This window comes from Melospiza melodia, chromosome 4 (assembly GCF_035770615.1).
Source record: "Melospiza melodia melodia isolate bMelMel2 chromosome 4, bMelMel2.pri, whole genome shotgun sequence".
NCBI classification, from domain to species: Eukaryota; Metazoa; Chordata; class Aves; order Passeriformes; family Passerellidae; genus Melospiza; species Melospiza melodia.
Window position 1 is genome coordinate 50,652,721 of NC_086197.1, and position 55,484 is coordinate 50,708,204.

The 55,484-nt window shown below is 43.6% G+C and overlaps 1 protein-coding gene across 2 annotated transcripts; it reads left to right on the forward strand.

The window, feature by feature from the left end:
• Positions 1-1,385: 1,385 nt before the first annotated feature.
• On the forward strand, positions 1,386-27,901 carry C4H12orf75 (chromosome 4 C12orf75 homolog). Of its 2 annotated transcripts, none has more exons than XM_063154349.1 (6): positions 1,386-1,454; positions 8,497-8,521; positions 14,854-14,889; positions 15,839-15,928; positions 16,699-16,739; positions 18,118-27,901. In XM_063154349.1, exons 1-6 carry the CDS (start codon positions 1,412-1,414, stop codon positions 18,123-18,125), a joined length of 243 nt encoding a protein of 80 aa, XP_063010419.1. In that variant the 5' UTR covers positions 1,386-1,411; the 3' UTR covers positions 18,126-27,901. The 2 variants fall into 2 exon arrangements, with proteins under 2 accessions (XP_063010419.1, XP_063010421.1); XM_063154351.1 differs by having other exon boundaries at positions 15,839-15,918; positions 16,704-16,739.
• The last annotated feature ends 27,583 nt before the right edge of the window (positions 27,902-55,484 follow it).

Here is a 55,484-nt window from a genome sequence, read left to right on the forward strand (position 1 = left end):
TTTTTCTGAAGAAAACTACACACATTTGCACTGTCTGTCTGCTGTAGAACCAGTGATGGTGAAGAAATTATGCGGTCAAACCTACGTGCCCATTAGCCCTGTCCTATTAAATTTTGAGCTGGTTGTTCAGTTCAGACAATTTCTTGGGAAGGTATAGACAAAGACCTTGGAAATACTGACTTTCTGCAATTGACATGAAAATAGGTGGCCAGTCAGAGGAGGGAGATCTTACACCCTTGTCAAGAGGTGGACATCAAAAATCCATAGGAGACTGGATCTTGCCTCTGCTGCTTATGGAGCTGCTTTGTTTTAATGTGTACTTCTTGTTTTAATGTGTACTTCTTGGGAAACCAGTAAGAGAATTGTGATTTCTTTTTTTACCCCCTTCTCAGAACATGCTGCAAGATCAGGCAGGAGCTCTTTATATCTGGTCCTTTTGTAGAAGATAGTTATCAGTCAGATGCATATGTGATGATCATACTGATGTATCTGTGACACCCCTAAAACATCCTTCTGAGCCCTTAAACAAATTTGTTGTAGCAGTAGTATCTATCTATCTATCTATCTGGAGTATTTGCAGCTGTATCTAGATGTATCCATTGGATTTCAGCTTCCTGCTCATTTGAGGATGGAGGAGGAGAAACCAAGCCATCAAGATTTTAGAGTATTTTACTCCTTTGTGTGGAAGACAGGTTTGGGTTAACAGAAAGTCAATTTCTTTTTGGTAAATGACACAAATGTTGAATGAAAATGATTGCTTGAAGAATTTGTAAACTTATCTTTCATGTTTCTCAGCGCTGCTGATATTGCTTGGGGAAAGTGAATCTGAAGCTCTTCTCAACTCAATGGGTCTTCAGTTTCACCATCATGTTTCTTGTAAGGAGAGAAATACCCAAATCCATGATAAAGATTTGCTTTAAATAGTGATCAGGATGTTATTGATAGCAGATATAGAGTTTGCAGCCTGTTCCTGTGGTTACGCCGACGTTCCCCTTTGCGAATGAGGGGTGTCCCAAAGCTCCCGTGAAGCCAAGGAGCATCTCCACTGCCCGGGGAGGCTCTGGGCTTGTTGCCTGAGAGTGGGGGTCGTTCGTAGTCCTGCAGGCTTGAGTCTGGACTGAGCCATATCTCCGGCTAAGCAGCTCCAGCCCGTCCGGGCGAGGGGACAGCCCGGGGCGTGGCTCTCCCTGGGGAGGAACGGGGCGTGAGGCGAGGGGCCGGGGCTGAGGCCGGGCGGCGACGCTCGGGGCCGGCGGTTTCCCAGGCGATGGGTGGGGAGAGGAGGAGGAGGAGGAGGAAGAGGAGGAGGAGGGGTCCTCGCGGCTTTATCTCCCACCCGGCTCCGCCCGCCGTCGGCTGTCTCCCGTGACCGCAGCGCACCGGCGGGCGCAGCGCGGGCAGGGCAGCGCCCATGGGCTGCGGCAACTCCACGGCCGGCAGCGCGGGCGGGCGAGGTAGGGCGGCGGGGCGGGCCGGGCCGGGCCGGGCGAGCGGCGGAGCGAGCATCCCCGCCGTGCTGGGCAGCTCTGCGGGACTGCGGGGGGCGGCGGCGGGCACGCACCGCGCTCGGCGGGGATACAGCCCCCGGCGCGGGGGATGCCCGTCCGAGCCGCGGGAATCGCTGCCCGCCCTCTTGCAAGAGCATCTTCCTTTCCCGAGGCTGATCCGTTTGCTCAGGGCGAGAGGGTGATGTGGCCTGCCGCGGCACCGGCGGCTTTCTGGTGCCTGCTTGTCGCTAGAGTCACCACCTCCGACAGAAGCTGCCCAAGGCGCGGCGAACCCAGGCCGGGAGCTGGACGTAACGATCCCGCCAGGGGTGTCAGCTCCAACCTCTTCGCTTCCCTATAAGGCCACGAATGCCACTTCTGAAATGAATTTGTGCGACATCTTCGTCTTTTGCTTGTTGGAGAAGTTGGAGGATATTCCATGATTGAGGTTTCATGCATGTTAATGTGTACTGCTGGCTGGTGAGTCCAGCTGGCTCCCTTATTTGTTCATTGCTATTTTCAAAAGAGATAAGATCTGGGAAGATGGTGCTGTTGTGCTCTTCCTCCCCCCTGCCCCCGCAGAATAGGAAAGTACATGGAAACTGGTAAGTGGACCTTCACCCTGTAATTATAATATGAGCATTTCCCAATCGTTTTTCATCCTAGCTGCACTTGGCAAACATTGCCACCTGTTCCAGTACCTTTATCAAGTCTTTCAGATGCACTGGTGAGCTTTCAGCTCCTCAAAATATGCAAAATAATGGTTGGACAACTTAGAATTACTGGGTCCCCATCTCTTACTGTTTTGAGTTGATTTGAATTAACCAGAGTTTCAGTACTGCTTTGGGTGGTGCTAGTCCTGACTTGGTCCTGCCTGTGGGTGTGAATGATGCTGTCTTCTCTAGGGTGTACATACGTGTGTATGCTTGTGGGTGCGATGCTGTTCAACTCTGCACTCCACGCTTGGAGGAGAATGTGATTCAGCCATTCCTTACTCGGTTTCTGTTAAATGATTATAACTTAGGTTTTAGGTACTATGTCTGTCCATCAGAGGCCTCTCTCACCCATAAAGAACACATTGTGTGAATTTGCTTGAACACTCAGTGCTCTTACTGGAGCTGTCCAGTTTGCATACATGAATTCTCTCCCTTCAGTTGATTCCCACGTTGCTGTGACTGAAAGTTCCTTCTGTATATGACCAGTCTAGCTTCATACCACTGAGGTGATGCTTGTTCGCATCTGATTTCTGTTTGCTGGATAAAAGCACCAGAGAAGTTCAGACGAGACTGTTCAGTCAATTATTAGTCCATTTGTGGTAGTTTCTAAGTTGATGTTGATTTGACTGTCCTGTGGAACTTGTACCAGGGTACAAATGGGTAAATGTCAAATAGACTAACTCTGACAGCAGTGTTTTTTTGAACTCAAAGTTTGTTTAAATGTGTTCCTTTGCATTAAAGGTAGTTGTCTTGAACAGGTTTTGGCTTGTAGATACATTAAGTATTTTCACTGATGGTCTGACCCCTTTGATAGTTAAACTTACTTATATGTTTTACATATACATTTGAACTTGCATTTTTTGTAAACTTTTAAATGCTCTTTAGAAACATTCCACAGATCTCTAAGGGCTTAGTGCAGGTAAAAACTAACAATGCCATGTAAACCCCATCTTTAGTATAATGGAATTATTACTATTGCACTGGTAGACCTCTCCAAATCCAATGGAGCTCTGAAAGGTCCCGTTCACTTCTCAATTTCACCACTGTCAGTCAGGAATTACTCTGTGCAGTCTATGGTCTTAAAATAACAAACAGCTGGTAATAAAAGCAAGATGTCAGATGTCTACTATTTATTTACTTCATTTAACATTCCTTACAAAGTGTGTCTAATAAAAATAAAATTATTTTATAAAGGGGATATTCCATTTTTGCTTGGAATCCTTGAGCTTTTCAGGAAAATGCAACTCATAATTTCACCAAAAGATGTGAAGACTGTGTAAATACAAATAAATTTTGTGGCATGCACAGCATGACTACATTTTTAATGCTAAAGTTATGACTATTCTGTAGTTGGTAATGTCAAAGCTAGAGGTACATAACATGTAATTAACCTGTAACACTCTGTCATATCATATGACTAAGTAAAATACTGAAGCATACTTCACAGAACACATTAAATGTGTTACACCAATCACCATTTTCTTACTCTGGTAAAATTCCTATTGTAGCCTAATTTGATTTTTTCTGAGCAGATGTATATATAGTGATAGTTCAGCTAATGATATTATCTTCTGTTGCATGGCTAGAATGACATCAGACCTTTCAGCTCTATGGTCTGTGAGATCTAAACTAATAGACATGATGTAGAATAACATTTCTGTCTGTGGCGCAGTACTTCAGAACACCAATATAACTCACAGCATTCAAATGTTCTTTCCAGAGTATCAGACAGTGGCAAAATCTCTTCAACTGAGAAATGGCAATTTCAGTTATCCAAGTAAACTGATGTATATGCATCCTTCTTAAATTACCTAGCTATTTTATGTATTAACTATGGATTATAGTTATGTATGTCTCAACTTGCTGTTTTCCTTATGTTTTGTTGTCTCATTTTACATATCCTTCTTTCACGTTATTTCCTCGAGTTTTAGAAGCTCAACAATAGCTCTTCTTTTTTTGTGTACGTCTTTTTAAAATATGCTCTTATACATTCATTCCCCTTTTTTTTTCCTAAGTTAAGGCATTTCCCTTGATTCTAATGATTCTTCACTAAAAATTTTTAACTGCCTCCTCCTTTCCATATCTAGTGTAGTAGCAATGACAGCACCTTAAATTATAGTACTCTTTGGAGGCTGTCAGTCTAGCCTTAATTTAAATATATAGAGAAGCTCTTTGTCTGTGGAAAGCTTCAAGTACAGTCAAGTTATGATGAGGGAGATCTTTCACACCAAGTTTTAACAGATTTATTAACTTCAAGTTTGGGCAATGCCCAGGAAGTCATCGTGCCATTCTATTGATTGGGTCTAATCTGTGTACCGAACTCCCACCTGATGAGCTGAAGAAATAATTGACGTGAAACAAATTGATGATATTCTGTCATCAGTCACAATGGGGGTAGAAATAAAATAAATTCATGGATGTTAGAATGCGCTTCCTTACTGCTGACTGTTGGAGCCTGCAATAGAAAGAAGCCTGCAATAGAAAACTCACTCTTAACAATTGCATGTATGTGTGTGTAATTTGGAGGGGTTTTTTTTGCTTTTTGTAACAATTTGGTGTGCAAGAAAATGCCATAGGATATCGTTCATTAAAAAGTATTAGAAAAATGTTTCATAATCTGCTCAAAAGTCAGGTCCTGGCATTTTTTGTATCCATTTTATTTATGTGAGGGGTTGCATCTCATGCTTTTTATACTTTTCTGAAGCTTTTGCCTCTCACCTTCACTCATGATGCATTCCTCAGCATAGAATAGTATCCTCAGTGGCTACAAATGTTTCTCAACCATCTTTTGCATTAGGCCTGCATTTACCAAAATCCTGCAGTATCGCCAAGAGAAGCTGCTGTTGTTCTGAAAGAGCAAAACCCCCTCTCACCTAGTGGAGGATGCTTTGGGATAAATTCATCTTCTTTTTGACTTTTTACTGTTTAAATGCTGTGGGGTTTTTCTGAGGGATCACAGCTCCACTCTTCTAGACAGAATGTTTTTCTTCGGTAATCACTGGGGCTCAGAGCAATGTGTGGCTGAATGGGCCACGATTATTTGCAGGCTGTACTCTTTCTTCTCCTTCTGCAGCTCTAAAATACCAAAATGCAGCCGTGATTCTACTGTGTAAATGGTATGAGCAGAGAGGTCATTCAGGACAATTCAGTATTTCCTATTTCTTACGGATGTGGCTTTGTAGCTACTCTTCAGTGTCTTGCTGAGGTTCGGTTAGAAAAACCAAGCAAGCAAGAGCCTATCAAGACAAGGCTTATGGGGTCAAGTGCTGCCTTTTCTTAGGCCAGGCTCTTATAGTGGGAAAAAATGGACAAGCTTTATATATGTGAGCCTTTTCTCAAGTAATTTATGGAAACCATCATATCTATGAGAGCAGTAGGCCTTGCTGCTATGGAGCGAGCTGTAGAGTGTTTGTGGTTTGGGAGTAAACAAGATTCTTTGGCTGAACTTCTGACAGAAGGAATTTGGGCAGCAATAAAATTGTGTTGCTCACTAAACGTGCAAGAGTTAGACAAATATGTTGGTGAAGTAACAGGGTGAGGGTGAATGGATTGGACTTCACAAATAAACATGTCCATATGAACTGAGATGGTTTTGGTTCCTTGAGAAATAATATCTATGTGTAAGGAATGTTCAGGCTCCTTAATGAACAAAAATTTAGAAGTTTTTACATAGAGAGTTTTTTATAGTACACCTAGCTAAAATTATGTTCATTTGCAAGCTCAGAACTCTTGCAGGAAGAGAACTCCTTTGGTAACTGGAAACACTCTCAGATCTGTTGTCAGGTACCTTAGTGATACTTGAATGAATTTGAACCAAACGCTTGTTTCACTTTTGCTGGTGAAAGTGAGAAATAAACCCCACTGAAATTAATGGAATTCCATCAATGAAAGTGAGGATAAACTGGTTTGCTGTGCTTATAAAAAAGTAGAAAACAATGTTTTTCTTTTTATATGTATTTTTAAATTTATTGTAAAAGTAAAACTGATTTCTTAAAAAGTGAATTTGTTTTGATCATACTCAGTTCTCAAAGTTTTTGTGTGAAATACATTTCAAAACACTGCAGTGATTTTTCAGCAGTGTACCCTTCCTAATATTCCAAGAAAACAAGTGCTGCCATGTGTGAACGTTAGTGGCATATTTCCAAACATGGAATTTTATAGCTCTTATCAAAGCTCGGGCTGATGGGTTTGAGGGACATCTCCCATCTCCAGAGTGAGGATGTATTTGTACCATAATGCATTGAAGACAGGCAGGGCACTGAACATGGACGTGGCACTGAAGTACGCCCAGTGATTGACTGGAACTTGATTATCTCCTCTGGGGAGCGTAGCAGTGCTGCTGTTGGCGCACAATTTTTCTCCCTTGGCTTGAGGTTTCAGTTTGTATATTAAACACTGTACTTTTGCTGTACTTCCTACAAGCAAGACAAATTTTTGAGATCGGCATCCAAGGTGCTTAGACTCAGAAGAGTCTTGGCAAAGGCCTCTGAAAGGGCCGTGAACCTTTTAGAGAAACTGATTTTGATCACAGAGAGTTTAGACTAAAACATAAGAAAGTTATGGCCCTTGTGCAGAATAGACACAGCAAAGGAATAGTTTCTTCTGGAAAACATTAAAAATCCTGCTAGGTCCAGCTAGGTTTTTCAAAACGCATGTTGTCTGAAGTGTTGCCGATGCCTGGGCTCTGTCTAGGGGTACAAGGGGGTGCCCTGAAGGCTCATTGCTGAGCTGACTGCATGAACCGGCCTTGGTAGCAGAAAATGTCTCCCTACATTGACAGAGATTGAGCTCGCACAGCAATGCCAGCCTTCCATCTGGGTACAATTAATTGTACAGGTAGTGCTTCATAGATGTGCCCGCAAAGCCGAAAAGTCTCAGAGGGCTGCCTGGTGGAGTAAGGTTTCAAAGCAAGGGCCTAAGCTTATTGTGACTAGAGCTACTCCCTCCAATTTACGTAAGGCTTTCCGCTGATACATGTAGCCATACTGAGATTTTGCTGAATCTGGAAGCAAGACTAACAGAAAAAATGTGTATGAGTCTAGTCGATGTTGTTGCCGAGAAAATGAGGGATAGTCAGGTTATAGGAAATAGGAATGACATTGTGTTCAGGAATTAGCTGTAAAGGGTGATGTTTTCTGCCATTCAAGCAATCCATTCAGGTAGACAGAGCCAGAAAGCCTTGCAGGTCTATTACTTCTTCTTGTTAAAAATAAGAATGCAAAAGGCATATTCTTACACATCAAAGAGAGATGAAAGGTATTTGCTATTTGTATATATTTTTCATCAGCAGAAGAACTAAAAGTTTTCCAAAAAATGAAGTACCGTGGGAGAAAAAAACACAACCTACCTCCAAACTCAAAAAATCTTTGTGATTGTGTGATTGGCTATTTCCATTTCTTCAGGATGAGCTCAGATCACCTTTTCCAGCTAAGTACTAAGAGGAAAGGAGAAGTGAAAGGTTTTTCTAATGTCTCTCTAACTTCTGTAATTAATAGAAGGGATAATTTACTGGTTACTCAGCTGAATTCTATACTAGCAAGAGCAACATAACATTAGTAAATTGGGAGAAGCAAGAAAGAGTTTGTACTTGGGTAAATGTTTATCTCCCAGCAAGAAACATCTGAGTCACCAAAACAAAAAAGTCAGTCACTTATACCAGGTAGCCAGGTGGCAGCTTTTGTCTCTTTGGTTTTTTGTTAAATAGCAAGATGAATTAAGGGGTGGTTGATCTCATTAGATGTCTGGGGCTTTGGAAGGGTTGTGTCCCATTGTTTATATTAGTTCTGCTAGTCATTTTATAAAACTTTGTTTATCTGGCAGGAAGAATGAGGCAGCATTTTACACATGTGGTGCCAGCTCTACAACTGCATCAAGTGGCAGAATAATCAGGTGTTTGGGAGTAATTGCCTGGTTAGTTGTGCCAACTTTGTGGCAGACAAAACCACCAGAGTTCTGAGCAAATGGAAACATATAAAATTCAGAAAGAGTATTTTTTTCTTATGTTGCTCCCATCTTGAGTGACTGCACCTGGGCACTGGTCCACAGCAGCATCATTTTCACACTGGGCCACTGAGTCTGGCCCAGATGTGATAGATTTAAGGGATTGTGTGGATGATCATTAAGGATAAATGTAGCAATCATGAGAAATGTGTTCTCTTACAGTGGCAAATTTTTGTTGCTATTTCTGTGTTGTTTAGGACAGAAAGACAGAAAAACAGTTACTGCACTGTTGGTTGGTTTACAGGATTATGCCATTACCTAGTAAACATGTTTTGGTTTTTTTTTTGTCCTAGGTGCTACAGGGACTACTAAAGATGTGTAAGTACTTACTCTTCTCTACTCTTTTAAATATATAACCCTGGACATATTTTCAGTCATACTAGCCTTATACTAGATTTAGTCATACATGATTAATCTGGCTTCTAACATATAATCAACACAACCAGATGTTTACTGTCTTTAGTGACAGCTTTCATCTCCACAAAACAACTCCTTGTCTTTACAACTCCTTGTTTACTTTCCTACAGATTTCTTTGCTTGTTATTTTTCTAACAGAAATTTCTTTTCTCTGCTTCTGTTGAGACAGTTTTCTAGCAGAGCTGGTTATGTTACTTCAGACTGCTTTTCCCCATCATGTGCCAGTGCACCTTTTTCCAAAGGCCATCTAATTGTATGAAGCCAGCACATACATTTCCACCAGGCCCAGTGAGAGATTTAGAAAGCCACTGAGACAAAATCCCTCTCTTTTGCATGAGACCGACTAACCTGTCCAACTTCCTTTCCAAAGTACCCACCTTCTCTAGGTATTCTCTGCATTAAAGATAGCATCTCTTTGTTTGACGCAGGGTAGCAGAGGCAGCCCTACCCATCCTGTTTTTCTCTAAATGTGCAAGGTCTTTTTTACTTGCTGATACAGGAATGCACAGGAACAGCTTTATTCAGCCATAAATGTATTTTTCTACCAAAGAAAACCATAAAGAACTCCTCCCCAAGGTCTTGCCTTCTCCTATTTCTTGTTACTGGTATTCGCCACTAGCTGGGAAAGATTGTTATGTTATGCAATAGGAACATCCTTCGGTTTTATTTACTTCGCTTAGAATAACTCCTCTAATTAGATGGAGGAATCCTGGTGTAGAAATGAGGGCAGTCAAGTCAGATAAACAAGTGGAAGGAAGAGCTTAACAACAGGCTTGTCCTTGCTATTACAGAGCAAGGACAAGAGAACTAACAACAGGTGTCACTTGGCTGATCAACACTGTTGCCACAGATACTCTTGAGATCTGTCTTACCTCTGTAGTCTGTTTTCTGGGCTTGCAATGCCAGACAATAAATTACAGAAGGGAATCTTATAAGGAACCTCTTCTTGATGCAGCCTGCAGCATCACTGCCCTCAGTACTCCTGTATTACAAACACACTGGTTTAATTTACAGCAGGACCTTATTTATTGTTCATTTTAGATTATTTAAGGACTGACTTAGAACTGCATCTTTCTTTTTGCTCATCAGTAGTTTTAAATTTCAAAATCTCATGCACTGTTGAATTATGAATGTTGTACGCATGTTCCTGTGCTTAAAGGTATGGAATATGTAAACTGTGAGTATATATAGAACGGTGTTTAACTGTGTGTAAGCATTTTTAGAGCCTGGCTGCAGGAGTTAAAATGGGAACATCCTACTTATTAGTGTGACTTCATCTGTAATGTTTCAAAATAGTATCAAAATAACATAGAAAAAAATTAATTCCTTGTGCAGTCTTCAACAAAGTGAAAGGGTCTATTCTGGAGCTATTACTCATTCAGATTTGGGACAGTGGAGCCAGCCAAACAACCCATATGAGTAATAGCATGGTTGAACCTTCTATTTGATGTTAGAAACACACACTTACTAAAGAGGAATGGCAGCGATGACCCAAAAGCCCTAATCAGGCATTCTAATACTTAACAGAAGATTTTTATGAAGGAAGTAAACTATCAGCAAAATTATTTTCATTTCATAGAAATGAAAAAAGCGGATTTGTATTAACTAATATTATAGATCCACAAAACTTTTTTTACACCTTTTACTTTCATCAGCTAAAGTTTCTCTTTAAATAACCCTTATCTTTTTATTTTGCTGTCAAATTTCAGTCATAGCACTTTTGATCCAGAAAAACATTTAGGTGTGTCCATCCTTTCATGCTTTTGGATACCAAATCCGGTTATTCTAACATGAGGTTTCTCATTTCTTGACTGTGACTTATTGCCAAAGCACCATGACTCCTGGAGTGCACAGCCAGATGGAAGCGAAGAGGGCTGGATCCTGCTCGGGGCCCTCCTGGGTGACTGTGAGGAAGCTGCTTTGCCCTCTGGGCCTGGAGTTTCTCCATCAATTAGATGGGGGTGATGATATGATCTTCCTCTGAAAGGGCTCTTCCTCTCTGAGGGCTGTGTGGTGACAAGGACACGTGCTCCGAGAGCATGTCTGCCCTCTGTGCTCCAACCCAGGATCTGCCAGCCAGCTTCAGCCCCATTAATCAAGAAACATTCATCACTGCTAATTGGGAAAGCCTAGCTGTAGGAGAAGTAAAGGATATGCTAGAAAGTAATGCAATGCCTGTGGTATTCAGTGTGTAGCTAAGTCTGGGGGAGGATTAGTTACACTAGGAAGGAAAGGATACAACAGTTCAATTCCATTTCAAAATATTGAGAAGAAATGCATCAAATACAAATTAAAGGCACTTGTAACCAAGAAACACCAAGAATCTGAGGAGTAGTTTTCTGTCACTTGTTCAAAGTTCAATGAATCATTACTGGTGGGACTACTGAGCCCATCTAGAAAGAGTCTCTATAATGATCGGAACAAACAGAGCCATAAAAGCTGAGGTAAGAAAAATGTGGGTGAAAAGAATTGGTATGAATGCCTGTCATCTGACATTTAAAATATGTGAGAAATGACAGCTTCTTTTACCATCAAATGGACATAGGAATGATGGATGTAAAAGCTGACAGATGAACAAAGTGTTTTTTTCAGATTTCGGGTGACAGGGTGACTCTTGGGACAGACAAAACCTTACCAGAAGAAACGCTTATTCAGCTGTAAATAGAATGCCATTTTGTGGATTTGCTCTTAAATCTGCCCACTGGCTCCAGAACTCTGCCCATGCTACCTGCTGAGAACCATGCTCTCGGCTACTCTGCTGATGTCAACAGCATCTGAGGCAGCTACACAGCAGCCAGTCAGCAGAAAGCTCCTTGAACTGTTAAGTTCCTTTTGCTTTCTATTCCTGGTGCAGAAAAGCTTATCCTAAGCTTGCTGTCCCTGGAGGACTGCTGGACTCTTGTGTCCATGTGAGCCCAGGAGATGTGGCAATGGGAACAGTGCTGAAACCAAAGGAGCTTCTCTCCAGTCTCACTGCCATGTGGTTGAGCATTGCTGTTGTGGCTTTGCTCCATGGAGCCACCCATGTTCACTCAGCCTGGGCACAGAAGCAGCACCTGTCTCAGTGGCTCAGCAGACACTAAACATGCAAAATTAGTGGGCGCCCTGCAAAAGGGGGTCTTGAGCCATCATTTGTGAAGGTGAGAGGTGTGTAGTAAATAAACTGGGGCAACATTCCTTCCTGAGCCCCCAGAAAGGTGTGTAAAATGGCTCATTCCTTAAGTGCCATCGTCCAAATTTTTCTTTCTTTTCCCTCTCACACTCCCATGTTACTCCTATCTCTGCTCATTCCCTCTTTTCTGGCAGGGCTACAACAGTTTGACCCCAATCATTGCCCAGCCCAAGAGCTGTTGTCTGTACAATCCCAGATTATTTTTTCTGTCATGCATTTGAAGAAAAAAGGTATTGCAAAATTACTGCTTTGATTTATAGCTAGTAAGAGGAAAGGAAGAAAGCAAAATGTTAAAAAACCTTCTTGTCTGCTCAATCATAGACCTGGATAATTTGTTTTGGTGAGAGAGTTACAGTAATAGTCTGTGATGCCATATTACAAAACATTTCTGGAACAGAAGAAATTGGCCCTGTTTCCTACCAGGAAACATAAAAAAAACCAAAACAAAAACAACATTAAATTCCTGTTGGACAATACTGATTATTATTCTTACAACTCCATTTCAGAGGCTTCAAGCTGTGCCTGTAGTTTTTGGTGCCTTTAAACAACTCTTTTCTCTGGACAATGGTTAATCTGGATTATAGAAAATGTTCCAAATAATATGAGAAAATCAAGCCTGTGACACATTTGGTTGGTTCAACAGAAATGACTGTCTGTGATCTTTTGGGATCCAAAGTCCCTTTCCTTAAGTAGAATTTTTTTTCCACCTAAAAATACATCCTAATTTCCACCCACTGATATACACAGGCTTTCCATTTTCTTCAGGAGAAACTGGCCCACACTGTGACAGAGCAGCTTCACGGTCCTCAAGAAAAAATGTCTCTGCATTCTCTGTCAGTGTGTGTGAAGACTCTAAGATGGCGTAGGTGACTACACGGGGTCACAGGAGATGGGAAATGCCTTCTGACATGTCTCTGGTTCCTCCAGGAAGGGATGGCAGGAGGGCCAGGAAATAAGGAGTTTATTGATCAGTCTTTCTTGAGTGGTAAGACGTAGACAAAGACAGCAGACGAGGAGTGCTATGTCCTGCATAAATATAATTTAGCAAAATTGAAGAATAATAAGATTTTCTCCAAGCCTCAACTATTAAGGGACCTGTGTACCCTTACTCACTGTGATGATGCAGAAAGGATGGTTGGTAATGTCCCTTAGGAAGAAGGTAGATGCCAGAAAATTGCCAAGCTGTAGCAGTAGTTTAAGGCATTTGCTCCCCTCCCAGGAGGTTTAAGGGCATTTTCTTGCACTTAAGACTGCATCTTGCTATGAGCCCTCTGCTCTTCAGGCCACAATCCCATTGACTTCAGGGCCCTGTAAGGGCATAGAGCCCCAGCAATTAAACAGCAGGCACATCAACCTTTTAGAGTAAATAAATTGGTCGGAGACCCAGCTGAAGTGCATCTGCTGCCCCATCCATACCCAGTCATGGAAGCAGAGCTCAGAATCTGAATATTTAGGCAAAGGTGGGTGAGTAATTTTTGTGATGACTGATGTTGGGGCACAGACTGAGACTGCAGCACAGGCATTGCACACTGAAGGAGTAAGAATAAATTCTTTTTATTTTTTGTATTACCTTTGCCTTCGTGTCAGTGCTGGTTACTTTAACCCCTGCTCCCATTCAGCTACACTGTACTACACAGTACAGTGCATAGAACTGACAAAGAGTTTTTTGAACAATGACCTGTAACTGTTGTCAGACGTGACTCATACCCTTTTCACTGACTGGGCCTTCACAGCACTAAGTTGCTGTGCTGTAACATAGCAATGCTTAGTGTCAGCAAGAATAGGCCTCAAGCAGATAATAAGAAACAATATTATAGTAGAGCTATGAAACACAAGTAGTAAACGACACAGTTATGAATGTTTCTTTTTGAGTCAACAGAGAGGGGGAATTGTGGGAATCCATAAAAATCAGAAGGTTTTAGGAACGTGGTAAAAAGACAGGCCTCATGCAGCAGATTTGTAAACAGTGCTAAGGGAGCAGAAAATGTTTCTAAGCTGTAGTGAAGACATAGCAAAGAAAACGATAGGGCTGTGTACGTTGGACTTTCTAAGTTGCAACAAGTTTATTTAGTATATATTTAGAAGGTTAAATATGAATAGAGCTCTGTGCTTTGTCTCTTATAAACAAGCCATTGTGTTTGAGAAAAGGCTACTGTTGTTTTAACCAATGCTACATGTGCTACCGTGATTGGATAGAATTACTGTCAGTATGCTTTTGCTCTATGTGATTGGCTAAGATGCATTTATGTTATGTTGTAACATTAAGTTTCTTTGGTCTGCTGTCTGACCCACAAGCTGTTAGCATCACTTCATTGCCATAGCCATGTAATGAGACTGATGCTGGAAATAAACAGCTCACGATGCTGATCAAAGCGACCCCGTCCCATTTGTGTCTGTATATAAACTGCTGGCATCGATATAACTGGGAGGAATCAAACCTCAGTGACTCTGTGGATCTACAGACTGACCTGTGATTTTGCCCTAAAGTTAAAGGAGACGTAATTGCCCATTTATATGGGATGATTAACAGCATTTGGTCTGTAAACAACAGGAATTGCAGTGCTTCATTTTATAGAGAGGCCTTGTAACAGTTTCTGGATTCTGTAATAGCTGCTGTGAAAGTTTCTCTCTCCTCATCCTCACTCACATGCCAGCACAGACACCCAGTCCCTTTCTTTCCTCTTATAGGGGAATAGCAGTCCAGGCCTGTTCCTGTTACGTGCAGAGCCTTAATGTTCCTTTTATGTGGGGAGTATTGTGGGGACTCACTCAGGAATAGTGTTAATTCATGTGTTTCTGCTCCCAAATCTACTTTCAGATCTCACTAGTGGGGGTCATAAAAAGTAAGCTGCATCTCTTCTCAATCCTTTATTTCTTCTGTACCTTATACTGGTAAATTGTCCCTTTTTTATACCTGTGTGAGTACTTTGTTGAATGGTGGATGCCCTAATTTAAACTGGGGTCAGTAATGCTTCAAAATGCTTCTGAATTTACCCAGATGGACATGGAGCACCTGAAAGAAAGAATCTGCTAACATACTTTGTATCTTTTGATGTTGCAGAGCAGAAGAATCCATATCAGATGATGACAAAAGGAGGTAGGTGCTCTGCTCAACCAGGGTTAGCTTTATTTGCAATAGGCTGCAGCGAGTTCTGTTGCCGGTTCTGCATCCTTCCTTCCCTCCTCCTAAGTCCCAGCAACACCAACAAAGCAGAGGAGAAACAAAAAGAGAGGAGGAAATCTCACACAGAGTCAGGTATTGATGAGTCCACCCAGCCTGTTATTGAGCTAGGGAGGTGGGAGCGTGGTGGTAAAAAGAGCACATTATCTTGCAGCTGTAGGTGGTATGCTCAATAAGGGCTGGTGGCCTCTGCCTTCACACCATCACCGCCACAGAAGGTGACATTATTGCTTGTGGGAGATCTCTGCTGGGCTGGAAGTTGAAGGAAGTATGAGTCTGTCATCAAGCAAATTAGAAATTGGCTCAGACTCCCAGGAGCTGGAGAAGGTGTGCTTAATTCAGCACCTAACAGGGCAGAGCAGTGTAAAGGGAGACTCTGCAGGTAATAAAAGGCACAGTAGAGGCTTTAAGGACCCATTTTTTTACCCCCCTTTATCTGTCCCTGCATTTCATACAGGCTCTTTGGAGCCAGAAGGTATCCTCTGCAACTCCGTGAAGAGAGGGAGAGGGTTGGGCCATGAAAGTACCTAAGACACTTGTTCTCCTTTATACTATCAGTTTTCTCTAAGTGTGACCCTAAGCAGGGGCAGGCAGGTTGCATTTATTTATGAGGTAAAAGTGCTATTTAATTGGTGTGCATTGTTTGAAGTGTGGTGCTTTGGTGGTCCCAGTGTCAAACATCAGTGTCAGATTAGCTCTGTCCTCTGCTGGATATACTCGAAGAAGCTGGGCAGGTTTTATTATTGTCACAAGACAGCTGGGATCTCGTGATAAACATCAGGAATTTGAGTGAAAAAGTACCTCCTTTCACAAGGAGAAGTGTCCCAGCTGAGCTCTGATGTGCCTGTAATTATTTTTCCACCAGGAACTATGGAGGGGTATACGTGGGCCTGCCATCAGATGCGGCTGCCATGGCTCCCAGTCAGACGAAAGCTGCACCCAAAGGTACTGGCAGGTTGTAGATTTATTTTCTCTTGCTTTCTGGGGATCATTTTATCTAGTAGGATATATGTCCTTTAAAAATCAATTATTATTTCAGACAGACTGGCTAGCCTTGAAGCCTCTTAATGCTGTGGGGCTGTTTATACTTGTCAAAGGGTTTGTTTCCTTTTATTTAAAATTTAACACACTTTTGCAGAAGGATCCTAGAGCAGATGCTGACAGTGTAGGTGCATGGTCTTCTGAACATCTTCTCCACTCTCTGACTGCTCTGTGAATTGAAAGAAAACAAAACCCTGTTAGGACTAAGAGGCTGTGATAGATGCACTTGCAGAGCCCCAGCGCTATTTTTAGTTTTGAAGGTATTTACTTGCATTGTGGTGAATTCCAGTAATAACAGTTAGTAGATGCTTGCTTTCAGGTTTATTTCTGTTCTTAAATGAAACCCAGCAGAAACTGTTTCTTTTCCATGTTATATTTTTGAGCAGTGGGAAAAAGCATTAGATTTATAGCTATTTAATTGACAAGTCATAAACATGTAATTATGAAATAATGTAATATTCTTTTGATTTAACACAAAAAAATGCTGCTGTCACATATGTACAGCACAAAGTTTAGTCACTGACTGGTGCTTTCAAAATTTGCTGCAAAACAAGAAAATGAAAAACAGTAACACTTTAAACCAAAAAAACAGTAGCTGGTTTTGGAACAGTACTAACTAAACAAAACACGTGTTTTGTTTTTTTAAAGATTTTAACCATCTTTGTCTTTCATTTTCTAATTAAGATTAGAAGGAAATAAAGACATCAAGATGCAAGCAACCCGAGGTACAGTATGTTTTGATTTTTTTACATTAACATTATGTGCTTGGCATGCATTTGTTGAACAGAACAAGGCAGCAATGCTCCCTGTGATGCTTTCAGTTGGTCTGGGAACCACCAAATTACATCTCCAGCTGCATAGTAACTTCTAAAGGCTGGACCAGGGACCAGTTCTCAGTGGGTGCAGATATAAATTAGACAGTAGTAAAGTCATCTTCTTGGTGAAAATTGAGAAGCAAGGAAACTTCATTTGGGAGCAAATAAAAATCAAATGTCCTTAGTGGTACTCAGACCTCCCATAAGAGGTGAGGTACATCAGATCAGCATTTGCAGAGACAAAGATTTCTCCAGGAATGAGGGTTTTGCAGTTAGAAAACATCTCCTTTTTTGGAAGGACCTTGAAGACCATAGTGTGTCACCCACTAAGTAATGTATTGGAGCTTTCCCCGTGCTATGGGAGTATCTGTGGGGGCTTCATTTTCCACCTGCTATAATAGAACATTGAAGATTTATAGGCTCTATTCCTAAATGAAGAGTTTTGACTAAGTTTAAAAAAATGCTTTATTAGTTCACATCTGCAGAAAAAATAAAAACAAATCAAGTTTCCATTCAGTACTTGAACTAAATAAACATTGACAAATTTTGATATGGAATTGTTTTGATGTCTAGCCAATGGGGAGCTGAAAACTATTAAGCTGCCAACAATTTCCATAAGAAGTAGAGCTCTTTCCTAGAGAAACAGTTTTGACTGTCTGGATGCAGGTGCTGGATGCAGGCCTTGTAGAGCAGAACACATATAATAAGTGCCTTTATTATATGAGTGATTAAAGCCCCAGAACTTTGGTAGGAGCAGTCCTAAACAGGGAGAACTTCAGGTGGTCTTCACAGCTAATTTCAGTAACCTGGCTGAGATGTCTAAGCTAGAAACACCATCACCCTTGACCAGGTCAAGGCTCAAGCACCATCTTGAGATTGCAGCTTTCCGTCCGTGGTTTATGAACAGACTCTGAGTTGCTTAGGTCCTTGTCTAGGTGCTTTAGTTGAATGCTTGAGGCTGGATATAATCAATCACTTGACTTTTTTTTTGCTATTTAAAATAACTGAAAGTATGCTTTGCCTTCATTCATGCAAGATCAGAGCATGCTGATTCAAGCTGCACAGAAGAGCAGCTTCAAAACTGCAAAGGTTCCTCTGAGCTCCACAAGTTTATGTGCGTGTGTGTCTGAAGTTCATGGACTACAAATCTCTCAGCTTCTAGTGACAACCTAGTTCTCTGGTTTATGTATAGAACATTCCTGTGTTGCTTTTCCACTACTGTTTTACCACTCTACCTAAATAAATCTGTTCCTTTTTTTTTTTTTTTTTTTTTTTTTTTTTGGAACAGTCTATTAAGAGCAGTTGCCAGTGCTTTGGAGAGAGCTGTCTTTGTGCTGAAGATTTTGATATTTACACAGCCTTCCAGAGAGCAGGAGAGATCAGAGCACCAAAAAATCCAAACTGTTCCAAGTTCCAGCAATGGGTAAAGCTTAAAGTACAGTGTTGAATTCCTTTCCAGTGATAATTGCATTATGGAAACCTCCTGCTGTTCTCCAGTGAAAGATGAAATTAGTGAACTCATGGTGGATGTTGCTGTTCAAGAGCTAACTTTGATGATCTGCAACTTATTTCTCTGTGGCCATATTGCAGATTCCATCAGCTATCAGCTATGCTTCATATATTTCCTCAAAAAAGTTTGATAGATTTTATATAGAAAACCATCACTACTGTCCACTCAATAGTTTCTATGGTAGGTTCCTGTAAATTAATTGTTATTTTACTTCAGAGTAATATATTTGACAAGTTTGCATCTTTTTGGGAATATTACAAATTTTAATATTTTTGCTGTGAAATATTAAGAATAGGATGAAACAAGCTTAAGACCTTAAGGTTCTTTATAATTATTACTGTCCCTTTTATACCATGTGACAAATATTAGTGTTTAATTTTCACCTTGTAAAAAGATGTTGCTCAAGGAAATTGATTCAAATAAGAACGATATACTTCATTGTATTATTTACATGTCGGTTTATATTTTACTTTAGCTATATCTCTTTTATAAAGCATTACATATAAAAATACTAACAAAATAAACTGTTATGTGTTCCATTCCATGTAATAATAATATGTCCTTGCATAAGGATGAAGTGATAGTATTTTTGGAGCTAGTGGAACTAGACTCCAGTGCTGCATCCTCCTGACCTGTAGAGTATTTTTGATCACTATTAGAGTTTTATATCCCTGTCTCATCTGAAAGCATCTCCAGTATGGCAAATTGAAACAGAATGAGCATTATTACTACTTTAGCAAATTGTTCAGGTTTTAAAATTCATTAAGTTAATAGCAATTGTAAGTTTCTCATAGAACATAAAACAGATTGTACATTTACAGATGGCTGAATAAGTATTTAAACTACTAAAGCCTTTTGCAGCATTCTTTAGTCAAACTCTTTTTAATGGGACTTGATACACCATACACTTTAAATAATCAAATAAACAAAGAAAAACCCCCACCCAATCTGCACCATATTAATATATTACTGTACATTCATGACCATTTATAAAATTAAAAGAAAACAACAAACCGTAAAATTTGGGCATGAAGAAATAAGCCGCTGTGAACCATGAAATTCCTGCCCTTTTCACTGATACCCATTACTACCAATGAACTACCATTGACTATGATTTCCAATAACTTGCAGCTTTCACTTTTATATAGTGGTAGTTTGATGTGAGGCTTGCAAAAAGAGATATTTAAAAGTATTCCTTGCTTGTCCTCTTTTAATTATTTGTGACATTATTTATTGCTATTCTCTAGCAATCTGTTACTTGGGTTATCAATGATTTCAGGCTTCCAGCTCCTGTATCATTCTTGACTGTCGACCTCAAACTGAAATGAAATAAGCTTGAGATTAAATAAGCTTGAAGATGTGGTGTTAAAATATCTCTCAGTATGAATGAAAGTCTGTAGATTGCATCTGCCGTGTCTTGTTCTTGCAAGCCAGACTGGTGAGGACTCAAGTTGCCCTGAGTGATAAACATGCAGGCTTTTCTCCTACCTGCTTACCATAGCATGAGGGTATAGTTTCCACTTCACATATTCCACAAATGGCCAAAATGGTTTGCAAAAGTTTATTTAGTACAGGGCAATGCCTGACCTGATCACGATTTTTTTTCCCAAAGCAGAAAAAGCATCAGTCATCCTAGAATACATCAGCATTCAGCTTGTGCACAAAAAGCCAACTGCTGGTGCCAGTAATCAACCCAGTTGTTTATCCAGTTCTGTCCTTCAGTTGCTGGGAAGAATTATCAAAAAGATGGACAGGGCTAAACTCGAACATCACTTGTTCTGCTAGTGACATCTGAAGCCCCATGTGTGGGCAGAGGGAGGAAAGAGGTGATTGCTGATGAACAGCTCCTCGCAGCTGGTGGTGGGACAGGGGCAAGGGGTACTTTGCTTGGTTCACATCATTGCTTGTTTTTCCTGTGCAGAGCTACAGAGAAGCTTGGAGCACTTTGCAAAATTGGTCTTTAATGTTTGATCCTCTGAATGTGTGGGAGGTACAGTAGTTTCTTAATATTTTTGTTCCTCTGCGTCGTTTAATCTCAAAAGTTTACTGACCAACTGACAAATGTGCAGCATCATAGACTGGAACATCTAAAATAGACATACATTCATTTATGCTATGCAGGCCTGTGCCATCAAACTGAAGAGCTATGGCCATGCTCTTGTCTCAATTTGCAGATTCTTGTCTTTTGTTTTCCCAAAGATCCATGAATCTAGAAACTGTGTTACAGGATGCTGTATTCTGTCCTGGCCAAATTCCACTTAGGGAACTGATTTTCTGCTCATGAAAAGTCCTCTATGGTGAGCCGCCTTTGTTAAGAAAAGCACAAGTTATTTCATGGAGAAATGAGTGTATCTGCTCTTTCAAAACTTACAATCTATGGATATTTCTATTAGGAGGAGGAACAAAAAATAAATCCTATATGCCAGCTGCCAGCTGTGCATGTGATGGCATCCTTGGAGAATATTTAGGCACTCAAAAGATGATTCAATGGGAAAACTGAGAACAGAACACAAGGAGCCATTGAATGACAGAGTTATTATTAAGGAATATACTTCGGTTTTGTCAAAACATCTTGAATTACCATTTGGGAAAAATAAACATTTAAATGTTGGGGCTGTAATACCATTTTCCTTGCAGTGATTACTGTTTCTCCAGCCAGAGCTGAGGAGCCAGTGGAAATAATTCAGCGAAGAGTTCTTTTGGGCTTAATAATCTCGCAGTCTCTGATCTGAAATTCTCTGGTAGCCCAGAAATATTATGCTTGAATTCGTGAATCTTGAAAAATTCTGGAGTAGGAAAACGTAAGATTGAAACAACACAAAATATCTTATATTGCAAATTTTAGTCTCATACAAACTCTATCACCTCAAAGCTTCTCTTTTAAATTATGCTAATGAGACAGTGCATTTATTTTGCTTTCTACTTAATGCAGGAGCTTTGCTGTAAGTGCCCAACTTCTCTGTTTCTGGGTAGTCCAGACAGAAATAATGCCTGTCTTTTACGTGCCATACACATTCTGGTGTAGTTCAGATGATGTGACAACTCTAAGCCTCTATGTTGCTCAAGGGTTAAATCTTGTCACTAAGAGAGTTGCAGAAGACCTGGTAAAAGCAAGTGTAAGCTCAGTTAGAACTTCATTCACTATAAATGAAATGTTTTCCTAGCAAAGTCCACACAAGGCTGAAACTGAAGGAAATCATGGAGGTGAAATTTGTCTCTAATGAACACAAAGTACTAATTTACTTGTTTTCATCCTGCATGTCTGGCAAAGGAGACACTGCTATATGGGACTATGGTTGAAATGGCATCACTATTCCCTGTCACCCACACAAGTCTAGCAATTCCCAATAATCATGCTTCTCAAGCAGTCAGTGAGTCACTGCTGATCTGTTTTCTGCAAAGTAGACCTCTGTTTGGTTCCCATGGTGATCAGAAGTGACAGTTATTATGGGCTGCTACTAAAGATTAGCAGTTGTGTGTGCTCTTACCTGGTTATAGTCCCTGGGTGTTTTGCAGTGCATCATCATTGCTTCCTACTGACAGCAATTTAAATGCTTCAGGTGAATTGGCTTTGTGGAGAACAGGCTGAAGGAGGGGGATTTGGGGAGTATTTTTGTTTTGCAATGTATTTAGAACAAGATGAAGAAAATAACAACTCTGTAAACTTTCCATAGAGCAATGGTGGTCCAGTATTGCAGGAAATCTTTTGAGGCTGGGCTAAATGACTCAACCCTTGTTTTAAAGATAATCAAGCACAGAACTTAGGTTTATCATAATAGGAGCTATTTCATTTTATCTGATCTAACAATTTTTGCTGAAACTCAGGGGTTTTCAAACACAGAAGAACTTCCTAGACAGCAGAAATCTGTCACCCCTGTTGTGGGATCTTCTTTTTACTGGTCACTATTAAAATATGTATAGGTGAAGATAGGACTCACCTCATGAACCAGCTCATTCTGTGAAATGCAGTGAAACTCTCATTAGCATAGCTGTACTGAGAAAAGTACCACAGGATGAAGCCTGGGTATAAGTGAGCTTTGTGTGCCAGAAAGGAGAAAACACATAGGAGAACAGGAGAGTGAGGATTATTGTGCAGTGAAGAGAGATGTAGAAAGAGGTTAGGAACAGAAAATTATGTAAAAAAGGAAATACCTTAATTAAGTATCCACTGTGTTTGTCTGTGATTGTAATCTCTAGAGCAAGAAGTAGACAGCTGCCAATTGTTTTAAGACTGAAGAGAAATGTGAGTTGGCTTATAAGGTCATTCCAACCCTCAGATGTCTGAGACTGCAAACCTTTAAGGAAATAGCTTGTCTCATTTTTATTTGCTTAAAGTCCAGGGTAATGAGTCCATGCACCTTAATGGTCCTTCTGGGTGTTACCAGGATATATAAATATCCTCCTGTATCTTTCAAAATTTCTTTTGCTTTTTCCTTTAGTTTATGTCTATAGGCAGTCTGTGACAAAGACGTAAATACAAAGATGTAAAAACAATTAACAGGGTTAATATAAGAATAGATTACATTGCAAGAATAGATAACATGCAAAAAGGAAGCCAATGTTTAGTCTGAAAAACAGTGTAGAGATAAAACCTAAACTTTGGTTTAGTTATGCCATGTATTTTAGATTTCTGATATAACCAATGAATCACTGTGCAAATTATTCATTTGGGTCACAGCACCTTATTGGTACTCTAGAATTATCTGTCCACTCACAGAATTTTGTTTCTGATGTTTGATTCCTATGTTACAGGAGATGGCAGTAATGTGAAATGCTAAATTCCACACTTCACCTTTGTTGTCCTCTTCTTGTGTTGTCTGAATCTCAGTGTTGTCTGCAGGATGGCTTCATCTCCATAAAAAATGAGGTTGTGATTCAGAACGACAGTTAATTAGAAGCAAGTCATATTTGATAACAGTTTTGTGGGGGATACCAGACTGCTAGAAAATGCAAGACTTCATTGCAATTAGGGAGGCATTCAAACTTTGGAGAGTCCACACCGCATCACTATCAAACTTGACTTGTCAGTATGCAAATATAAAACCACACACATAAATAAACAAAATCAGGGAGGTAACACACACTTTCAAGCTTGTATCCAATATCATGTTTATGGTTATGTATTACTGGAGTCTGACTGTAACCTGGAGCCGTGAATATTTACCTTACCTACAGCTAGGTATGCATTCCCCGAAGGATATTGCTCTGAGGAAGCCTTGGAAGGACTCCCACTACCTGGGTTGTCTGTAGGAGCCTCACATGCTTATGGGAAATCAACCAATAGACTTTCTCTAAAATTAAGATTTAATCAGATCATAATATAAATAATATCAACTTGATCAAACTCCAAGTATCTGGTTATTAAAACAATGTACTTCATATTTGAAGTCTCACATTAAATTAGCTGCCTGCTTCTTTTTCCTCTTCCAAATTGTGAGTTACCTAAATAAATAAATAAATAAATTCTTTTGGCTTTACAAGGAACTGCTTCAGATCATCAGATAGAAACAAACCATTTCTGGCAGGGAATAAATTTCTAATAAGGAAACTGTGCCAGCCAGGAGAGATGGAGGGCTTATAAATTCCAAATTATTTTAATAGGATGAATAATAGTTGGAGAATTTACATAGCACTGTTAAAGAGCATTTTTTAAGACATCATTGCTTGTATAAGCATTGCTTCTTGAGAAACCCAAGATTTCCATTGGAAAGAACCCTGAAAATCACTACTTGAAAAATAAGTTTTGATTTATGATAATATTTTCTCAAGAGCAGCATTATATTTTTCTCCTTGAATTTCAAGAGGAAGCCAAATTCTCATTGGAGCCAGTGAGTAAACAGCCTACCTCTCCTTGCCTGCAAACAATCACAGATAATTCTCATTCAGAGGTACAAGAAAAAACATAACTGGTAGTAGTAATGTATGTGTTCATACACTTGAAATGAATCCAAATCTTTAACAAATTTGTGTAGATTACACTAGATTTCATGCTCTTCCTTTCAAGTATTATCATTAAAACATGATACTTCTTTTTTTTTTCTTGTTGGTTGAAATAATCCCCAGAAAAAAATATTTCTTCTGTGTTTGTTGCAAGAATGTGTAATTCTTTATAATTTGCAGCACTTCTTGCACTACTTCTCATTTTTATCTAGAGTTCAACTTCTGGCATAAAAAACGTCTGCCACAGACTACGTTTTCCCAAAGGGCTATGCTCACACCTGTGCTCAGCTGAGCATTCCAAGTAGGTGCTGCTGGAGATTTTATCCTGAATGTTTCACTACTCAGCTGTCTTTCTCAACTTCAGTTGAAACAGGGACAATGTTGCCTGATTATACTGTAGGAGGAGAATTTACTGCATGTATGACTGTGTCATCTTGAGATTTGCACTGGCACAGTTTGAGGAGTTTTCACTATCCATGAGGATATTGAAACCTCATCTTGGCTCCTGCATGACACCTACTTGACATGGTTTAGCCCCAGCCAGCAATTAAAGCCCACACAGCCACTCTCTCACTCCTCCCAGGTGGGATGGGAGAGAAAACTGGAAAAGTTAGATAACTCATGGGTTGAGACAAAGCAAAAGCTTCACACACAACAAACAAGCAAATAAGGAATTCATTTACCACTTCCCATGGGCGGGCAGGTGTTCAGCAATCTTGAGGAAAGCAGGGCTCTGGCATGCCTAACACTGACTTGGGAAGACAAACACCATCACTCTGAAAGTCCTCCCCTTCATTCTTCTTCCCCCAGCTTTATATGCAGGTATGCAATGTCCCTTGGATCACTGGGGGTCAGCTGTCCTGGCTGTGTCCCCACCCAGCTTCTTGTGAGCCCTCAGTCCATTTGCTGGTGGGACGGTGAGAGGCAGAGATGGCCTTGATTCTGCTCAGCAATAATGAAAACATCCCTGAATTACTAACACTATTTCCAGCAAAAATCTACAAAACCACAGCCACATCTGAGCTACTCTGATGAAAATAAATTCTTAACCCAGCCAACAGCAGCAAGCTCCTTTAAATTTTGTGTTACAAAGTTGGAAGGCACAAAATGGTGGGAAAGCGTCTCCATTAACATTTCAGTTTGTGCAGTGATGTGCAGAACAAGAGCAAGCATTACTGGTGAATTAGTTGGATAGATGACTTGGCCACACTTCAGTCTCTTTGGAGTGCGTTGAAATGATGACAAAAGGAGCGACATAAGGAATCAGTATCACAAATACCTGTATTCAACATTGCGAAAGTTAGCAGTATCTGGTGTTCTGTCCTGTGAAAATTTCACCTCCATGCCCCTCTAGATAGGAAAGGAAATTGCTCCCGGTAGTTTTTACCCTAAAAATTAATTCCTCATAGTGACTTATCAGTATTCTTGCCTAGGTCATGGGGTCTGGCTGATGTACACAGGGTGTAGCTCTTCTAGTCTGGAACCCCCGCTCTGCAGCCTGCTAGTTTTGTCACACGGTTCTGTAGTGCACCTCCATGCTGTCTGCCTGTGTGAGCAGTCATATTGGCCTGGAGAAAGAGCTGGTTGACTGCTGAGGCAGAGGACACATCCATGACATACGCCCTTGGTTGATCCCACTGTCTCTGTTGCTCTCAGTGAGGTATGGCAGCTTCACACCAACCGAGGGAGCAGCCACATGCTGGTGATTGTCCCCAGGCCGGGTGCTGTCCCCACCCAGGACAGCAGGCCAGCACAAACACTACTGTGCTGGAGAGGCTGGGCTGGTCTTTGGCTGGCCAAAGTCTTAAGCAATTCTGGTGTTTGTTTTTCTGCACCTCTTGCTCTCTTAGCAGCAGAACCCAAGAAACTGCACTGAGTTTCCTTTTGTGTACCTCCTGGACAAGCCTCATGTTCAAAGCTGTGCTGGTGACAATCCAATTCATCATCATCTGTCATCAGTTGCACATTGCCAGGCTCTCCCAGCAGTCTCAGAGTCTCATCCTAGGCTGTAGGCTGAAAAAAAAAATCCTTGACCAAAGTAGGTCAGCAAACCATGCCTGGCCTCCAGCAACAGCTTCAATCAGGGACGGCAAATTTCTCACTATTGCTCCTAAGAATTTTCTTCAAAAGTGATACTTTTCTTTCAAATGGGAAAGAGCTTTACAGATGTAGATGGCAATGACAGCTCCCTGAAGCTTGGATCCTCTGCCAGTACTTTACAGAAAAGGTGTTCTGATGAGAGAGAATCCCAAAACAGGGGATTTACTATTAAAAAAAACCACCAAAACCAAAAAAACCCCACCTAAAAATGTGTAAGGAATTTTTTGTAATGAACCTTGATACACATCTGGCATTCTCATTTCTGTATCATTGAATTGCTCGTTCCCTAAAAGCAGACAGCATCTGAAGTTTTTTTCCATAGTATCTATACATGCAATTTTAGCAGCTAAAAATTTACATTTTTTTCAAAACACTTATTTCAAATTTTGAAAAAAGTTGCTTTATGTCTACTATCCTGATTCCAAAATTTCCCAAATTAATTAACCAATCATTTCAAAGCTTGTGGTCATTTATTTTACACTTTATGGTTTCATTTTAATAGATAGACTCAAGTGCTGGTTTTAAAATGAGGGGTTATGAAATTTTACAAAATATTTAGCAATGAGAATGCTAACAGTACTACTTTTCACTTTGGCACTGCCGGTGATGAAGTTATCGTTTGTGGACATAACTTAAAAATCAAATTGTCTCTAAAGGAACTTCTAGGTTAAGTTTCAAAGATTAGAGTATATAAAAATGATACATCTGGGCTACTTCAGATTGTCCTGTAAGCCATAAAAATATGTCTCTGAGGTTTTTTCTATAGAGAAATTCTTGCTGTTGTCCAGCGATTCATTAGAGCTCTGGTCTAGCCTCTCTACAGATGTTACTATTATTCTGCAATGAAAAAAGACAACCAGCCATTTCTGGGCACTCTGTAAAGTCTTGAAAGCAATATAGCTTAAAATAAATGTTTGTATCCTGCTGTGTTCTTTTGACCTTCAATGCACTTTGGGCACTACTAAACTATAAATATGATATAAATAACATCAAAAGATTCACTCTCTCATGCTCAGAAAATTTGAAGAATACCAAAATTAAGCTTCCTGATATATTTCTATTAGGACACATTTTTTGACAATGTGATCAATATTATTTTTATGCTACAATAGATTAACCGAATTAGAAATCTGTGGGAAAATATATTTTCTGTTGAAATTTTGCAAATGCTTTTTTATTAATTTTATAATTGTTTTATCCTTGCTTTGGGCCATTTTGTTGCCCAGGATTATGCTTTCTTTGCCTGTGCGCAAGTTTGATAATAAAAATGCAATTGTTTATGTCCTTTCTTATTTTTGGACTACTGAAAGCTGGTTCTTTATTAACCAAAGATGGATAATTGATGAGGGCAACATCTCCCAATAATTGTCAGTTGCTGTCTAAAATGCAGAATGAAAATGTCAATTCTTCAAATTGCTGTAGCTCAAATGATTTTGTTTTGCCATTACTGTAACTTACTGGGAACTCAAAAGCTTCCATCATGCTGCTGAATGGGTTAAAATAAACTTGAAGAGAAAAAGAAGGATGGTACCCTTTCTGCTTCATGACAACTAGTGTAGGTACAGCAAGGTAAGCAAAATTTGAAAAGAGAGTCCAGTGAAATAAACAGGGCCAGGAGACTTTTTCTCCTTTTTTAATGCCTTTGTTAAAAGTGATCAGCTCAGGACTGGGCAGCTCAACGGGTCTGCAGCATCTGTCATCTCTCCCAGGGCCACTCAGAGGAGGAGGAGGAGGAGGAAGATGAGGAAGATATGTACAGTTTTGTCCAACAGGAGCGGAGCTGGGAGTCTGATTCTCGTGAGAACCTTCGGGGTGTGGTGACCCAGATGTTGATGAGTGCCCCTTTCCTCTCTGGCTCCCGGCCGCAGGACGACCCCCGTGCTCAGGGTGAGGGACCACGAAGGTGTTCAGCATCTCCGCAGGCTCAGCACTCCGTTCCTCACCTTTGGACATCACTCCAATCTCTCAACTCTATACTGGCTCGTTGTTTTGGGGTTCTTTTCAGTGTGTTTGGAATAGTAGCTTCCCATGGCATGCTGGTCCTGAAGTTAGTTTGCATGCAACCCTCCCACGTCTCAGTTTCTTCTCTTCAACGTCTGGGGCGATCCCCGCCCTTCTCGGGAGAAGAGCCATTAACTCAGCCCCAGCCAGGGCTTTTACCGATACAAAAACTACTATTAACGACAATGACCCGTAATTACCATAACAAAAAAGCAGCACCCCAGCAGCAACAGTGGTCTGATTAATTTTTGTAACCTTTTTCTCACAAAAAATATTGGCAGATTTTTGTTTGTAACGGTCCCCCTCTTTTTCTTTGACCTAGCTTACATTTTAAGCTCACATCAACTTGCAATTTTTGACTCATGAGCTTCATATTTAATTTTTTGTATTGATTATAAATTTCTTGTGCACTGTGGTAATCATGGTTACTTAACTTTGTTACCTTTCTTGGTTTCTTTAGGCTGGTCTGCATGGCCAATACTACTTTAATGAAACAGGAAAACAAGCATAGTAAAAAGAGCAATCCTCCAAATAGGGCTCTCCTGAAATGTGTTATCAGTTTCTGTTGGGCATTCTCAGTATTTTCACAGTTCTTTCATTTTCCAAGAGGGGTTTATACCTTTTTCAGTAACATTCAAATACTTCATAGTAGATACATTCATCTCTTTCTTTTTTTTCAACAGACTCTAATTTGTTTTGATCTCTTGGGATCCACTGGGTAGCTGAATACTTTACTGCTAAATACTTGTTACAAACTATCTTTCTTATTGTTTTTACCATTTCTTTTCTTTTTACTAGATCTACTGAGCTTGTTTCAGCAGCATCACATTTAAAGCACAACCAGGCTTCTTCTATAGGGCACTCTCCCAGGAGTGGCTGCCTAAAAGTGGCAGTATTCTGGGCTATCCAATGCATTCTCTTATTTTTCTGATAAAGTACCAATTGGGAGAGGTTAACAATTAGGGTTAGAACCGATGTGGACTCTGGACCAGGAGCTCACTTCTTCCTTCTCATAGAGGGGTTGGTAGCACTCACTGCATGGCTCAACTGGGCTCCCCAGAGCACCACCAGCAATTACAGTCATCATTACCACCCTTCCCAAGAGTCCGGTATGGGTCATCTGGCAGAGCCTGCCCACCCGGCCTTGCCTCTTGGGGAATTTTACTGAGAAGAAGCTTCCAAGCTATTTAGAGTCCCTTCTACCCGCTTCTCTGGTTAAACCTCTCTTGGTCTGTTCCCTACCAATTTTGGTTTCTCCTAGGGGAGTGCTCTGTAGAGGATTAACATGGAGTCTTGAGAATTAAATTGGGGAACTTAACCAGAAGTACTTATTTACAGTCTTAAACTTTTTACCAACATATTTTACACAGAACTGTCTTGAAACATTTTAAGCTATGTTAGAGCTCTGATACCAATTATTTTCCCATACAGTTCAGTCTTTTTGACTCTTCCTTCTGAGAGTCAACTTTAAATCTTTTGGTCCTTTTATCACGGTATACTGGGGTGAATTAACTTATGATGTGGTTGAATCCTGTCCAGTGCCCGGAGGTAAGAGTGGTGTGGACTCTGGCCCAATGCCAGAGGGAAAAACTGGGACTCTGGCCCAATGCCAGAAGGAGAAAGGGGTGGAGTCCGGTCCAATGCCAGAAGGAGAATGGGGTGGAGTCTGGTCCAATGCCAGAATGCCAGAGGGAAAAAACTGATGTTGAATCCTGGTCCAATGCCAGGGGGTGAGAGTGATGTGGGTCCAACCTTTTTCTTTTGGTCTGCACAGTCAAATTAGCAATGAAGAGTACCTGAAAGGGGCTTTCAAATATAGGCATTAATGGTCTGCTATTTTATAATTCTATCAAAACTCAGTTTCTCTGGTTAATGTACAATTGGTTAATTTCCCTTTTTCCATAACTTGCATGTTTCTCTCATCAACTTCTGCATACTCTGTATTTTGCAAGGAGTTGTATTTCTGTTAGCTAACTTAACTCCCAAAGTCCTTTTATTCTCCTATTTTTCTGTGTATTTAACTTACTGGTTTTCTATTCTATTTTCAAGATCTTATCTATTTCTCTCTTGCTTCTGTTTCTTACTTTCACTTACAGCTTAAATACTACTTTTCTTTCAACCCCTGACACTTAAATTTTTTTTTTCTCACACTATTCTTCTACACAATACACTTCCCTCTAAGGAGATGTGGTAAAACTTATAATGCACAATCTACATTACCTCTATTCTAATTTGTCTACATTCGCTCTCTTTTATTTCTCATTCACTTTCACACATTCCTTCACACCCTCAAGACACAAACTGGATCCTTATTGCTAGTAAATCACGGGTCCCTGTAGCCCCCCTCTCACCTTAGGGTTGGCCCACAGGTCTCAGTATCTCTGGGCCTCTTGGAAGGGCCCTGACTCTGGTTGCCTCTGGTGCACATTCACCTGTGAGGCTGTCTGCGTGTCACTCACGCTCTTACAGCTACCGCTCCCTCACCCGCCCGGGGGACACAAGCCTGGTTTGCAGGTCACACACACACTTCCACTGCCCCCTTCCTACCTGCCCGGGAAGTTGACGCTGACTTTGCTTGTGACTCACTCTCACACACACAAAAAGACAACATTACTTTTACTTTCACATCACTTATTACAAGTTTAGTGTTACTGGCCAGTTTTGGTGCTATTGGATATCCTTTCTACCTAGCTGGTTTTTTGTCTAACCTCAGATGTTTTTGGGTATTTTACCATACTTTTTAGTACTTTGTTGAGACAGGACTTATCTGTTCCTGTGTGTACTCAAAAATTCTAATTCTTCATTTAGGGGTCCCACTTCAATGTTTACCAAGGGCTCTTCTAGATGTTGCATCGGGTCCCCTAAAGTGAAAAACCCCTGACCCTCTAATCATCACCTCTAAGGATCTTCCCTAAATTATCTTGTTCCCTGGCTATTGCCTCATCGAAACTAAGCTTTCTACAAAACCTCCTGACGTGTCCTGCCTTTCCACAGTAAGAGCAATGTCGTTCTCTCAAAGGGACTTGAGGTGTCTCCATCCCTCTTGTACCTGACAGTACTGGCCTATCCTTGCCTCCTCCTGGTGGTGGACCTGCCCACCCTGCACTTTCTCTAGCTACAGCAACCATGATCTTAGCCTTGGCCCTTGCTTTTTCTTCCACCCTCCTTAAATACACCTTCAATGCCTCTCTTAATAACTCATTTATGTCCTTCTCTTGCCAATCTTCAATTTTTTTCCAGTTTTCTCCGTGTATCAGGCCAAGACTTGGTTACAAATTGGACCTTTAGTAGCATTTGACCTTCTGGGGTGTCTGGGTCTATTCCAGAGTACAACTGGAAGTTCCGCTTTAGGTGGTTAAGCCAGGGAGCAGGAGCTTCATCCTTCTCTTGTGCACCCTCAAATGCCAATTGGGTGTTAGTTCCTTTGGGAACTGACTCTTTGATCCCCCGTATTATCAAAGACCCATATTCCATCATGGCCTTCCTCCCCTCCTCCTGATTAGGGTTCCAACTGGGATCCATTAGTGACACTTTTTGTTCACCTGATGGCACCTGGGGTCCTGGATGGTTATCTTTCTCCCAGATTCTTATGTTAGCTGCTCTAATTGTCCGGACCTCTTCTGGGGAAAATAATATATTTGGACTGGAATTAATCTCTCTCCAAGTGTAGATATTTGGACCTAAGAATTGATCCACTTGGTTGGACACGCCCACTGGGTCCTCAACTAAATGCCCTAACTCTTTCTTGAATCCTCTCACCGCAGAAGCAGTTAGAGGAGCATTCACAAAGCCAACACCTCCGCTACTCCTCCCATAGGAACCTCTCTGAGGGGAAAGAGTCTCTCTGCCTTGGAGGTCTTGGATCTGGTGCTACAGTACGGCCCACCTTCAGGTGCCAAACTATTAGTTTGAGGGATATCTGGGTTACCCTGAACTTTCTGCAGATCAGCAGGTGTATTTGGTGATAGTTGTTTACTGGGCAAGGTGGCATCTGTGTCCCAACTAGGAGGAGGTAAAGGGACAGCAATAGGAGGGGGAGAAGAGCCTGAGTGGATATTAAGCGGAGCTGGAGAAGGAGTGGAGAATGCACCCGGTGTAGTAGGCACTTGTGGTGATGCAGAAGGAACTGGAGGGGCTGGAGGGGGTTGTGAGGGAGTGGTTACTGGGGGAGATACTGGGTTTATCAAGGGGAAGCTGAAGAGGTAGAAGGAGGAATTTGAGCAGGTGGTAGTGAGATGGCAGCCGGGGGAAGAACCGGACCTGCCATTTGAGGTGCATGAAGAAGGGGATTATAAGGTGGAGGGGCAGAAGGAGGCAAATAATCCAAGGGGTCCCATCTTTTACTAATTCCATCATCCCCTCCTTCATTCCCCTCTTTCTACTTCTGTACCTTACAAATTCTCACCCCTTCATCCCCAATAGCGTTCTTTAACCAGCAAAATACATACAATAATTGCTCAGGATCAGTATGTCCTCGAGTGTGGTATTGCACTAAATAGTTATTTAGTTGTTTGCACTGGGTGTTGGGAAAATATGTTATTGGGTCACGTGGATGGTACATTCCCCCTCAAATGATTTCTCCCTCACCCCCCTGGTCTCTGTATCCCTGGTGGTCTGCCCCAGGGTGGTCCCTCCCCTCGCCCCTCCCCAGTGTTATCCCATTGGCCGTGGTCCTCTTTCCCTGCCCCCATCACCTGGGGCATAAAACCCCAGCGCAGGTGAGGCTCCGCCTCTTTGCTACCTGGTGGTCACAGACATCAGAAGTGTCCCTGGATAAGCTAATAAACTGGATACTCATCTCCACATGGCAGAGAGCGCTCCTTGTCTTTTGTCTCATTCATGTGATTCTGTGTGGACTTTAGTATTGAGTGGGCCGGCTCTGGATTACAATAAGCCTAGAGACCCACAGTATTGCACTCGAGCTGTCAGATAATGATTTAGTTGTTGCCACATCCACTTGTCTCTTGTCTCACACCAAGGCCATCCTCTTTGCACCTCTAATTCTGGGCGGACTTCTATGCAGTAGTGGATCATCTTCACTTTATCTAATCCCTCCGTGGCCTCTATAGAATCCCATTTCTCTAACAGTTACCCTAAGGGACTATTGGGAGGTATATTCCTCAGTCTCTTTGTAGTAGATAGGGGCAGGTGCTCAGAAAATCTCGCGATGTCACGGAAAGCAGCAGGATTCCTCTCCCCCTAACGCCTAGTGATAAGGGATCACCCAAGAATGTAGACCCCCCTACCATTAGTAACTTTCTACTCCTTATTAACCAATTACAGTAAGGTAAGACTCTCTGACGTAGAGAAAAACCTCCCCGATTATAAAACCCGACAAGACGGGACAATAAAGGCCTTTGAACCGTCCACCACGTCGGTGCCTGCATGTGTTCTTGGCCCGAGCGACCCTGGAGAGTGGGTCGCCGTGCCGTTTTCCTCAGAACCAGGTCGCCTTGCCTTGCATCAGAAGGCAACAACTGGTACCGAAACCCCGGGAGCCGATCAGCGACCGAGGAACGGGGATGCACCTGGAGAGAGAACGGCAGCTGCACAGCTGGTCTAGTGCAGCGGAGGGGACGCCCTCGAATCATGGAAGCTATTGCAAAGGTCGTAAGTGAGGTGCATGCACAATGGGGAATTGAATGTAAGCTTAAAGATATGACTCTCGCATTGCCGAGATTGATTAAGCTGGGGGCTATAGAAAGCCCTGTGGATATTTTACACCCGGAGGTGTGGGATAATTGTACAAAAACCCTGGCCGAGGATACAATGTGTTCAGGCTCGGGGAAAGCCCTAAAATTGTGAGGCAGAGTCATCCAGGCTCTGCAAAAAGCTCGACAAGAGCAAGAAACCTGGAAAGCTGCGAGAAGTTGTTTAATAGCCATTCCGCAGTTGGGAGTGGGAGCTACGACACAGACCACCCCGGAAAGTGATCAGATTGAAGACGGGGATGTGCGGGGGCTAGGTGTGTCCCACCTCCCCTCGAGCCCGAGCTCAAAACCCCCGGAACCCCCAGGAGACCCCCCAACCCCCCCGCAGAGCCCACCAGATCCCAGCCCCCCCTCAGAGCCTCTCGGCAAAACCGCGACTCCTCTACCCGTCTTCCCCCCCACCGATTGCCGACCCGACGCAGGAGGCAGAGCAACGGGCGCAGTGTTTTTGGGGGGCGCTGGCAGAGGAGGCGCGGGAAGCAGCGGGATGGTCAGAAACCGCCCGGATCGATAAAATCTCTCCGCCGCCATATGGGTTCGAAAATGGCGACCAACCGCGTGGTCAGGGCAGAAGAGAAGAGGGGGAAAAGGGCAGAAATACAGTCAGCCTGCTTAACATCGCATGTGCGGGTGAGCGGGGAGGGGGGGGGTTGTCCCCGCGGTGAAGGGTGAGACCAATCAGCGTTCTATTCAAATTAAGCCCGTATAAGGCAAGGACCTTCCCCAGCAGGAGGTGGGGAGACCCCAGGGGGAGGGAACAGTCCGCCCCCCGCAGGAGGGGGCGGGGTCGGAGCCCCAGAAAAAGGCAGAGCAGCCCGGAAGTGCTCGGTTGTTCGACTTCCGACTCTGACTCAGACTCGAGCCGGGACGAGTCCGAGAGGGAATCGGAGGACTCCGATTCAGATTCTAGCCTTAACAGAGGGAGAGCAGCAGCATATAAGGTCTCTAGTTGCAGTGCTCCCGCTTGGGTGAAGGGGTCATCAGAGAAAGACCGAACCCCACTTACAGACTGGCGAAAAATAAAGATAGCCTGCGCCGAGTACGCCCCTTCAGCCAAGCTAGTGTTCCCAGTCCGTGTGGGGGGGGCAGGCGAAAACCAAAGAAGGACCTATTCTCCAGTGAATCCAAAGGAGGTACAGGCAATTATTAAAGCAATTGCAGACAAGGGAATTAATTCTGCCATGGTTACCACACTTATTGACGGCGTTTTTGGGGGGGATGACATGCTCCCCTTTGACATCAAGCAGACGTGCAGAATGATTTTTGATGGGGCAGGAATGATTATTTTTAAACAAGAGTGGGAGGATCAATGCACAAAGGAGCTAGCCCAGATAACGGGGGCTGACCACCCACTGCACGGGTCCAGCATACAAAGGCTGATGGGCAGAGACCCCACTATGATCACCCCCCAGGCCCAGGCTGAGAAATTACGGGCCCATGAGGTTATGACAACCACCCGTGCTGCCCGGGAAGCCATCTGTGCCACTGCCAAAGTAGTAGCCAAACCTTCACCATGGTCAACTATAAAACAGAGTGAGAGTGAGAGCTTCACTCAGTTTGTGGACAGGCTTCAGGCAGCATTACATTCCTCCTCATTACCCTCAGAGGCTAAGGGTCCCGTGCTGGCAGACTGCCTACGCCAGCAATGCAACTCAGCCACCAAGGACATTTTAAGATCACTGCCACCTGAGTCTAACACAGCAGACATGATCAGACATGTTTCAAAGGAGGAACACCTTGCTCCCATCCAAGCAGCAGTCCACATTGCAATAACCAGTTGATGGCATGCCTTAAGTGTGGCCAGGCAGGCCACTTGGCAGTAAACTGCCCCCAGCCAAGGTGTTGACCAGCAGATGCTCCACCACGCCAAGGGGGACTTAAGGGACCGTGCTGGGCGTGTGGGAAGAAGGGAAATTTAGCTAAGGAATGCAGATCCTGGCTTCAGGGAAACGGGAGAGGGAAGGGGCAGCCGGGCCATGTTCAGCCCCCTCCCACCTGGAATGTGCAGTGGCCCAGCTTCAGCAGCCCCCAGTGGGGCAGGGGACCCTTGTACCCCATGCCCCCACAGGGAGCAGTCAATTTTACATCCCCACCTACAACGCAATGCCAGAATTGCACAACACCACCAGTAATGCTTTCGCACCCCCCACCGCCACAAGCCGCCCCGGTGTCACAGGACCAGCAGGGGATGCCCCAGTGCGGGATCCCTGGGTGGCCCTGGCCATGAGAATAGGGAAGGAACCCCTGATGGTGTGGGGGACATGCCGCCTTTACGGCAGTCAGGATCCCCACGTCGTAGGGCTCCAGTTTTGGGCGGACACGGGATCAGACTGCACGATTATTCCCCAAGCGCATTGGCCCGGGCATTGGCAATTCAAAGAAGTCCCTCCAGTGAACGGAGTGGGAGGGCAGTCCCAGGCGTGGAAAAGCACCCAGTTGGTGGCTTTAACACTTCACACAAAAAAGGGACCAGAACAGACAGTAGCAATCTACCCCTACATTTTGCAAAATTCTCCACCCCTGTTGGGAAGGGATGTTCTTTCCTTGCTAGGATTCCGGATTACAAATTTATCCTGAGGGCCACTGCCGTACACCCTCCGCTGCCAATAAAATTGACTTGGAAATCACCAGACCCCATATGGGTCGAGCAGTGGCCCCTGACAGAGCCTCGAATGGCAGCCTTGCTAGAACTGGTCAACCACAAACTGCAAAAGGGTCACATAGAACCCTCCATCAGCCTGTGGAACACCCCTGTATTTGTGATCCCCAAAAGGTCTGGAGAAGGCTATCGCCTCATCCACGACCTGAGAGAAGTGAACAAGATGATCCGACCCATGGGTCCAGTCCAGACACTGCTACCCACGAACTCAGCCATCCCCGAAGGGCAGCTGTGCGCAGTGCTGGACATCAAGGACTGTTTCTTTTTGATACCCCTGCACCCTGAGGACAGAGAACGGTTTGCCTTTTCCATGGTGTTTCAAAACGGCGAGCAGCCCAACCTCTGCTTCCAATGGAGGGTACTTCCACAAGGTCTTGTTGACAGCCCTGTGTTATACCAAATCACCGTGGACAAAGCACTGATGCCGGTCCGACACTCCTATCCCGACACAACCATCATTCAATACATGGACGACATCTTAGTCCCTGCACCATCAGCAAGCCAAGTAGATCACCTGGTGTCCACAATCACGGAAACCCTTCAGGCCAACGGCTTCAAGATCGTGAGCGCAAAGATCAAGAGAGGACCCTGCGTGACCTTCCTGGGAGTGGGGATCACAAGTTCCTATGTGACACCCACCAAGGCGAAGGTCTGTCGAGACATCAAAACACTCCAAAACGTGCAACGCCTGGTGGGATCGCTACAGTGGCTTCGCAACATCATCCTAGTTCCTCCCGAGGTCATGGACCCTTTATATGACCTCCTGAAAGGAAAGAATCCCTGGGATCCCAAGGAGCTGACACCGCAGGCAACGAGCTCCCTCGACTTCATCGAAAGCCAGATGTCCATTGGCATACTTGCCAGGTGGAACCCAGCCATGCGGCTGGACCTATACGTCCACTTTACGCCGAAGGGGGGAGTGGGAGCACTGGCCCAAGGACCTTCTGAAAAGGCCCGACCGATTCAATGGGTGGTGCTCGGAAGACCTGCTCGTGCGTTTTCCCCGGGAATTGAATGCATCGCTAACCTCATCATGAAAGGCAGGAAACTAGCCTTGAGACACCTAGGAACAGAGCCGATAGAAGTGTTGGTGAAAGCAGAGGGCTTTGCCAATGCCATTCCCCCAGGAGATCAGGCACGTATACTGGCAACCGCTCTGCTGGCATTGAATCAATTCCCTAGGGGAGATGAAAAAACAGTCCTGTTCAAAAACACTGGGCCACTCGAACGCTAGAGGATGGCCCGCAGATTGTAATTAGAAACGAGCTAGGTGAATGGGAACGGGGCTTGGAGGTTGATACTCATGGGGCGAGGGTACGCAGCTGTCAAAAAGGACGGCAAAATCAGGTGATGTCCACTTAAGTCAATTAAGCCAGACCTCCATAACAAGCAGAATGAGACTGATGAGAATTGCGAGTTTCTTTTTACAGGACACGCTCGTGGGACGTCCTCGTGACGCGTACATCCACATTCCAGAGGAAAGCGACAGACCACCAAGCCGCCAGGCAGCGCCCGAGAGACCCGCACGGGTGAGACCCAAGCACCAAGGGTGTTTCTGTGTGATTTTGCTGTTGGGGCTTGTTGCCAGAGGGCAAGCCAGCCCAGATCACTTCCCCCATCGGCCATTCAGGTGGGTCATGCAACACCTTAGTAGTGACAAAGCGCTCAAAGAAATCACCACACCGAACACCCCATCCTTTGTGCTCCGCATCACCGACCTGTTTCCAGGACAACCAAAGGTAGACCCCCATTCCCCGCACGCTGCACACATGTACCTATCCTACTGGTGCCCAGCTTCAAACCCTGGGAAAAGCTACTGCAATCACCCAGGGTGGGGACATTGTGGGCACTGGGGCTGCGAAACCATTGTCACAGATGCCAGACCGTCGGGGCCTGGGTGGGATCCACAAGAGCCCGACAAATTCTTACAGTTCACCTGGGCACCCATCGGCTGCAAAACACCCTTCTTCTTTCACGAAAACTTCCATCGAAACCAACATAAAATCCCTAGATTTCGGGCATGCACTGATTACAACATGACGGTCTTGCAGCCAGATCACCCTAGCTGGGCAATAGGCAGAACGTGGACAGTAGTCCTTCAAGGGTCAAAAGAGAGGGTGAATGTGCGAATTATTAGGCTCCAACCGTCGGCACCCCAAGCGGTCGGACCCAACAAAGTGATTAAAAGTGTGCCGAAAGGGAGAAACATGACCCACCCCAAAGCCTTGCCCACAAGGGTCGCTGATATCCCAACCGGCCATGCGGAAGCCTTTCAGATAGGCCACTCAGCCGGGTTGGACTTAGACCAAATCCTTCATATGTTAGAAGCTACCTTCCTATCCCTGAACGAATCCAACCCTAACCTAACCGAATCCTGCTGGCTTTGTTACAATGTCGAACCTCCCTTTTACGAAGGAGTCGCTTTAAACACTCCCTTCAGTTACTCCACAGCAGATGCACGCACCAATGTAGATGGGACACCCCCTGCAAAGGAATCACCCTGAGTCAAGTCACAGGCCAGGGCAGATGCTTTGGCAATGCAACCCTAGCTAGGTGGAAAGGCAACGTCTGCACCGAAGTTGTCAAACCCAACAGGAAAAACAATAAGTGGGTAGTCCCATCTACGTCTGGGATGTGGGTTTGCCAGCGATCTGGAGTGAGTCCCTGTGTGTTCCTTGCCAAATTCGATGACTCTAACGACTTTTGTGTCCAAGTTCTGATTGTTCCTAGGGTCCTGTACCACGCAGATGAAGAAGTGTATCACCTTTTCGAGGAACCCAGCCGGCTCCACAAAAGAGAAATAGTAACAGGTAAAACTATTGCAATGCTGCTGGGCCTAGGAGCAGCCGGGACGGCCACAGGAGTCTCAGCCTTAGCGACACAGCACCAAGGACTGTCACAGCTGCAGGCAACAATTGACGAGGACCTGCAGAGGATCGAGAAATCCATCTCCTTTCTAGAGAAGTCAGTCTCCTCACTCTCAGAAGTAGTCTTGCAGAACAGGCGAGGACTAGACCTCCTGTTCATGCAGCAAGGGGGCCTGTGTGCCGCCTTGAAGGAGGAGTGCTGCTTCTATGCAGACCACATGGGAGTCGTGAGAGACTCCATGGCAGAACTCCAAAACAGACTGGCTCAGAGACAGAAAGACAGGGAAGCCCAACAGGGTTGGTTCAAGTCCTGTTTCAATAGATCACCATGGCTAACCACCCTAATTTCTACCCTAATAGGTCCATTGGCAATGCTACTTTTAGCTGTCACCTTTGGACCATGCCTGCTGAACAAGCTAGTCTCATTTGTTCAGACCTGCCTAGAACGGGCCAACATCCTGTTCATAGGCCGGCAACAACTGCTGTGAATTCGACCAGGGAACACTGCCAGTCAGATGATTTTCTACCCAGGTTTACCAAACCCCTTTCTTTGTCAACAACCTCATGCCTCATCTCAGTACTTTGTATATGACTACTTCGTTCATTTGTGAAAAAGCGGGGGGAGATGTAGTAGATAGGGGCAGGTGCTCGGAAAATCTTGTGATGTCACGGAAAGCAGCAGGATTCCTCTCCCCCTAACGCCTAGTGATAAGGGATCACCCAAGAATGTAGACCCCCCTACCATTAGTAACTTTCTACTCCTTATTAACCAATTACAGTAAGGTAAGACTCTCTGACGTAGAGAAAAACCTCCCCGATTATAAAACCCAATGAGACAGGACAATAAAGGCCTTTGAACCGTCCACCACGTTGGTGCCTGCGTGTGTTCTTGGCCCGAGCGACCCTGGAGAGTGGGTCGCCGTGCCATTTTCCTCAGAACCAGGTCGCCTTGCCTTGCATCAGAAGGCAACACTCTTGCTGGTCTTTTTACTATTACACCCTCCCATTTTTCAGGTCTCAACAGAAAAAAATCCCAAAGGTCCCTCTACTGACAGGTAATTTCAAGAAAAATTTATTTGCCTCATGCTCAGGACTTTACGCTGAAACAACTTCCTTATCTCTTGATTGCCTAACTTTCCTAACGTCAGGTCTTATATCTATCAGGACTTGAAAACACAAAACCCTGGTGTAAGAAGTCAGTTCGTGCCTGACTCCCCTCTGTCAGGAAAAACAGCTGCCTGATTTCTAGTTTGCCTAACCTGCCAAATTTTAGGCCTCACCGTATCAGGACTTAAAAACAAACTGCAGTCTCCTTCACTGGGATTTGTGCCTGACCCCTTTGTCAGGACTTACTTTGCCTGCAGGGCTTGTGAGCTTGCCCGAATCTTCCTCGGGACTTACAATCTGCCTGACTTCCCTCTGTCAGGACTTTTGGGGTGTGTACCACTCATACAACTATTCCCTCCGCATGCCCGGTGAGGGGCGGCCCTCTTTCCCCGTTAGGAGATGACTCACTCACACTAATTCCACGTGCTTCCCCCTGTTCCCGGCCGGCTTCCTCGCAGAAGTCTGAAAACGCGGTACTGAGGGTGCCACTCTCGCATCAAAGGTCCGGCTGCCGGCCTTCGTCTCACTCACACACACACCCGCTGGTCTCCCACTCCCGCCACCGGATTTGTCTCCAGTCTGGTGCTCTGGTGCTCCTCAGAATCGCTGGTCCTGAGCTGATCTCTCTGGTCCTGACAGCCAGCTGTCCTGGAGGTCCAAGATGGCCAGTCCTGGTGTCCTCTTCCAGCATGGCTATCCCAGATGAGTCCCCAGGTGAAATAAACAGGACAGGAGACTTTTTCTCCTTTTTTAATGCCTTTGTTAAAAGTGATCAGCTCAGGATTGGGCAGCTTGACGGGTCTGCAGCGTCTGTCGTCTCTCCCAGAGCAACTCAGAGGAGGATATGCACAGCTTTGTCCAATAGGGGTAGAGCTGAGGGTCTGGTCCTGGTGAGAGCCTTTAGGGTGTGGTGACCCAGATGTTGATGAGTGCCCCTTTCCTCTCTGGCTCCCGGCCTCAGGACGACCCCCGTGCTCAGGGTGAGGGACCACGAAGGTGTTCAGCATCTCCGCAGGCTCAGCACTCAGTTCCTCACCTTTGGACATCACTCCAATCTCTCAACTCTATACTGGCTCGTTGTTTTGGGGTTCTTTTCAGTGTGTTTGGAATAGTAGCTTCCCATGGCATGCTGGTCCTGAAGTTAGTTTGCATGCAACCCTCCCACGTCTCAGTCCCTTCTCTTCAACGTCTGGGGCGGTCCTCGCCCTTCTCGGGAGAAGAGCCATTAACTCAGCCCCAGCCAGGGCTTTTACCGATACAAAAACTACTATTAACGACAATGACCCGTAATTACCATAACAAACAAGCAGCACCCCAGCAGCAGCAGTGGTCTGATTAGTTTTTGTAACCTTTTTCTCACAAAAAATATTGGCAGATTTTTGTTTATAACATCCAGCACCTGCCTTTGTGTTGACAGTCACTCTTTGGGACTGTGCTGTGAAAGTGTAAAGTTTTCCTAACCACCCAGATGACAAGCCTGTAAAAACAGTTTAATCACTCATTTATTCTCTCCATGTCTTTAATTTTATTTTTCCTGTTGATGCTATTATTACTTGTAAGTAGCTATCTGTGGAAGAAAGCCCATAGCGCACAACTCTTATTTTCCAGCAGGTTCTGCATTAGTTGCCTGGTTGGTTTTGGTTTTTATTGTTTATCTGATTTTAGAGCTAAAAATAGACATGAGGGCTGGGAATCAGAAACTCCAGCCTTCCTTATGCCACAGGCTTGTTAGTCTTGGCTGAACCACTTAGGTGAAATCCTTCGAAAACAGTTTTTAAACTTGAATGCTCAAGCAAAGGACTTTTGTTTGAATAGTGTCTCAATACTCCTCCTGGGAAAGTGGAGCAGAGTTTGTACCCGTGATGTTTTCTGTGAGGCTCTTGGGACTACCATCAAGGCTAGGAGTCCACACAGGGCCAGCAGGCAGCATTGGGAGAGGAAAGCTAATGTCCTTACAAACAAGTTGAAGGGTGAAGGGATGGGTGTTCACATCTTTGAAATGGGGCTTAATGTCCCTACTGACTTAGGGCAGGTTTGCTGCTGAGCCCAGACAGCTTGGCTCCTGGAACAGACAAGGGTCTGCACAAGCTTGAGTTTCTGAACTTTGGGGTGAAATAGTAGGTTCAAGGAGGGATATATGGTAGGCAGTTCTGGAAAGCTGTACCTTCCCTGAGCCTCAGCCAGTGGGGAGAGGAAGAGGGCAACATACAGCCAGAAGTTTAGGATAAAAGGAGGCTGCGCCCTCCAAAACCTCGAGAAAGCAAAGAAACCCCAGGGTGTGTGCCCCGGTGGACTCTCTCCCTTTATTCAAGTAAAGTTGCAGGACTCCTCTGTCTCCTTTTTGGACGTAAACCTCTGGAATTTGTGGCTTTTTTCAGTGCTTGCAAAGGGCTGGGTCTCCCTCTCTGCCCTCTCCCTCCTTTCTGCTGCCCCAAAGAAGTTTCTCTGCCAGAAAAACACAGTCCCAATGTAATTTACATCAGCTGGAGAAGAAGAGTTCAGCATCTCTTATGTATGTTCTAAAGAAAGCTGAAGGAGGAGGGGTTGGAGGTGAGCAGAAAAGCAGGAGAGTGTTAATTGTGAAAAACGCCAATCATTTGGTTTTGAAATTTTAAAAGTTTAATAGTAATAAAATGGTTATAAAAATAGCAATATAATTAGAGTAATAAAAATTTTGGATAATTTGAATTAGGACAATATGAGACAATAGAAACAAAGAGTTAAGGATGTCCGGGTACCTTTTTCTGGGCAGCATAAGCCCGAAAAAGGACACCCATTAACAGAGGATTAACCCTTGAAAACAATAGCCTGATTCAAACACGGGATTCTGTCTGGTCATCATCACCTTCTTCCTCATAATCCTAACGGTGCCTTCAAGCCCGAGGGAGGCGGGAAGAAGTTTGTTTCTTCTGGTAAGAGGGCAACAAAATCCTTTTTTCTGAAATATTTAGGTATCCTGTGACTGCTATCTCACTATGAGTCTTTTCTTTAAAAAGGTATCTTACATAGCATAGTTTCTATTTTAACATTTTGTTATAACCTAAAACTATATTTAGCACACTACTTAAGAGAATTAATACAGCATAACTTTGTAACACAACACATATAATATTCATTTTAATACTTGTGAAAAGCCAATCATAAAATATGCATTTTTCACATTAATAATATGGGTGAGCTGCTTATTGTTGAAATGCTGGTCCCTGCATTTTTTCAGTGAAATTACTGTTTTCTAGATGGAACAGCAACCAGTAGCTTGACTTCATTACAGATGCCAAAAAACATTACTCATGTTAGCAAAACAGTTTTTTGTTCTGTCATTTTTTTCTCTTTAAAATCTCAGAACCTGTTACTATTTCCAGGAACAGCTTGGAAATGAGAATTAAAAAAAATGAAAAAAAAAAAGTAGGAAAAGCAAATAATCCCTGATTTCATTCCCTGTTAAAATGAAGCAGTATGGGTCCTTTTGTGAATTCTCAATCATGTTTGCAGCTCCATTGGAGATGGAGCAGCAGGCACAGCAGACCATGTGACCCAAGCTCTGCACGGAGCTGAGGTGGTGGATCAATGCTCTTTTGGCTTAGGGGGATGCCTGTGTCTGTGCTTCTTTTATCATTAATTCTAACAGTGCCCACTCTCAGGGCTGAACAGCTGCCAGTGCACCTGTACAGAAAGCCCTGGAAGCAGCTTGCAATTTTTTTGTACAGATTTTAGCAAAAATCCAAACATTACAAGGACTCCAAGTGAGCTTTTTATCCACTGAAGATCTGACTGAGTAAACAGCTGGGTTTTGTCTCACTTGAAACTGTCATTCTCCCAATATTTTATGCTCTTCCCAATGATTCATGTGCCTTAGCAGAAGTCTCTTCTGACTCCAGGCACAAGTGTTAAATTCGTCACTGCCATTCCTTGCCCTTCCAGAAAAATCTTGGACTCTTTCTCTGCAGGGGACACATTTCAGGTGCATTGAGCAGGGGATTTAAGGAATGACATCTTGATTGAGAGCAGAGTGCAAATTGAGTTTTTGGCCAGGGAAAGGGAACCAGACACAGGGAAGTGGGGGCCTGGTCCTTGCAAAGCCCCTTAGTGGACAGGGACTGGCTGCAGGCAGGTTCCCCATGCAGAAACAGTAGAGGTGAGGGTAAGAGCAAGACTCACAAGACTCTTTCCATGACAACATGGACATCTTATCTTCTCCTGGATGTGGCTTGTGTGGTATCTCATCCAGGGAATGGCTGGGAACAATGAGAAACACTGAAATCCCAAGGCTATCTCCCTAACTCAGCAATTAGCGGGGAACTAAAGAGTTTTTCCATGATGGATAGAAATCATGAAAGGCCTGAGGTGCCTGAAAGGGCAACAAGATGTAATTCAGTGACAAGACTCCGCTGTACCTGTGAGGTTGATCCCCCTGAAAGCACTCCTGAGGCTCTGGGCTTATGATCAGCACGGTGAGAAAGGTCTGGGGGCTCCTGTCGTGCCTCAGAACACTTCTGAAGTACTAAAACACTGAAACCCAAATAGGTAGCGGGGGCTGTTGGAGGAGGTGGGCTCAATGGAGCAGAAATCCAGCTGGGAAGAAGTCAGCTCATGCTGGGAGCCAAGACGAGACAAATACTCGAAGGAGGAGTGAACAAACACCACAAGGCAGGCAAGGAGGGTTGTGGATATGACAGCCTGGTCAGAGAGCAAGAAAATGAGGTTAGTTTTCTCAGAGTGGACTTGTGAGACTTTTTAGGGAGTTGTAGAGAACCGATGATAACTTGTTATAAACAACCTGCAGGTGGTATTTTCCTACTCTGTTTTTCTGTTCTTCTCAAGGACTGTCTGTGAGAAAAGTGTTTTTATTAATTAGCCAATCAAGTGGAATATTTCGGACCTATCTATAAAAAGAGAAGAGTTTTTCGCATGAAAGCGCTGTTGTGCAAATCAGCCTTCTTGGAGTCCATGCCGCTTTCTTACTCAATAGCGACACAGGGTTGCAGTATTTTTCTCCTGTGTGTGTGCGCAGATGTAAGAGGCAAACCAGCCGCCCACTGGAGCTTGTGAAAGGGTGACTATTTCTACATGGTGAAATCTGATTTTGCTCTCTTCCTGCAGTGGCTGGAAGGGGATTGTCTGTGTCCGTGTGTTTGTACGAGTGCTGTGCCCGGCGCAAGCACAGGCACAAGCGTTCCTTTCCGTGGTGAGGACGCGCAGGGCTCGCCGCAGCCCGGGCACGCCGCTCTGGCCCCGAGAGCGCCGTGCCCCGCCCCGGCTCCCCGGCAGAGGGCAGCGCTGCTCCGCAGCCAGCGGCGCCATCCCCGGCCTGGCAGCGGCTCGGACACAGCGCCGGCTGCGGGGCCGTGGGAGCGAGCAGCGACTTTCCCCGCGTGGCCCGGCAGGACAAGGGGCTGCAAAATCACTGCATTGAGAGAAGGTAATGGGAGAAAAAACAAACTTGAATGAAAAGCTTCTGGTCTGCGGAGGTCAGAGCTTCTGTCGTTCTAAGGTGCTCCTAAGCATGAGAAAAATTCGAGTTCTTCAGATCAGATGCTTTCCATGAGAAGTTTTAAAACTTCTGGTCCTCAAGCTGTGAGAGCTGCCAGGGTCAGTGCCATCAGAGGTGAAGGTCACCTACAAATGGAACTGAGCCCAGCTGGGGTCTGGCCCACAAACACTGGCATCGTCTGCCATCTCCAGCTTGGTCTCTGCCAGCCTTTGGAAGCTTGTGAGACCATGTGGTTTGTCAGGAATGAGTCTGAGCTGGACCTGCTTGAAGCCAGCTGCTGATCCCACAGGCTGTGAGCTGGCAAAATTCCTTTTCCAAAGGGTCCAGTGAGGCATGTTAGGTGTACACTCAGTGTTTCCTTGGAGCCCATGATTCCCTCTCCTCCAGGGACTGAACTCTGGCAGAGTTTTGGTTTTGCTGCGGAGAGCAAAGCAAGAGCTGTGTGCTAGGGCAGGGCTGGTCCTTTGGAGCAGGCCTCCAGCATCACAGGGGGTCAGCCCCAAGGCTGTGTTTGCTGGAGGTGCCTCTCCACCCTTAGCTACCTTGCAGTGCCAGTTCATTTCTCATGGACAACCACTTCAGGCTTAGTCTTCATTTGGGTTGGGTTTGAAATGGCATCTGGAAGCAAAGAAAGACAATGTTCCTCGTCCTTCTGCCACACTGACCTCTCCTTGGTGGGCCCAGGAATGTTCCTCCTTCTCACACTTCCCATCACCTCTGGCCTCTAATTTCTTTAAGAAGCTGTACTGTTTCAGTTTTCCATACATATTTAGTTATGTTAGGAAAAATAATTTTGCCAGCAGGAGGATTCTGCAGTCCAACACAGAAAAGGCATGAATGTAATCACTTGGGGTGATATTTTCATAGTAATAAAAAAAGAATTCCAGAGACGGATTATTTCTACATCAGCACAGACTAAGTGCAGAGTATGTCATTTGTCTTGGTGTATTTTACAGCTGTGGAGGGCAGTGGATGATCAGGCTTACAGAGATTCTCTGGGCTTGTTTCAGTGCAGGGAGAACTGTGTCACAGCAAAGCCTTCCCCAGCACTATAGAGACATTTCTGGATCCTGTGCTGCCAGTCCTAGGCTCTGTTCCAGTTTCTCTTTGGAGTGATTTGTGTATAGTGAGTACGAGACATCCCAGGGCACTTTAGGCACTTGTCATTACTCACTCACATTACTCCATCTGTCCTCATGTTGTGCAGAGCTTGACTTCAAGGGCTTTTTCAATGCACCAAGAAACCCAGAAGTACAACACAAACAGCCCTGTTAGAGGAAAATGCCATGGCCTCGGTTCTCCTACAGGGCTGAGACAGGGAGAGAAAAACAGGCTTTAGCTGTGCTGCCCAGTGGTGCATTACAGGATGTGTAGATACCTTTGATTTTTTGTACCTGTGTAGGATGAATAAAATCAAGGAGATGAATAAACATGCTGTTGTTCTGAAGAAGAGAGGATGAAATGTGGTAACACATGTCCAAGGCCAAACCTGAGAGAAAAATGACATTTTTCCATGTGTTGAAATGTGGACACTGCAGAACTTGTTCCATGCAGAGCTACTGGGCTGGCTGGGAACACAGTGAGAGGTGAATTGGTCCTGCATTTGCTGTGCACACAAGTGGCTGATTTCTCTGGGGACAGAGCAGTGCAGGGAATTCCCAGTGTCCTCTGAGCTTGTGCTTCTGCTATTGTTTGCTGTCTCCCAGATGTAAAGCCTGCTTGGATGTTTTCCCAGTCATTGGTAATGGCTGTATCCCACGGAGAAGTCTACCTTCTCATGGAGGAACGGTTTCTACTATATCTTAATAGGGACAACAGGGAAGGAGGATTAAGAAAATCTTTCCCTCTCAGCTGACATAGGTATGATAGGATCCCCAATGACTCAGCCTTAAAAGGCACTTTCAGGGGTTTTTTCCCTCAGTAGTCATGTGTAAATGTAATTTATTTATTCTACAGCCTTGAGGGAAATAACAAAGACTGTGTGCATAGTAACTGAGTCTGTACCATGTAAGCTACTGCACTCTTTAAAATCTCATTAGATTTTAGAGATAATAGCTCTAGTGCCATGACAGTGATAATTTCTCTGCTGACAAGCTGAACACTCCAGCAGTAGCTCAGCGGTAACTCCTGGAATTAGGAATTCCTGCTGAGATCCAGTGGCCATACCCCAAGCTGTGTCCCTACATCTTCCTGCCATTTGGCTGATGTGCTGTCCTCCTCCTGCCAATGCTCTGACTGTAAGAATGGAGCACTATTACTCCTGAAATAGCTGAGGCCTGTTGCCCAACCCAGTAAAGTTGCTGAAGTATTTATTTTGGATTTCAGTAGGTTTGGCTCTAGGCATCGGCAGTATTGCTCTTGCTCAACATGAAACTGGAAGAAACCTTTGGTAAATCAGCCAAACTAATATTCTGCAGGGTAATCATAGTTGCTCAAAAACAAGATTAGGTGTGAAACAGAAAGTGTATAAAAGATTATCTACCATTATTTTTAAAAGCTTTATCTGAAAATATCCAAGCTACCTCAGCGTTGTTTTAACTTGGTGAAATAGACATCTCTGTCTTTCTATGTGTATATGGGCTTTACACTAAAATTCAGGAATCATCAAATTTCAGCTTTCATCTTGTGGCATCTCAGCTTGATGCACAGGCAAGGTAGCTGCCAAAAGCAGAAGTTGTCTTAGGCTTTCCTTTGCTAATTTCAAATTCCATCTCAGGCAGAGATGGAAGTGACCGTAGGGTAGCACTGCTTGCCTAAGACACAAAGATCTTTCAGAGCAGCAGATCTTGCCCTTGCTCCTGCCAGTCCCTCTGACTTTCCATGCTGCTATTTCTTTGCTCCTTGCTGCATTCCTTGTTCCTTGTGTGCCACCTGCCTGGCCCCATCCTTGAGCTGATGGATTCTGTTGCTGCCTACTCTCCTGAAAGGTCCAAAGCTGCTGCACCTGGGCCCAGGCTCAACTTTGATGGCTTCATCAGTTCTGCCTGGCTGTGCTCTTCTCAGAGGTCACTGACACATAGACATCTAAATTAGCTTGAAACTTGTGCTGAATGTCCTTTAAAAAAAGCAAAGCTACTAGAAGCTGTATGCCATTACCTGAAAGCAGCGCGTCCTTGTTCCCTTCAGAAAAAGGATACTGAAGCAGAACTGAGACTTTGCATGGCTATTCATGCATTGGCGTTGTTCTGAAAAATAATGTGAGCACATTAGAGTGGAGCTAACTTGCCAAAATCTTGGTAAAGGGGGACCACCCTGCATTTCAATCATAACTTGGAATAAAATCTTGTCTTTCTAAAGGTTTCTTGACTGCTGTCTAATGTTGTGCTGTTCTTTCAGTAAAAAAAGTGCTCCTACCGTCTTTCACTCATTACATTTATGTGATATTTTGTACAAAGAGTTCTTTAAAAACCTGCAGTATACTAAATGGGAGAGATTGACAGTAAGGAAAGGGTATGTAGCATAAAACCTCGGGAAATTAATTAGTATGCAAGTGAATAAAGTAATTTTGCTGATATTAATTAATTGATTAAAAGGCCCAGAAGTTTTCTGAATCATTGCAATGTGATTTAGTTTAGGGATTTTTTTTGGAGGGTGGTGATGGAATAATTCTCATGTTTGTGGAGGTCAGTCATGCTTGTAGCACTTACTGCCTATTTTCCAAATTGGATTGGCTGTCTCCATGACTTTTGTCAATTAAACTACTGCAGTATTGTACAGCCTCAGATCCAGCCCTCATCAAATAAACTGATCCTTTACAGAAGGCAGCAGAGTTGTGCTGAGTCTGATGTTGCTTCTCTGTCCGTAGAGGAAATTGTTTTGGAGGCTGCTGTGCTGCTGGGCCAGAGAAGTGTAGAGAAACATTCCTTCTCCTCTGCACATGTACTAGATCTGGAGTAGTGGATTGGTAGGTGATCTGCTATAGGAGACAGAGGTCTTGCATTTAACCTTTGAAAGCTAAAAGATTCTGAAATGTAATAAAGAAAAATCTGATCATTCTTCCTCTCCTTGTGCTTGCAAGAGATTGAAGCCAGGGAAGCAGCTTTAAGAGAGGTGGGAGATGGAGGGAGAGATAGATGAGATATGAAAGACTGGCACCAATGTGGTCTAACTGAATGTAGCTTAAGGGGGAAGTGTCTTTATTAGAAATTACTTCCTTTCTCCGGGACTTGATTAGACATTGGTATGTATTCTGTGTGTAAAAGAGCACTTGCTTGTCAGAACCATTCCACTCTTGGGACCAAGATGTTCCATGCAAGCAAGGGCTGGAGAATCTCTCTCTCTGTCGCTTAAATTAGAGTGCACATGAAATAGATGAGCAAACTCTCTAAAAAGCTGAACAGCACTCTTTTCTATAGCCCATGGAAGACAATCATAGTGGTGTCATTGACTTTTCTGATCTTTGGCTCTTACTGCAAGTTCTAAAAGTGCTAAAAGTGTAAACTCCAAGTTCTGTGCTAAAGCTGCTTATTTTTCCTTTTATTTACTTGTGGTTTTGTTGTACTGTTTCTGTTGAAAGCAACAGCTAGATTTCTGAAAATGACCACTTGAGCAATTGGAACAGGTGAACCTTTGCTGGGAATAAATTGCTGGTAGAAACAGTGCTTAGGCACCCAGGAAATGTGGATTAGTAGGCAGTAATTAATGGGCCTAATTTGGTGCCACAAAGCTCTTTGTGCTCTGAGACAAGCTGAATGTTAATGAGTCCCCAGAGGCGTTTGCATTTGGGTTCCAGTTACTGTAACCACATGCATGACTCAGCTATGTGCATTTACCCAAGCAATGCCCAGGGTCTGTGAATCCTCCTGCCTTTCCATGTCTTTGTCTATTTCACCTCTCAAGCCTTGTCTGTTGGCACTTCTTCAGTCCTGTTGGCAGGACCTTCTAAACTCCCTGAAGGTCTCTCCATTCAAGCACTGTGTCAACACCCGTGTTCCCCAAACTGATATGACAGAGTGACTCCCACAATCTGGCCCAACTTGAAGGAATCCAGCTGTCTACTGAAAACAAAGCACTCAAAATCTGGTAGATGGCGTGGGTCTGTCCAAGCCACAAGAAATGGAACACCTCCTTGGTTCCTCTGCAGCCATCAGATATGTGAGATCTCAGACAAGCACGTGTGGTGTGAAGTTTGGCATTGCAGATAGTCCAGTGGCAGCCAAATTTTCCTGCTGTAGTGTGATGTTTCCAGAGGTGGAGCTAAGGGGAAGGAAGAGAGAGCTGGAATAAAACCAAACCTTAAAACCTTCTCTAAACTTTTGTTTGCAGGCACATAACTCAGCAATTGCCTCTTTCCTCCTTACAGATTCTCTTTACTTTGAGAGTGGCTGATCTGCTAATTCTCACTGGTACCTCTGCTAATGTTCTCTTGGTTTTGGAAAGGCAAATTTGAGCTATGGGGTACCTCAAATTAAGGGAAGGAGCACTGATGAGGCTCTGTTTTTCATCTGTGTTGTTCAGTGTTCACAGGTTTGAGGTTTGGGAATAGGCATAAGCCTCAGTGATAGGCCCCAACCTCGTGTGGGTGGGTGGGGGGGGGGGGCAAGATTAGGAAGACTTTAATATTTTTAGATTTCCTCGAGATGTAGCTCAGTTAATCAGCCACAGTCATATGTGACTCTTTCCCTGTCTGAGTATTAGAAATACTATAGCCACAATTAAGTCATACCTTTTCTTTCAGATTCTCTTCACATTTTCCAGGCAAGGGTTTTCAAGCAATAGCTTTTTAGCTGCACCTAGAATGTAACTGTAGAACTTCTTTCTTCACTCCATTTTTGGGTTCATGAATGTTCCCTTGCTGGCAAGGCTTGAGAGGTAAAATAGCTCATTAAAAAAAAAAAAAGAAAAAAAAAAGAAAAAAAAGAAAAAGAAAAAAATACCCAGAAAAAATATAGAAGAAAAAAGGCTTTCAAAATAATTGACCAGATGGTTGCTGCAGGAGTGCAGGAGCTCTGTTTCAAAGCCCTTAATTCCCATCTATGTCTTTCCTTTGTTTTTTTTTGTTTTGAAATGGATCCACTCAAGTTGCCAGACTGGAAGGCTGCCCAAAAGGCTGTTGACATACCTGGAATTGATCTTTTAACTGTCAGTGCACATAGCTTTGGAGTCTTGTGCATGATGACTGTGTCTTTCCTGAAGCTGGGCATTGGGCAAGAAAACACGTGTCAGTACATTCAATTTGTTCAGATTTCTAGACTGGTCTTTTTGCAGAGAAACTGCAGGCAGGAATTACTATGATGTTGCTCATCTGCAAGCATAACTTGAATGAAAGAAAATCTGAGAAACCCTTTCAAAGGCATCATTGACATAGGAAGTGTTTGTTATTCATATGATTTTAATATACACCTTCAGCATTAAAATAAAGATTACTAGCTTACAGATTTTTGAAAATACCAACCTGCAGGATCTTCAATTTAAGAACTGCCTGCATTCAGTTTTACTTTTCAGTAAGATGTAGTGAAAGCAGTGCCCTGGTTGGAGCAGGAGAAAGGTAGTGTGTGCATACACGTGTGCAGTGTGTGCTTACATGTTTCTGAGATTGCATAACTTAAAACCCAAACCAAACATGGGACACAAGTAGAGTATTTTGAGTAAGGTGGTGACATTGTCATCACTGGAGATACTCATCTGTAGGGTCTGGTCTGCGTTTGACATGGATAAACTTGCTTGTCCTGCGAGGGGCAGCTGGGCACAGAGTACTACCCGTGCATCTGCACGCAGGTGCTGCAGCCAGGCAGAGCCCTGGGCATCTTCCTCATCCCTCCTGCCTCCCCCAGGCAGTGCCACCCCACCCCTCCTCGGGCACATGTGGCAGGGTTGGGCTCGGGATCTCTTCTGTGGAATCTAAGAACATTAAAACCCTCACCGCAGACAACTTTGGTTCTGTGATCTTGTGAATCTGAAGCCAAAAATTCACCCTTTCTCTCCTGGTGGAGCAGGCATGAGCTGCAGTGGGATCGTTGTTCTCGTTCTATCAGTCTAGTGGGAGTTTGCTTGCTTTGGTACGACACAAGTGCTCTCTGACCTGCAGTGTGTTAATGCCTGGCAGGAATGCAAATGATGGAACTGAGGCTTGGAGCACCTTCTTTCTTCACTGTGGGGGTGTTGAATTACTGATAATTCAGTATATATTAGTGAGTTTCTGTCAGCTGTAGCCAACCACAACCTGTTTTCTCAGAGACACTTCCCTTTGGAAATACTGTCTTCTGGATACGCTTTTACATAACATGTGTGTAACCCTGCAAAGAGCTGATAACCCAAGGAGGAACTGACTCCTACCTGCCAGAGATGTCTTTAGAATGATATTTGCTGATGTCTGTTTTAATGTAATTTTCCCATTTTCCAAGAATTTTAAATAGAAAAATAATGTGTTCTAGCACTGACAAGCTCAAACTTTGTTATTTATGATTGCTGGGATTTGAGAGATATAACCTGCTTCAGCTGGTTTCTCCTCTGAGTTGAGAGAAATCCCTGGCTTCCAATTCTCTGTGTGTTTGCACTGCACATAATCACTTGGTGAGGGGTTTGATCCCACAGCATTTGAGAATAATTCTTATCTTTGAGTTGATTTACACAGAAAACTGTGCTCTTGCTACAGAAGCCAGAAATAACCTATCTTTAATAATATTATCTAATTATTAAGTCTGCTGACTCAAAGTCCTGTGATGTGCTCTGAAGGCTGCATGTAAACATCAGTGTAGTGTAAGGTAGCTCATGGCTGGCCCAACCACTCTAGAAATGAGCAGCAAAGTGACCACTATGGTGATGGATGCGTCCTAGGATCATTGTTCCTCACCATCCGTGAAGACATCCCATTACCTCTACCAGCTGCTCTTTGTGTTTTACAACCTTCATGGTAAAAAACTTCTTCCCTGTTTCTAATCTAAATCTACATTCATTTAGTTTAAAACTATTCTGCCTTGTTCATGCCAGGACCTGCAAAAAGTCTATCCCATCTTTCTTACTGGCTCTCTTCAGGGACTGAAATGCCACAAAACGTTCTCTTCTATGGGCTGACCAATCCCAAATATCTCAGCCTGTCCTCATTGGAAAGGTGCTCCAGACCTTGGATCATCTCGGTGGCCTTCTCCTGAACAGATCCAGCAGGTCAACCTCCTTCCCATGCATAATGGTGGGAAGGAATACTCTGCTGGCCACTGTCTTGGGTCACTGTGTGTTTGAAAAATGCTGCTGGAGCCAATTTTAGAAATGAAGCTTTTAATCATCCTTCTCCACCCTGTTCCCCTGTGATTAATCAGAGGAAACTCAGGCCTTCTCTTTGCCTCTGCAATAGCTCCAGACAAAAGACTTGGAAATTTCCATCTATCTGCACTACATTTCCACATGGAAAGAGTGGAAACTGCCATTTTTTAAAGGGGTTAACAAAGTCTCAAGCCAACAGTCCAGCAGAACTTTGGAAACCTTTGCCAAATCCTTGCAGAATGGCTGAAACACAAGCTGTCCCAGGGAAGCATTTTTACTGCATCTCTTCACATCAAATAAAGCACACCTCTGGCTAGGCTTGTGTTTTGGTATTTTTAATAAGAGAAGATATTCTACCCTTGCTGAGGAAATCAGGATTGTGCATTTTGGAACAGGCTGCCAGCAAAAGGACGGGAGATATTAACAGAATCCTCTTCAGGACAGAAATGGAGAAAACTTTGTCAGAGGGAAAATTCTGGCAAATCTGGGAAAGGGAACAGGAGTCAGTAACTTGGGTGGTAGAAGTGGCAATCTTAGCCTAGTAATTCCCATGGGATTAGATTGGAATGAAAAATTAGACAAACCTATTTAACTGGGTTGGAGAGATGATTTTTGCCCCCTGATTTGCTCATTCAGTTCTGAAATGATTCTTGTCCCCTTACTCAAAAGTGAAGATAGGAGTGCCAGGAAAGCAGGAGCTGTGCCTGGATCTTGACATCCAGAAATCTGTGAAAATCTTACATCAGCCATCTTTTCTTTGTCCTCCTGAGATCTTCTGGGAACTTCAAGTGAGCTAATTGAACTGGCCTTATTCCCAAACCAAAACGGACTCCCCGAACAGATCTTGCATTAATTCTCCTATTTCTCTCCCAGCCATGTCTCATTTCCCTCAGTAAATTCCTGAACTGATCTTAAAGATAGACCTCCATTTTATAATTTTTTTTCTGAGCTCCCTCAGTTGTGAGATTTTAAAGCAGAAATGATCTGGTGTCAGTAGTACAAAGGAGATTAAAGAGCTACTGGATCCAGATATGCTGCAGGTTCTGATTTTACAAGGCCATTGTAGGAAC

What these genes read in the sequence shown, in the direction of transcription:
- C4H12orf75 (XM_063154349.1), top strand. Translation starts at nt 1,412, where the DNA reads ATGGGCTGCGGCAACTCCACGGCCGGCAGCGCGGGCGGGCGAG. An exon ending in CGGCAGCGCGGGCGGGCGAG is followed by an intron (nt 1,455 to 8,496) that starts GTAGGGCGGCGG and finishes TTTTTGTCCTAG; the next exon opens with GTGCTACAGGGACTACTAAA. An exon ending in ACAGGGACTACTAAAGATGT is followed by an intron (nt 8,522 to 14,853) that starts GTAAGTACTTAC and finishes TTGATGTTGCAG; the next exon opens with AGCAGAAGAATCCATATCAG.